The sequence below is a fragment of the Sarcophilus harrisii genome, chromosome 2, assembly GCF_902635505.1.
Source record: "Sarcophilus harrisii chromosome 2, mSarHar1.11, whole genome shotgun sequence".
Lineage (NCBI taxonomy): Eukaryota > Metazoa > Chordata > Mammalia > Dasyuromorphia > Dasyuridae > Sarcophilus > Sarcophilus harrisii.
The window spans coordinates 502759485-502831573 of NC_045427.1; the positions used below are offsets into that span (position 1 = coordinate 502759485).

At 36.2% G+C, this 72089-nt stretch overlaps 1 protein-coding gene across 1 annotated transcript; it reads right to left on the minus strand.

Moving 5' to 3' along the window:
* Positions 1-14651: 14651 nt before the first annotated feature.
* Positions 14652-43525, minus strand: TNFAIP8L3 (TNF alpha induced protein 8 like 3). The gene is made up of 2 exons (XM_023499806.2): positions 43066-43525; positions 14652-17180 (listed from the first exon to the last, which is right to left on the minus strand). The coding sequence occupies exons 1-2, from the start codon at positions 43115-43117 to the stop codon at positions 16618-16620; spliced, it is 615 nt and encodes a 204-aa protein (XP_023355574.1). The 5' UTR covers positions 43118-43525; the 3' UTR covers positions 14652-16617.
* Between the last annotated feature and the right edge of the window lie 28564 nt (positions 43526-72089).

Below are 72089 nucleotides of genomic sequence, written 5' to 3' on the forward strand. Positions count from 1 at the left end.
AAAGAGGGTGGGAGAGGAGAAATGCTATTTCCGTATCTAAAAAGACAGGGTTAAGCCCAGTTAACAGGAAAGGTAAGAAGTAGTTGGGCATCAAACCCAGATGCTAAGGAAATCAACTGCTGATCAGTGACTTTTTTTTTTTAAATTTATGTAATAAAACAAGTATTTCCATAACAATGGATGATTATACATGAAACTGCAAATCTACTATGTACAATCTGCCATTCCTTTCAAATATACAATAAAATTGTGTAAATCTATTTTTTTCTTCCCTCTCCTCCCCCCCCAATTAGCTACCATTAGACACAAATAGATGACACACACACACACACACACATACATAAAATTATCCTATATATACTATTTTGTGCAATTTTGCCTTATTTAAATCTAATTAAAGCCTGGAGGCTTCTCATATTGCCTATTGGCTTAGTTTTATTGCAGCCCAGAATTCCTGAGCTCAAGCTATCTACCAGCCCAGGCTCAAGGACACTCCATTATCCCAGGCATTTGTTAAAGTCATTAGAGAAATAGAAGATTGATACCTCAGCTTATTTGTGAATAAATAACTTTTGTTACCAAAGAATAAAAGGGAAAAAAGAGAAATCATACAAACATTTGGATAATGAGGCATGATTAACAAAAGATTACTGAAAGGGAAAATTTGGGGAGTTAAGATGCCTAAAAATTTAAGAAATGAAGTCAGTAGGAAGAGGACATAAGAACCAAAGGAGAAGAATTGAAAATTCAGCAAGAGAGCTGAAAACTTGTTCTGTTAAAAGCTGCAAGATTTATTTTAATGGGTGGATAATTATTCATAAAGTAAAGTGTTTAATTGTTTAAAAACAGTTTTGGGCTCCAAATCTCTACTATTATTTTACAATGGGGGGGGGGAAATTAGATTAGGTGTACAATATGTTGTTCATCTTTTGTTTTTATAAATTTGACACAGTTCTTTATATATTTTAGAAATGAGATTTTTATAAGAGATATTGGTTGTAAAGATTTTTTTTCTCAGCTTTATACTTCCCTTTTAATCTTGTTTTTGTTGGTTTTGTTTGTGCAAAACCTTTTTATTTTAATGTAATCAGAGTTGTCCATTTTGCCTTTCTTAATGTTCTCTAATACTTTGGTCATAAATTCCTCCTTTCTCCAAAGATCTGATAGGTAAATTATACTTTGTTCTCCTAATCTGTTTATAGTATCATACTTTTGCCCAAATCATGTATCCATTTTGACTTTATTTTGTATGGGATATGAGATGTAGGTCTGTGCTATTTTTCTGACATATTTTCCAATTTTCCCAGCAATTTTTGTCAAATAGTGAGTTCTTATTCCAGAAGCTAGAGTTTGGGGATTTATCAAATAGTAGATTGCTATATCCCTTGTTTATTGTGTCACATCTTTTATTTTTGAAGAGGACCAGTGATATCACAGGGTGATATCTTAGATTCATGCTTGAATTGTATTTAAGAGAGGCAGAGTTGCACAAAGTGGTCAAAGTGGTCAACTTTTTTCCAGTGTCATCAAAATCCAGTGGCAAGACAAAAGCCAGGAGACCAATAAATGGGATTAAAGAGATCCCTTTATTTTCAATTTTCTGGTGCCCCCTTTCCCTGAGACTATGGCTACAAGATGAATCTAGGGATTGTAGAAAGAAGAGGAAACAACTCCTTGATGGTATTGTCCATCTGGCCACACCAGAGTCAGGATGGCTGAGTGGTATAAAGCAGAGGTGTCAAAATTCCCCTCCTGAGTGCTGCTGAATCAGACTAAAATGTATTTAGGAAATGTTTAATAAAATAAAAATAAGATACAACAGTTAATTTGTGATTTTCTAAGTCAAAATGCACCTTGCAGGAATCTCTTTCTTAATTTTAGCTTGCCTCCACTAAGACAATAGACCATGTTAAGATTGTGTTGTGTGTTCAAATCTTATTTCTGACATCAAATTTTCTCCTTTTCCTATTCCTCTACCAAATCCCTGCCCAATGTAAGAGTTTCTTGATTTTTGGTGTGTTGGGATTCAGAACTGTGTGAATGGCTAGACAAAAAATATTTGTTAATGGTTTGATGCTCCCTGAGAAGTAGAACGTCAGGGGTCTGTTAATGGCTCTGTGCTGTTTAATATTTTTATAAACAACTTGGATAGAGAACGGGGCTGAACGGAGCATGTACCAAGATGACGTTTCTGTTTCAGGCAGACCTTGCACGTATGACTTGGCGTAGGGGAGACTAGGTGCTTTGAGAATGACAAACAATCTGAATGCTTCCTGTCAGCTCCATGTGACTCAGCACTTTGGGACCTTCAGAGACAATGAAGCATTTCCCTTTTTGACTTTTGACTACTGAACAGGAAGAACCAATGCCTCTATAAACCTTTTTAAAGAGTGATTTGTGTTGTAGGGCTTGTGGGAAGAAAAACATGCGAGTGCATTGGTGGTGAAGTTATGAATCATTGCAACCATTTTGGAAACATTTGAAATAATTCCCATAATATGCTAAAAAAAACAAAACCCAAATCTGTCTTTTTACCCAGTGATTCCATTACTAGACTTATAGTAGCTCAAGGAGTCTCTTGATAAGAAGACAGAACTCAGATACAACAAAATATTTATTGTCATTTTTGTGTGTGTGTGATAGCAAAGAATCAGAAATGAGGCAGTTCCCTATTAGGGGATGGCTAAAATTATGGCACATTAATGTGATGTTACTGTTCTCTTGAGAAATGACAAATGTGACAAATACAGAGAAGTATGGAAAGACTTACATGAAATGGTGCATGAATGAAGTAAGCAGAGCCAAGAAAGCAATATATGACTAAAATAATGCAAAAGGAAAGAACCAGAACCACAAAACAACCAGAAATGAATGTTGCAAAATTGCAAAGAACAAATATGGCTCTAAAGAAGAGATATGAGAAGGCATTATCCCTCAATCTCTGTAGATGTTGGAAGTCCACAGATGTAGAATATCACATGCATTTTTAGACTTCTTGACGTGCTGATCAATTATGCTGATTTCCCCCATCCTTCCTTTTCCTTCTTTTTTGCCTTTAAAAAATACTCTTTATTAAGGGATGGCTCTCTGGGAAAAGGAGAAGGGATATGAGGGGAAATTATGGTGATATCAAAAGCCAAAATATATTAATAAAAATTTTTTTAAGGGAATGATTCCATCCTTGGTCTTTCTTTCCAAAATGGATATGTCTGGGCATGGAGGCTGCTTTGTGAATTTGAGAGGTTTAGTGGTCCAGAGTCCGTTGAATGGATCTGATTTGGTAGAAGGAGACATTCCATGTATTAGAGAGGATATCTTGGGCAGGAAAAGGCTCAAAACCTGGCTTGACTTGCCAGGGATCTAGAGAGAAGCAACATGGGGCTGAAATGAAATATTAAATGTCTAATCCGCATTCCTATAAACTCTGTGTTTAGATGGTTTTAAGCAGTCTTTCATTAGACAGTAGTTAGTCCCGCCATTTGTTTCTATTAAATGTGTGCATGTGTGTATATGCATGTGTATACACGTGTGTACTTAACATTTCTTTTGTGTAATAAATGTCCTTTATTGAGTATCTTTCTGCTTGCCCTTTTGAGAGATCCTGAACCATAACCTAAATTTTAATAATAATAATAATATTTTCCCCCTATCTCTGTGTTGGCTATGCTGGTGAATATACCTGAAGGACACTTCTTTGACTTCTTGTGTCTTATCCCCTTGGAAAATTAAGTCTCAATGGTGCTTTTAATGCCTTTTATGGAAATAGCCTACCTGATGGATGGGATCTTAGAATACCATTCCTACCATAAATGGGCTGTCCCAGGCATTTGATGTTATAGAATGTGTGGTAAAATTTATGTTCAGGTACTGGTTGGATTACATTAGCTCAGAGGCCTTATTCAATTTAGAAATTCTGTGATCAAAAGTATAGACTCAAAACATAAATTCGTTTAAAAAATTTATAAAACAAAATTTCTTCCCTTCGCACCTCAAACTTCCTGGATCTTGGTTGGTATTATTGCCTATTAATAATCCAAATCATATTTTGTGCTGTTGTCCCTCAAATAATAGCCTCTCTTTTTCTCTGCTCCTCTGTTACTTCATATTTATTACTTTGGGGGATTGATAGAAGCAAAATATGGAATTTATTTTAATTTAGTTTAAGGAGTTAAAAATTCTAGTCTATTATCTCATATCTGTGGGAAAGGGTGCACTCCATCCATTCTACCAAAAGAAAGATGGATAAAAAGGAAATTCATTCCTTTTAAGAAAAGAAGGCTCTTTAACCACACTTTAGTATATTCAATTGATTTGCAATTCTGTTTTCTTTTTTTTTTTTTTTTTAAGGGTCAGTCATCTTATCTAATACAATGGCCATTTTTATGTGCCCAGCTTCTGCTGAACACGGATATTTCGATCTACCCTTTTTAAAATCTGGGTCACTTCAGGTGAGCCTAGTGGTTCTCCATATCCAGAGGCTCACTATATTGGTACCAACCAGGGTTAACACCAATTGGCATTACACCTGATTAGTTCGGAATTCCTGAACTCAAGTGATGCATCACTCTCAGCCTTCCCAGTAGCGGGGGATTACAGGTGTTGCTAATGGACTTGGTAGGTTTTGTTTTTTTTTTTTTTTTTTTTCTAAATCCTGTCAATGAGCCTGTTCTCTCTGTGTCCCAGTCTCAGTGGAAACTAAATGAACTAATTCTTTAGTATTTTTACTAAACACTCTGGAAATATCATCAAAGACAAATATGACTAAGAAAGGAGATTGGATAATCATTAGTGAGAGAGATAACAAACTGTCTGAGGGGATACTGGTAACCATATATCAAAACACTCAGAGAAAGGCTTCTAGTGTGTTGGGTAGATTCCAACTTTGACACTACTAGCAGTCACTTAAGAGCCTTAATCTTCAATCTCTTCATTTATGCAGTGGATGTCATAATAACTAATCTCAAGATTGTTGTGAGGAAAGAACTTTGCTGGCTTTAAAGGGTTATCATTTTTGAAGAACTTGTGGAAAGACATTGACAAGAATCATATAAGACAATAACAATTGATGAGTGTTGCAGTGATGAGATCCAAAGGAGTATGTGGGCTTGCAGAGGAAGGAGACATAATGCCTTCCCTCAAGAAGCTGATCATACCATAGGGGTAAAATGACAACTACAAATCTAAGTGTCCAAACCCTTTACCTATAAAATCCAACTGCAGACATATAAGTAGGAAGAAGAGTTGACTCTGAGTAATGAGGACCTAAAACTATTCCCAAGGCCGGCACCCTTATTCACATGCCACAAACACACTACTTTTCTAAACACATTGAACTGAGGTCCTGCAGTTATTGTGCTGAGGCAAGAGACTTGGAAACAGACCAAAGCTTTCTAGTGGAGGAGTCCAAAGTCTCCCATGATAGAAATAAAGTGAGAGAGTGAGAATCGACTTGTTTGTATTTCAGTTAGGACTGGGATGGGAAATTCTATTCCTCAATTAGAATTTTTACTCTGGGCTTTGCAAGGTAGGGAGGGAAGGCTCAAGAGGAATACTTAATTAAGAACTATTTCCTTCTAACTCTCTTAAAGCTGGCAAGTCTTAGTAGCCTAATAATAGCAACAATAATATTAATGTAGTGTTTTAAGTTTACTAAGCATTTTATACAGATTATCTCACTTGATTCTCACAATAACTCCAAAATTTAGGTATTCACTACATTTTATAGATGAGGAAACAGATTGAGAGATGTTAAATGACTTGCTCAAGGTCACATAGCTATTAAGTGTCTGAGGTAGGGTTTGAACTAAGGTCTTTATGACCCCAAGTCCAATGCTTATCTATGCTACTCAACCATCAAATATCCAACTAACTTACCTTAGGCTGACAGATCATTAACACATAAACAAGTCTTGGGAGGTGAGGAAGGTAAGAGAAACAACAAAATAACTTCTAAATTTAATATTTGAATCCAAGGATTTCTCTTGTCTTTATAATCCAAGAGATGAAAAAGTCCTAATGTCTAATGAATTGGAAATTCCATGATCTCTGCCTTATATGATCAAAACTCACTGTGTATAGGGAGATGTTGGGACCTACATTAGCTGACTCGTTACCAAAAGTAATACTAATAGATTCTGATAGCTAACATTTATATAGTGTTTACTATGTGCCAGGCTTTATACTAAGAGCTTTATAATTATTCAACCCTGAGAGGCAGGTGATATTATTATCTCCATTTTACAGATGAGGAAACTGCGGCAAAAAATTGGACAATACTTATCCAATATCACACAATGGGTAAGTGTCTGAGACTAGATTTGAATTGAGATCTTCCTCACTGTGACATCTAACTGTCCTATAATAGGAATCTCTACTAAAAACTTATTCCAATGCTTTACTGTCACATTGGGATTGCAAAAATTGTTCTTGGTGGATAGTATTGACATTTGCCAGTATGTTTCCATGAGTAAGTCACGTAACATACTCACCAGTAAAAGAGATGACACTAATGTCTGTAGTACCTATTTCCTAGGCTGGTTGGGTGGCCCGGATGAGATAATCAATGTCTTTGCAAACTTTAAAATGCCATGTAAATGTTAGCTATTATTACCATTATGTAGGAGACATGTGCCAGGAGGATGCATGCCAAAAAAGACCTTAAAGGAATTGGGTCAACTCCTCCCTTCCTGGCTGTACTGGCCAGAACAGGGCTTGAGCCCTCAGTGCAGGATGGGAGTCAGTGGTGATGCTCATTGCTGAGAGGAGTGCTGATGGGGGACCTGGGACAACTTGGGAGCTGTTGGAACTAGGAGGATGGGGGGACCCTAGCTAAGACGAGGTGATGGCAACATAGAGCCAAGATTTTGGCAATTGATTTTGAAGCAAGGAAATGAGCAATGAATGAAACAGGGAGTGGGGAAGGAAAAGAATAATGGTTACTTGACCTATTCTAGGAACTGTATACAAGGCAGGAACTTGACTAATTGGTGCCATGAATTTGGGAGAACAGACCTTGAGAGAAGAAATAGGTACTTATTGAGAGATGGGCCAGTATTATTTCCTTATTATTACTACTAAAAGTAATTATAATAATAAATAATAGTTAATATTTACAGAATACTTATTATAGGAAAGATACTGTATTAAGCACTTTACAATTATCTTATATCAATCTGGAGAAATAGGTACTATTATTCTCCTCATTTTACAGAAGAGAAAACTTGTAAATAGAGGTTAAATAACTTGCCCAGGGTCACACAGCTTATAAGTATGTCATAATAAAGCCAAATTTTCATAGTAATAAAACTTAATTCAAATGAAAGTTTTTAATAAACCTGTTGAAAACTTTGTATAGAGTGCTTTTAAGAGGCTGGGAGGACTCTGAGACTATGATGATAACAGCTAATATTTATATAATGCTTTAAAATTTGAAGAGTACTTTACAGAAATGATTTCTGAGTACTATTATTATCCTGTTTTTATAGATAAGGAAAATTAAGGCTGAAAGGATAAGGTACTAGCTGAGGGTCATACAGTTACTAAGTATGAAGGATAGGAACTCAGGTATTCATGATTGCAAGTCCAGCAGTTTATCACTATGACACCTCACTGCCAAATATTCCCACATTTTCCTTGGGTGAATCCAAGATGGGCCAAACCAATGATATTAAGATACCTTTAGTATTAAGACCAGTACATATGAGCCAAAACAAAAAATAATAACAAATAAAACTAGTGACATAACATTTATGTAACACTTTTAAGATTTTCAACACTTCTCTCACAACAAATTTATGAGAGAAATCATCCAAGTTTTTATTCCCATTTTATTGAGGAAATAGCCTCAGAATATTTAATTGATTTGCCCATCATTTTGCTAGTAAGTAATTGAGGAAGATTCAAATCCAGACTTCACATTCCACAATATAGTCATTATGTCACATAAATTATGGCAGGTCTTATCAAGCTGAAAAAACTTTGAAAACTAGCCAGGCAAGAGACGTTCATCTAAGGACCCATTAGCTAAGCTTAGCGCAGCTTATTACCAGAGAGATGGGCATCACATGATGAATATTATTGGCCATAGTAACTCATTAAATTGTCTCCTGAGATATGGGTCAGAATTAGTGATATCTATGTCCTATATCTATTTCTATTCTCTCTCTCTCTCTCTCTCTCTCTCTCTCTCTCTCTCTCTCTCTCTCTCTCCTTTTTCCCTCCTTCCCTCCTTCCTTTCCTTCTTCCCTCTTTCTCTCTCTTCCCCCCTCTCATTTAGCTAGTTCTTTGTGTCCATCATCTATTTCTATCTATATTTCTATTTTTATCGGCATCATATGCCCTCACTCTGTGCCTCCTAATCGTGTGTGTGTGTGTGTGTGTGTGTGTGTGTGTGTGTAGATTGGAGGAAAGTTAATAGAGGTGATAGAAAATCAAATCTAAACCTATGGAATGTGACAAATCCCTAAAAGTCAATCCTGAGAATGTATGTTTTTTTTTTTTTTTTTTTTTTTCTGGGAGATGAATCACCTTATTTGAAAGCCTTGCCTGTTCTCCTCCACTGAAGAACTTCTTGATTTCTCTTTTGCTTTCTTTTATTCTGCCTTACATTGGGTTTATTTGTATAGTGTTGTATCATCTCTCTTAGATTGTAAGCTTCTTGGAGGCAAGATTGTATCAGTTTTTATCTTTGTAACCTAGGCAAGTCAGCGTACAGAGAACATTGGGCTGTCAGGAAGATCTGAGTTCAAATATGGTCTCAGATAATTAATAGGTGTGTCACCCTGGTCAAGTCACTTAAACTCTAAAACCTCAGTTTTCTACTCTGTAAAATGGGAATGATTTTAGTGATCATCCTCACTCATAAAACCAATCCTAGTGGAGAAGAGAGTTCTTTTGGGAACCAGAGGCTACAAACATGGATATTCCCCAGTCACTCTTGGTGCTTTCCCCTCCTACCTCCCTCTTCAGGGTGTAGGGACTAATCTTACCAACTTCACATCATACTAACTGTCATTTAGTGTGCTCTCCATGTAATAGGTACTTTTAATAAATAGAGAATTGAATTTGTGATTTTTGGAAGGAGATTCTGACCAATCCCAGGGAATGGAGGAATCTGTCAAGTTGAGTTGTCAATAAGCATTTATCAAGTACCAACCATGCCAGTCACTATGCTAAACATTGGGGGTAAAAAGAAAGACAAAACTAAATCCTTTCAGATTTATGTTTTAATAGGGGAGTCAACATGCAAACAACTATGTACAAATGAAATATGTATAGGATAAATTGGAGATTACCCCAGGGGGAATGCACAAACATTACTTTGGATCGGGAAATGATTGCTGAGAATTGAGACTTGAAAGATGCTGAGAGGCAGAAGAGAGGAAGTTTAAAGCCCTTCTTTATTGATGTTAACTCTAAAATAATACAATGGGGATTTTATAGTGTTTTGATAACTATTTGAATATAATTAGTTTTCTTTGTAATTTTATCTTTTTTATTTTATGTATTTAAAAATATTATTCTGAGAAGTTCTTAGACTGCCAAAGAGATCCATGATATTTATAAGGAAATTGAGGCTAGATTTAGCCATATGTCTGAACATGGATACAATTGAGAAGGCAGGTATATCCCTTAGGATCAGAAGCTAATGAAGAAAAATACCTTTCCTTCTCTCAATTTCCTGAACACATTCATTTGGCAGTTTGGTGTATGTGTGTGTGTGTGTGTGTGTGTGTGTGTGTGTGTGTTTAATAGGGAGACCATTGTTGATATCTGTTCACACAGATGAAAAAGGCTGTCTTTGTGTTCCAGGTAACTGTTTTGTTCAATTTGGTAAAATCCCCGATGATTTCCAGGTCATTGTACAGCTGGTTAACTTGAGCTAGGGCCCAGTACTGATTTCATATAAGTGAAAGTGGAACATTTCTGAGGTATGTAACAAATCTCTGTGTCTAGGATGATAGAGCAACATTTCCTGACAACCAGGGGCAACATCTGACTCCCAAGGTCCCAGCACCCTGTAGCCAATGATGTCATCTTTGCCAGAGAAACAAGTAGTGATTTCTGGGACTGGGTCATTCCTTCCTCTAGCTCTGAAGAGGTCTGTAAAGGGCATTGAATACAGTTATTATCCCCAATAATTTTCTGTTTCCATGGCAGTGGGGGTCTGAGATGAGTTATAACTAGGAGTTCTATCCCTTGGGGCAAATTGTTGTTTAAAAAATGGAGGGATAGAGGGTGGAGAAAATCCATCCTCCAAAGACTGTTTTCTTTTTTAGACTAGGTGAAAATTCCCTTTCCCTGCTATCACTTACTAAGTCTCCATCCTCATCTACTTTACTTCTGTATATCAAGACTTCTTTCTGGATTTTCTTTTCTAGACCCCCAATTCTACCTTTAAATTTCCCTTTGTTTTAAATATATTCATTGTATCATTTCTTGTACTCAGAGAAAGGTGGCTCCTCTCAGGAATAGCTAAATTTCTGACTGTTCTCTGTAGTACTAAGTGAGCCTTCTTTCATATTTCTGACATAATAGACTAGGGTGACATCTATTTCTTGCTATTCATTACTACTTTTTGACCCTTTCTATAACACCATCACTTAGCAACTTCTTGGAAGTTCACTCTTCCTTCATCACTCTATCTATATCCTGGATGCTGTTATTTATGTGTCCTCAAGCAATTTTTCATCCCTTTAAGTTCAGCACCTGGTTTACTCTTGCACTTCAATCTATACCCTAATACATGGGAAATCCCTTTCTGATATTTCTCCCAAATACCCTGTCCTTTCCCTCTTCACTAGGAACCGATCCCAAGCTACCTTTCCTCAGAACATCACATCTCTACCTGTTACTTGTTCCTGGGATGATGGAGAGCTATACCATCCCTCTCTTTACTTGAGTAAATCGCCTGCTCCCCATTCCTGTCCCCCAAAGAAATATAGCCCCTATTCCCAGGAGACCTTTCAGCCCTGAAATACACCCCCATCTCCTTATCTTCTGATCTCCACTACCCTAATTCCTAACTTTCTCAGTGCTGCCTTCTTTATTCCACTGGTACAAGCCAATGGAAGACCTCAAGAAACTGAAACTGGGGTCTGTAACTTGTAGTGCAGCACCTTCCCCTCCCCCCAGATGCCAGTGCATAATGTAGCTGACCAGCCTTAATTATAGCAATGAGTATCAAATACCTTTATAAAGCCAAGTTCCATGTTGTCTTCTCCTGATGGAATGTAAGCTCCTTTAGAGCAAGAGCTGAGTGATTTGGGGAGGGAATGGGGGAAAAGAGGGTATCATTTCTCCAGTATCAAGCAGAGTGCCTGACACTTAAAACTGGAGTAACGTTCTAGGGGCTGGGGCATAGGATATAAAAAATGCTTAGAAGAGATAAAATTTTATGTACTCTGTAGCTGAATGTGACTGTTTATTATAGGTTCTAGGAAACCAGCAGAATATATTTAGCATGTTTAACCAAAGCAATTCATTAATCTTAGTGGATAATATCTAAATAGTTAATTTAGTAATCTTTTAAATATTTGAAAGCTGAAAATGGAAAAAAAAATCCAGCAACTGAAAAACTGTATATTGTGTCCCAGGCAACTGTTTTATTTAGTTTGGGGAAATGCCAAAGCATTTCCAGGTCACCAAACAGCTGACTAACCTGAACCAGGGGCCCAGGGAGCTACAAGGATGTTTAAAACCAGTTCTCCTGTGTAAGCAAGTCTGGGATATCTATTGGTGCCTCAACCTGCAGTTATTGAATTTAGTTGGTTGAACCTATTGCAATAAAAGCATTTATATTTAAGTGATCTATTAAACTGGTCACAGAAGACCTTAGTGTGATCCCCCAAAAAATGAATGAATATAGAACTGCAATCTTCAGAGGCCTCAGGATAGGAGAGCTACAAGTGATCAGGGGAATTGGCACATGAGGAGAGAAGGACACAAGGAGGATAATAGGATGGAGTCAGTTTCCAAGTAGGAAAAGGCAAAACTTATTCTTCATACGTAATAGTGGGACATGATTTACTATGTGCTTTTTAACTTAGGGATACCATGAACTTCTATTCGGAATATGAAACTCAAATCCAGAATGTGGAAATGGAAAAAGTCATGGATGTATAAAAAGATACTGTCACGTTGGAATGCTATTTGGAAGAATACTATCAGAGACTGGCAGTTTGATATTTGGGGATAATTGGGATTCTCTTGCTCTATATAAAGCTGATCTTATTGAGAGACCATTTTGTTTTCTGTTATTGGTTTATGTAATCAGACCTATGAATTCTTGTAGTGTCGAAGGGTCAGAAGTCACTATGAAAATGGCCTATTCCTTAGGATAAGAAAATATTTCGCCAAAGTTATTCTCTTATGCACAATTCTCTTATACACAATTTTTGACTCAACTCAGTGATGAATGGATGTGCCTAAAATAATAAAAAATAAAAATATCTGCTTTTTTTCCATAATAAAGATGAGGTGGACGTGAAAGTTGTTGTCTGTCATTGGATTTCATTTTAAAGTGGAATATTCAGGGATAGCATATATGGTAAATTACTTTGTAACCATAAAGGATACATGTAATCATGTTGTTTTTATTATGTTAATATTTGCCCCAGATTCATCTATTAAATGCAACCAAATCAAAGGAAATTTTCTTTTAGACCAGAAAATTTCGGGTTTGTTAAAAGAGCTGATCTAGTGTTCGCCTAGGTTCTGGTGCTCAGTGGATTGATGGACTCATAGATATTGCTTAATTTAGACAGTTGTGGGCTCTTTTTAAGAAATGTCTTGCTGTACTTCATATTATTTTTTAATTCCACCTTGCATTTTGAATTTCAAAGTTTCTCCCTTAAAATTCATGGTTTGGGGTTCCTGATTCAAGACCCTCAATTATCAGGTCTTAACCTATTGGGGTCCATGAACTTTATGGTTTGTTTCTTTTTAGAATTTTAATTAATGTCTTTTAATATAATTGGTACCCTATGTAGTTTATTTTATATATTTAAACACATTCCGAGGAGAACTCAGAGCTTCCTCAATGTCAGTTCTCTTTCTAATACAATAAATTTTCTTAAAGTGATGATGTCAAACAAATAGAAATGCATCCTTGGAAGTTGCATATTAACTTAAAAAACCACAAATTAATATTTTTATGTATTTAAAAATATTTCTCAGTTACATTTTAATCCAATTCTGATTGAGTATTCCTGCTGCTGTTGCCCAAATTTGATGTCTGTCTTAAAGCATCACAGAAATGTGGGATTATCATAATTGATAAAGAGCCAGATATTCCCTAGACAGAAGTAATGATATATCTATACATTCAAGTTATTCCTAAGTCTTAATATAAGTGATGATTTTCAACATCCTTAAATGGACTCATGTCCAGAGGTGCATCCCTAGGGAAAAGAGAATAACATTTGTTTCCTAATAATGAGGGCATCTTGCGTTCCTTCCCCTCCCTTAATAAAAAGAAGAATCTTGTCAATTAACTTAGTTTTTTGATCTGAATGTAAGAGATTAGGTTGTCAAAAACCTCCAGAAGGAAACTCTGTGTAGGGTTATTTAATTTAAATGTTGGTTCTCTTGACTTTCTATTTAAAAAAAATAATTTTCCTGAGATAATGTGTGGAATAGTCTTGCAACCAGATAGGTCTGGGTTTTTAAGCCATGCTTCTTGATATGTAACAACTTGGTGATTATTTACCCTCTCCAGGTAATAATACTCTAATAAATAATTACTCTCCAGGTAATTCTCTGAGATTAGGCAGAATGGTAGGGAGGAAAGTGGTTCATGTGCTTCTAGAGTAAGAGAATATGAGTTCAATTGGCCTTTAAAACTTTCCACAGACAAATCACTTAAGCTTTTTGGGCTTTTGTTTTCTTATCTGTAAAATGAGTCATAGAGAGCTACATAGCCTTCTGGAGCCCTTCCATGATCTAAGTACCATAAAGACCTAAAAATTGCCCAGGTGTATAAAAATGGAGGGTGGTAGCTAGGTTGTGGAATAGAGAACTAGGTTTGGAATCAAGAAGATTCATTTTCATTAATTCAAATTTAGTTTCAGACATAGCTGTATGATGCTAGGCAAATCACTGTTTGCCTCAATTCTTCATTTGTAAAATGAACTGGAGAAGGAAATGGTAATGCACTCCAGGATCTTTGTCAAGAAAACCCCAAAAAGGGTCATGAAGAATTGGTCATGGCTGAAATGTCTCAACAACAAATAAATGGAATTCCTATACCAAAGAAATTACAGATTCAAACAAAACAAACAAACAAAGAAAAGCATACAAAAAAACAAAAACAAAATTCTTCATTTGTTAGCTCTTTTTGGTTTTGATTTTTGTCTTTATAAAAAAAAGTAAGAAGCCTATGAAGAACCAAGAAAATAGTTCTGTGACTGTAGAGGGCTGAAACTCTGAATCAGACAAGAGAACACTTAAGGCTACCTATTCCATGTGAGATAATAGCTCTATTAGCATATATTTAGATGATGGCTCTCCTCACCATTGGTGCTTGCTGAATGTGTGGTAGTGAGATAATTGTAGGCAAGGATTGGAGGGTGGAGGGAGAGAAGTCAGAGTCACTTGGAGGCAGGATGAGGAGGAGAGAGGCTGGAGACTCCGGACTCCAGAATTGAGGGTACATCTTTGGCAAGCCTCGTGGCAGCTTGCTTGCCTCCTTCACTTCTCCCCCAAAGACCAACGACTTTGATTGATCCTTACCCTGGCTGATCCCGAGGCTCTCTAGGGAGCTAGCCCGTATTTTATATGTGACTTTAGATGGTCTGATCCCATTGCTAAGTGAAAACTGAAAGCAGATGTCCTAACCTGTGACTTAGCTTTGCCAGTTCTCATAGTTTTAAATAATGAACAAAGGCTTAGAAATAGGCCTTTTTTTAAAGCATGGACTAATGTCTTTTGCAAGTGCTTTTTCAATGAAAAATGGTGCGGAGGATGCTGTTGTTAGTAATGGAATATTTAAAAGCTAGAAGAGAACTTTAGTTCAAACCCTCAGTTTACAGATCATAAACGTTTAGGCCCAGAGGCCATCATTTGGCCAAAATCACCTAGCTAGTTATGTGGCATTCAAATGGGACAGTCCCAGATATCCAGAAGACTAGAAGCATGGATTTCAGGTTGGCTGGATTTACTGACCTTTGCTCCCTGCTCATAACATGAAACAGAACCACTCTGTGCCCCTCCTTTGTGATTAAAGGCCAGGACAATTCTTGAGAACATAAGGGCAAGAAGGATTCATTAACAATTCCATTACCTCTTTCTCTCCCCACTCCATTTCAGTTTTTTTAAAAAAATGATATTATAGAGACTGAAAATCTCTCTTGGTTAAGAAAAAAATTCAACACCTGCACAATGCTATTTTTCACTGAAGTGTTTAATAGACTTTGACAAAGGGAGCAATTCAAGTCTGACTAGTTGGCATCTGGGCCATTGCTGTTTTGGCTGATGTTGCAACCATGACCTCCCACAAGTCATCTATCCATGTATGGGTACTGCTGTCAGAGACAGACTACAGGGCCAGTTTGGACCATAATCTGAGACAATATGATCATTTTTGTTCCAGAGAATAGAGTGGGGCATGTGTTCTGACATCTGGATTTCTCTCCTGTCATTTCCACTGTTCTTATTATAGGGAAGCATCTCGTGGCAGGTGGTTTTTGTTTCTGAATCATAATCACAAGCTCCTCCTTTGTTCATAGGCACCAAAAAATGGTGCTGTGAAACTTGGGAAAGTCAAGAATGAAGGAAATGTATACCTCCTGCTTGATTTTCACCTGTGCATCAGTATAAAGCCTTATTGATTATGTGTGCTTGGGTCAGATAAAGTTTCCTTGAACCATAGCTGATTACCCACACACAGATATGAGATGTATGTATATCTCTAGGGCAGGTATAGAAGGGACATTACCTCTCCTTAGGGACTAGGGACATATGCCCAGGAAATTGTCTCCCATGGAGCATCATAATATCTGAAATAGAAAAACTCTTCATGACCTCTTATCATCCCACCCCAAAATAACTAAAGCATATTTCATAATGTTGGTTGGAAGACTGAGGTGAGAGCGTGTAAGAAGAGTGGGAAATATATTTTCTTGTGTTGGGAGGCTGCATTTCCTTAAATTTCTAGGTTGTTATTATTATTTTTAACAATCTGCACACCTGGAAGAAGACATTTAATTTAAAAGCCAGTTGTTTGCATTCTGTTGTTCTTTTCCTCTTTACCTCCTGAACTAATCACCTCTCTCACACTCAGAAAAGCTGAGTTGGTGGTGTCCCTTCATTTTGTTGTAGTTCAACAGACTAGTTCCCCTGCTTGGGATATGTTATCAATTATCCTTAACAAGTCTCTGAGATGCCATCTATGTCAAGTACTTGCAAACAAACAGACATACATTAAAAATCCAACATCAGGGAGGTCCAAGAGTATACCTGGACTCAGAATGAAACTAGCATCTGCTAGATGAATGAGAGAGAAAACTGATACACTTTATAGGATTTTTGTTTTGTTGTTATTGTTGTTGCTGTTTCTCATCAAAGACACTCGGTGACTGTCATTTTAAATCAAGGAAGAGGAAATGGAGGGAAAAAAATTTAAAGAATTTTTTCCTCCAGCAATTTGTTGACTCCATCACAGATCTTTTTGAGGTTGGGCCGGCACTCTCCATCCAGGCTATAGAGGGCAGAGAGGAATTCCACGTCTGCAAAGTGATTGAAGACATGGTTGATGCGTCCATGGGTCCTGGGAGTCAGGTGTCTCCCCACCAGTTCATGCACCAGATCTTTACACTCATTCAGTAGCTGGGAAAGCACGTTCTTATCAAAAGTGTACTCTACCTCATAGAAGCTCACGATGGTCATGGCTGTCTGATTTAGTTTCTTCCTGAGCTTCTCCACAATCTCCATTTCCTCTTGGTTGAACTGATTGTTTCGGTAGAGGATCCCAATTTTGATAGCCACTTTAATTAAGTCTTTCATTATCTTGTGGGCTTCCTTCTTGTTGTGAGTTTGTTCTTTGGTGACTTTGTAGAGCTCATCAAAGATCTCACTGCTGGTGTCATCGATAAGCATATTGGCCACTGTTTTACTAGCTAGTTTGCTCAGAATTTTCTTCTGTGCTTGAAGGGCAAGGTTCTTTGAGCTAAATAAGTCAGGGCCTAGAGGGAAAAGGAAAAAATTAAATTAAAATAACATGCTTTCTGCAATAGTAACAATATATGCTATCCAACTCTTTTGCTTCCAGCAATGGTGCCAGTTTTATGAAGTGAAAGGGGATAGGTGGGATGTTTGTGAAAAATGAAAACCTCTCCCTTTATTACTTAATACTTCCCAATGCAAATTCTGTTCAATTCTGTCTTCTCACTGTCCCTCACATATAGTATATCTCTAAGCCTTCCAAACTTTGCTCATACTGTTTTCCACCCTAATCATTTTTGGAACATTCCCTTCTGCCTACTCAAATCCTAACCCTTAAGGCCCAGCTCACATCCTACCTCCTCCATCTAGCCTTTCTGCATTACTCCAGCTTATACTGAAGTTCTATGACCTTCATTTGGGCTCACAATATTTTTGACTTAGGCTCATAATTGTTCATCTGTATTATCTTTATTTCTCTAAAGAGATTAGGTCCTTGAGAGCAGGGTTTATTTATTTACTTATTTTTACTGCTTTAAATCCATTGAAAACCTAGCACAGAGTTGGATACTGAACAAATGTTCAATAAATCAGAATTGGCCAAATGATACCTCACCAATTTTCACTGGCCATTGACACCTCATGGTGTGTCTGGAGACAACATGTGCTTAATAAATGCCTGATGCCTTCCTGGTGACCAGGAATTTCTAAATCACTGAAAATCACTTAAGAGTAATAGGGTAAAATATGTCCTTATACTCAAATGGTTTATTGAATATGAATCAGTTTGTTCTTTGTAATTCAGAAAGCACTTTGGGATCTTGCAGTGCTTTGGGAGTCACTGTTTGAAATCAATTTTCAATTTAATTGGACTCAAAATATTTACTGAGCGCCTATAAAGGATAAAGAGCAGTGAAAAAATAAGGATGAGGAAGGTACAATCCTCGGCTTCAAGGAACTTAACAATTATTTGGAGAGAGATGATACACATACACATATAAGTATAACAGGTAGAAATAAATGAGAAGAATGAAGTTTTTTAGGAGTTCATCATATATAAAGCAGATATGAGAGATGGTAGTTAATTTTATAAGTGAGGAAACAGGTCTAGGAGGTGAATTGCTCAAGCTCACCCAGTGGTTGTAGGGGGAGAGAACTCAGGTAACTTGACATCCAGCTCTTTCTGCTATATTTTCTTGCCTCTAACTTTTACAACATTTATTCAAATAAAATCTTTTTACATTATTACCATGGTTTATCATAGGAGAGACTATGATTTTAGATAACTATATATCTATATCTAACTATATATCTATATCTAACTAACTAACTATATATATATATATATATATATATATATATATATATATATATATAAATTTAGAGCTGGAAGGGCTTGATATGTCATCAGCACCAACCTTCCCATTTACAGAGAAGTCTCAGAGGAGTCAAACAACTTGCCTGGAGTCAGATCATTTCTAAGAGCCTGAAGTAGGATTGGAACTCAGATCTAACTAATGCCAAGTCCAGCACTGTATCTGCTATGTTACCATGACTTAAGCAATCACTGCTCTGGAGGCAGTGTCCCATTTATTCGTCTTTGATCCCAATTCTGCAATGCCATTTATACTAATCTTTATTTGCTATTAGTGTCTAAAAAGAGGGATGTGAGTATTTTAGTTCTGCTTTTTTAGTGCTTCCTCTTTCTGTCCCACATGGGGGAGAGGGAAGAAAAATAAAGGGGTTTGTTAGGTTTAGTGTGGCTTTTTTGTCAGCTCCTCAATTACACTTCTAAATCACCTCCTGACCATTTGAGTGAGTTTTTACAAACTTCCTGTTTGTGCTCTTTCACGATCACTTTTACTACATTTAAAATTTAAAAATTTTGTGTGTGTGTGTGTGTGTGTGTGTGTCTATCTTTTCTTTATAGGCTCTACTTAACCCCCAAAGATTCTTACATCATTTGGCAGCTAATTTCCTATGACCCAGTGTACAAACTTTCCCTTGTGTCTCTGGCTTAAACACACATTTAGTCTCCAGAGCTCTGCCTCTTAGGTCACGAGTGTGAAGCTAAAAAGATTTCAGAATACCACCTGAGTGGCCCTGGATGTTATGCCTCCTAGTGTATTGTCCTCCAGAAATTCCATTTATCATTGGTCCTTCCCCCATGTCCTTTGATCACTGGCTCCATCCTTCCAACCCTCATGACCAAGTTTGCTATATTTGTACTTAAGCAAGCAAGTCACGAAGTGTCTCTTACTATCATTCAAGATCCAGCTAGCTGTCTCCACACCTAATTATTGATTTTCCCACTTGGTTCTGTCTGCCCTTCGTGTGCCCTTCCCTTGAAGGTATAATCTGGGCACAGCCAGCTGGAGAAGAGACTATTTTACATTGCCCTGAAAGCCTCACCTCTGAGTCTTGTTGTTCTTCTAACCTCAGACACTTTTGTTTGTGGAGGGAAAGAACCTATTCTCCTCAGGTTATGTTGTGGGGATGATAACATGACACCTAAAGTGTACAAGTCCTATTCCTGGACTAGGCTTGCCCTTGAATTCTCAGTTTAAGGTTAATTGTGATACTTTCTCACCTGATTCTGTATTTTGATTAACTCAACAACACTAGGATACAGATTTTAGTTATACTAAAGTTTCTATGGAATTAAGTATCATTAACTGCAGTTCTGTCTAAAAAGTGAAAGTTCCCCTCCTCTTTCCCATCCTCTCCACCCCACAATCTGTTCCCTGCACCTTTAGAACTTTTCTGGTCAGAATTCAGATCTCTCTTCCTCATTTATCCCTTCCTTAGTCCCTCTGACTCACCCAGATGAGTGCCTGTCCAAGCTTCCAGACATAGACTCAATAAACACTCAAGAACAACTCAAACACAAACCCATCTGTACCCTGATCAGGACATACTTCCTCACAAACACTCAAAGTCACAATCCTTCTTCAGCATTGAATATTCTTTCTGAGGAGTTTGTCAACTCTTTAGTTCTGAAGTCCCCAGAGACAAAGGAACAATAGATACAAACACATCTTCTATTGATCTCACAGCAACTGACTCCCACAATGACTGTTTCCTTTACGATATTAGAAAACACAACAAAAATTCAATGACAAAAGAGAACCAGAGAACCAAGGTTGTCATTTCTAGGAATGATTTCTTATCCTTGATGCTTTTGGAGTGGACGAAGAGGGTGGAGGGAGAGGAAATCATCATGGTATACTGGAAAAAGGAGATCCAGATTCCATTCCTAGCTGACTTGGACCAATGTGACCTTGAGAACATAGGAAACAATAATAGCTCATATTTATACTTTATAAACTTTAAAGTGTTCTCCACATAACAACTCTGTAGAGTAGTTAGAGCAATTATTATTATCTCCATTTTACAGATATAGAAAACTGAGACTCAATGAGGTTAAGTTATTTTTCCATGGTTACTCTATTTGCCATCTAGCTGTGGGAAGCCAGATTTGAGACTTGTCATTATCAATATAGATTGGATCCAAACAGCACAGTAGTGTTATATCCTCCAGCAATGTTCAGCAGCTATTAAACTGGAGCAGAAGAAACAGAAGGTGAGGGTAACCCTTGGATAAGATTGAGTAAGGGTGGACAACAATAGGATAAGATGGCAAAGGGAGAAAACAGTATATAGGTGAATTAGCAATAGGATCAGGGCTCTGATGGAAAGAAAGTAAAGATAATTCAGGGGGGAGATATTAGTTCTTAACCTGGGACCTGTGAACTTGTTTTTTTTTAAATACCTTGAAAATCATATTTCAATATAACTGGTTTCATATGTAGTCTTATGTATTTTAAAACATTATCAGGAAGGAGATCAACAGGCTTCACCAAAATGCCAAGGCTTCCATAATACTAAAAATATATATAAATGAATAAAGTTAAGAATCTTTACTCTAAAGTTTGCAATGAAACCAAAGTATAGGTTTATAATGGCTAAGGCAGTGAGAGAGATGGAAGGTTAGAAAATTATGATAGCAGAAAGAAAGGATTTTCAGAATTCAAAAGTATAAGAGTAATGAGTGATGGGTGAATTTTTACTAAGACCATCTCATTGGGTGGTTATGGAGGAGTGAATAGGTTATGAGAATTGTAGAGGTTGATGAATTGTGAAAATAAGGTGTTTGAGGGACATCCATTTATATACTGAAGTTCCCAAGTATAAATGTGGGGATTGAGATGGATAGGACCATTACAAGATAGAAATGGTATTGAATTCCATGAAGGACTGAAAAGAAACTGGGAGTGAATAGATAACTTTAATAAGGATCTAGCCAGTATAATGTAGATGGAAGAATTTTAAAGGAGAGATAGCTAAATCATGGTGGCAGAGAATTGAGAAGTAGCAGTAAGGAACAAAGGGTGTATATATCTGGTCCATTCTATCACAGAGCACCCTGTATTGGAGAAAGCCAGGGGATGTGGTGTCTCAGAGTACAAGAAAATGTAAAAACTTCAAGAAAAAGAGGTTCAAGAATCAAGGGGAATTTCGAGTACAAGAAAATGTAAAAACTTCAAGAAAAAGAGGATCACGAATCAAGAGGAATTTATTAATATTAAAATAGGAGTACTCAAAGGGCACAGTGAAAGTGAAAGTACAAAAAAGAGGGTTGAATTGAATGATAATAGTAGCTGGGAAAAATGGACACTCTTCTCTTGTAGTTTATAAGGATCAAACAAAGGAAGAAATTGGGAATTTGCTAGCAATAGCAGAGGGCAGCAAAGGACTATCAAACTGTGAATATAATAGTGTCTCTATTGTGTCTGTATCCCAAAGAGATCATAAAAAAGGGAAATGGACCCACATATGCAAAAATTTTTGTAGCAGCCCTTTTTTTTTCAGTGGGCAAGGAATTGGAAACTGAGTGGATGCCCATCACCTGGAGAATGGCTGAATAAGTTATGATATATGAATGTTATGGAATATTATTGTTCTATAAGAAACAATCAGTAGGATGATTTCAGAGAGGCGTGGAGAGACTAAGATGAAATGATGCTATGTGAAGTGAGCAGAACCAAGAGAATATTGTACATGGCAACAACAAGATTATGTGATGATTAACTCTGATGGACATGGCTCTTTTCAACAATGAGGTGATTTTAGGCAATTCCAATAGATTTGTGATTGAAAGAATCATTCACATCCAGACAGAAAACTATTGGGAATGTGGATCAAAGCATATAGTATTTTCACTTTGTTGTTGTTGTTTGCTCGTTTTTTATTTTTTTCTTTCATCTTTTGATCTGATTTTTCTTGTGTAGCACGACAAATATGGAAATATGTTTAGAAGAATTGCACATATTTAAACTATATTGGATTGCTTGCTGTATGTGGGAGGGGTTAGGGAGAGGGAGGGAGAAAAAATTGGAACACAAGATTTTGCAGAGGTAAATGTTGAACTATCTCACATATGTTTGGAAAAATAAAAAGCTATTTAGAAAAAAAGAAAAAAATAGCACAGCACCAGTTGAATGGAGCTCCTACCCTTTTGGTTACGGTGGAATATGAACTGTCTCTTCTCTATAAACAAAGAAGAAGAAGCTGGATCAACAGAGAGATCAAGTTGGGTATAAACTATTAATCAACAGATATTTATTAAGTATCTACTATATGCTAGTTACTACATGAGAATCTAAGTATGTACTGGGATTATATCCCAAAGAGATTATAAAGAAGGGAAAGGGACCTGTATGTGCACAAATGTTTGTGGCAGCTCTTTTTGTAGTGGCTAAAAACTGGAAACTGAATGGATGTCCATCAGTTGGAGAATGGCTGAATAAATTGGTGGTATATGAATATTATGGAATATTACTGTTCTGTAAGAAATGACCAACAGGATGATTTCAGAAAGGCCTGGAGAGACTTACACGAACTGATGCTGAGTGAAATGAGCAGGACCAGGAGATCATTATATACTTCAACAACAATACTATATGATGACCAGTTCTGATGGACCTGGCCATCCTCAGCAACGAGATCAACCAAATCATTTCCAATGGAGCAGTAATGAACTGAACCAGCTATGCCCAGAAAAAGAACTCTGGGAGATGACTAAAAACCATTACATTGAATTCCCAATCCCTATATTTATGCACACCTGCATTTTTGATTTCCTTCACAAGCTAATTGTACAATATTTCAGAGTCTGATTCTTTTTGTACAGCAAAATAACGTTTTGGTCATGTATACTTATTGTGTATCTAATTTATATTTTAATGTATTTAACATCTACTGGTCATCCTGTCATCTGGGGGAGGGGGTGGGGGGGGGTAAGAGGTGAAAAATTGGAACAAGAGGTTTGGCAATTGTTAATGCTGTAAAGTTACCCATGCATATATCCTGTAAATAAAAGGCTATTAAATTAAAAAAAAAAGAATCTAAGTATGATGAATGAACCAATTTCTATACATGGTGAATTTATATAATGAGGCAACAAGAGAATGTAAGTATATAAAATAATAAAAATAAAGAGAATAAACAGATAGTTTCCTGCAAAGTCGTTTGGGAGAGAAGGTATTAGTAGTTAATGGAGGGTTAAGCAAAGGATCTGGGTAGAAAGTGATGCTTCAGCTGCATCTTAAAGGAAAAGAGAGATTCTATGAGGTAATAGAAGATGAAAGTGATTAAGGAGTGCATTCCTGGCACGTGATATGATCAAGTATGAAGCAACCTTTGTTGCACTTCCCAGTGAATAGTAGTAAGTAGTGAGAGTAACAGGTGAGTTTGAAGATAGGGCCTCAGCTGAAGACTACAAGTGGGGCTTAGGAAGTAGTTAAGAGATAGAAAGTGCTGGATAAAAGTACTTTATCCCCTTTCTGCAGGACAGAGGCTTACTAACCATAGCATTTCCCAGAAAAGGAGAGAGATGATCAGGTACCCCTGAAGATTGCTTGAAATAAAGATGTAATTCCTAATAGATAATAGCATATCACCAGATATTGGTAATTCTGATCAGAGGTGTCATTATTTGCCATATGTATGTTCCATATGTACATGCCCTGTAAATGATTCCTATATATATCTACTCTTCCCACTAAGAAGGGGATGTGTGTGTAAGGGAAAATGAGTTACAAGTTTATGAGAGATGTTCTGTGGTCATTTTCATTTCTTTTCTTTTCTTTTTTTTGCTTTGCTTTTAACTATGTTTTCTGGCTAATTAGGAAAAATAATACGTGGGAAGGGAGCTCATAAATTATGGTTTTGAAAGAATTCTTGAGGGTTGATAGGTAAGAGAGGTCCTGGAAATTACATTTTTTTGTTTCTTCAATTAATCCTTATAAGGTATGATTATGAGGACTTTTGTCAATTTGGTTTCCTTCTTTCTGGCATATCAATCTCCTTCCTAAAATGTTACACCAAGAAATTATCATAATCTGTAGTTATGGTGTAAACAGAGGGAATGATTACTATAAGATCATTCATTCTTGATGTTATGTCTCTCTTAATACAGCCTAAAATTGCATTAACTTTTCAGGGTGCTATATCACACTTTTGACTGATACTAAACTTCAGTCCACCAAAACCCCCCTATTTTTCAGAAAAACTTCTACTTAGCCACAATTCCTCCAGCTTGTACTTGTCAAGTTGACCTTTTTTACATTTAACACTATTAAATTTCATCATAAATCTGAAAAGTCTAAGTTCAAGTACTAATTCTGACACATACTGATTATGTGACCAAGGGGACAGAAACTAACCTCTCAGTGCCCTGAACATCTTTTGTAAATGTCAGATAGAGCTGAACTGTTGATCTGAATGAGGGGAAGGAATTTCTACTCAGAGATTTCCCCACACCGATAAAGTCACAGGGCTGGATCCTCCTTTGCCCCCTCAATGCCCTCCTCTTCCTGCAACTAAATCATATTTAATTTGACTAATGAAGCAGTGATGGGGCATAGGAGATCAAGTGCTGAATTTGAAGTTAAGAAGACATGAGTTCAAAACCAGCCTCAGACACTTACTAGCTCTGTGACGCTGAACAAGTCATTTAACTTCTTCCTGCCTCAGTTTCCTCAACTATAAAATGGGATTAGTAACAGTTATTATCTCACAGGGTTGTTGTGAGGATCAAATGAGATAGTATTTGTAAAGTACTTACCAGAAGGACTAGCACACTTCCTCCCTCCTTTCCTCTTTTCTTTTTTCCTTCCCTTCCTCTCTCCTGTCTCCCTCCACTCCTTCCTTTCATTTTTCCCTTCTTTCCTTCCTTCCCTCCCTTCTTTTTCTCCTTTCTTCCTTTCTTTTCTCTTTCCTTTCTTCTGACAAATCAATATGTTAGCTATTCTTCTCAGCTTTGAATCACCTACAAATTTGATAAACATGCCATTTGTACATTATTCACAGACAAAAATGTAAACAACATAGAATCAAGCATCCTAGTAAAACTTTCAAGAAAACTCGGAACAACTATTAATGATTATTCCTTTGGGTCTTGCCATCCAAATTGTTCTAAATCCATCTAACTAAATACACTAGCCTAGAGGTGAAATATTTAACAAAATGAAAAAATAATACAACATAGATAACATTTTATTACAAAATTAAGTCGACATGTGGCCCATGGGGAGCTTTATGAATTAGTGGCTCTCCTTTCTATTTGAATTTGACACCACTAGTCTATCTCATATCTCTTCATCTCTTTATACAAAAATTTAATGGTTCACTAAAATCCCGATAAAATAGAGCTACCCTACCCTACTCCCTTTATCGACTAGTTTAGTTAACCTTGTCAGAAAGAAAATGAAGTTGGCTTGGCATATTGTTTGTAATCATCATTTCCTCTTCTGAATGTTCACAAACTAAATCTTTCATAATATAATATAAAATTTTTTCTGGAAATAAAGTCTGGTTCACTAGTTTGTGGTTTGAAGACTTAAATCTTTCTTTTTTAGCAAGTTGGAAATGTGTAATTCTTTACTCCTTCAGCACTTCTTTTGACTTCCATGATTTTTCAAAATCAATGATAATTTCTCAGAAATCACTGTTATTTCAGTATCCAAGTTTAAGGGACCAGTGTTTCTTCTCTTGCCATGTTGGTGGGCTAGTTCTTTTCCTAGAAGATAAGAAAGTGTCCTTAAGACTTGATTGGGCTGAGAGAGTAAGACTCAAGGCACCTAGCTGTTGAAGCCCATAAAAAGCTCCTGTTCACCAAAGTTAACAAGTATTTATTAAACCCTTACTAAGTGCAAGGCAAAGAAAGCATAAAAAGAGCTGACAACATGGAACAGTGGTCCTTTGGACTTGGCCTGGTTCCCAAGATTCAAGGAGGCACCATATCCTGCTCTGTTAACTCATTTCATATGAGAGCAAAGGTATGTGTGGGTCTACCTGAGTTGAATGCTATACTGTATCTTTGTTAAGAATCTTTTCTATGTTTTGACTAAGAAAACCTCCTTTTATTACTTGCTGAATGACCTGCGAATGGTTTATTTGATTCTAATATTGGATTTAATATACCAGAGGACCAGTCTGAGTCAAGATTTACACCAAGAATGTAGAGTTCATACAGCCTCCTCTCCATTCCCTACTGCCTCCCTTTTCCTTCAACTAAATTATTGATTTGGCCTAATGGATCAGGTGACACAATGGCTGGAATGATGGATTTGGAGTAAAGAAGACTTTATTTCAAACCTTTCCTTAGTGTCTTGCTAGTTGTAGCATCCTAGGTAAGTTAAAACCTCTGCCTGCCTCAGTTTCCTCATAATAACTACCTTCCAGGGTTGTTGTGAGGAAAGAATGAGATAATAGTTAAAATGCTTTGCAAAACTTAAAGTTCTATGTAAAGTTAGGTATTATATTATTCTGCAACTATCTTCATTATCAATCCTCTGATAACAATTTTTATTCTATTCTTTTCATTACTAATTAAGATCATTCTTTTTGGTGGAAAAAAGAAACAAAATAGAGTTTAACAGTTTAGATCTTTGTCATGGATTATCATTCCAACCATCTAAGCAGTGGTCCTATATCTTTCTTATTCTCCTTTTCCCTCCAACATAGCTTATGAAACCTTTTTAGTTATTCTTAACTTTTCTCCCCTACCTCATCTTGTTCTTAATTTTAGAACTTTTGACACATTTCTCAGACTTTTGTATTTATTCTCCTTCATGCATTCTTGTTTTTATCTTTTGTATATATTTTAAAAAAACATCCCTTAGGATCACTCTTCCTTTCCTTTCTCTTTGAAATAGTTCTTTTTCTGTGGCTTTATAATTTGCTTCTTGAGATTTTTCCCATTCATTTTGTGCTGATTTCCTCAGTGGAATTTTAGTCCATAGGAGATTATCTATTCTTTTAACACTTTGAAATCTGCTCTTTCAAATCTAGGGGAAGATAATTGCCAGTTTCTTTTTCTCTATCACACAAATTCTAGGATGGAGGGGTCACTTTATTTCCATCCATTCAGGTGCACATGCTTCCTTCAAAACTTGACACAAAGGTAAAAGTGTTTTTCTCCTGGAGATTAGAAGTAGCATCCTATATTTCCTTTTTGTCCCTCAAGAGAAATCAAATAGTGTCTGTTTCCTATAATGGAATCCAATATAAATTTACTCTAATAAAAGAAAAAAAATCAAATACCCTTTCTGTTTTCTTGATCACCGCTTTCTGTTCTACCCTTAAATCTTCCTTAAAAGCAAAGCTGTATCCTATCTTTCTCCTCCTTTGAAGTCTACCTTCCATCTGTCTAAGACATACACAAACACCTCTCTGAGCACAAACCTTTTATTCTAGGCAGTTTCAACAAACCTGCTAACAATCAAGAGAAAGCTCTTCTGACTTTAAACCACCATTTCTCTACTTCACCCCAGACTCTGCCCTGCCTATTCTAGTCCCAACAATCAGCATCAATCATTTACTGTGCTATGGATTTAATGGGCTAGTAATTTCATCAACCCATATGATTATTAATCTTTAATTCCAAAAGCAATTCAGCAGTAGCTCACCTCCTTCACAGCTTGTTTATTCACTTGTTCATTCACTCCTATGATATTTCAGGACCTGGGAGAAGCAGCCAATCAAGAGATATTTCTGATTCTCTGAAGTGTCCCATCTTCTTTGTGGCAACTCCTATGTGATTCTCTGCTTAAATATTGTTTAAAAATCCAGTCTCAGTCAGAAAGTTAACTAATTCTGGGCCTTGTATTAGTAGCAGAGATAGAAACTTGTTAATGTACCACTTTGGCAAATGGATTAATTCAACAAAAATGACAAAGTAGTTTGCCTTTAATAGTCTCTTATATATGGATTCAGTTTATGAAATTTTAAACAGTTAAGTGAACCAATGCCTGTATTTTATTACAAAAAAGAAAAAAAAGTCTTTCAAAATAGGGTATGTACTTGTAGGCACAGAAGATTTATTGACATGGAAAGCTATATCATTTTCTAATTTTAAACCATTACATAATAGTGGAGAGGTAATGTAGGCAAAGATAATGAAAAGTCTTCTCTTGAATAAAAAAAGGTCTGGATTCCAGTTCTGCTTCTGATATATACTATATATGCTATGATCATAGGCAAATCATTTAATTCTTAAAGCAGACTACTCCCCAAGTCACAGAATGATTACCTGATTTAAAGTAGGGGAGAGGTTTCCATACTCAAAGTTCATGAAATGAAATCACAGGTTAAGATCCTCCTCCCCACCAAAACAACAACACAAAAAAATAAATTAAACTCTCACTTTAATTAATTTTACTAGAAGGAAAAATAAATCATTAGCTATTACCATTTTCCTGAGCTGAACAAATGATGAAAAGGAAGCCAGAAGGTGCTTCTGGATGAGAGACAATTGAGCAGACGGCATTATGTGTTACTGAATGTTCCATTTAATGTTTCTTATTGAAATTTGAATTTTATGATGACATTTTTGGATCCCAATCAATTTGAATTCCAAAGAGCAGGAAAGGGATGAATGTGTAATATGTTGTTTATAGCACCTATTACGTATCCTCTGTAGTAATTCATTTTCTTCATTGACAGGAGATCCAAATTTTGATGAAGCAGTTTCGAAGGGACAGAACAATAATCTGTATGTCCATGGATCTCTCATCCATAATGTCCAGCACAATGGAGTGACAAGTAATGAAGGCCTTTGCCTATAGAGCTTTTGACTGTGAAATGAGAAGCAGAAAATTTGAAGTAGAAAACATCTGATATTTTTATTCCCAGAGTAATTCTAGGGTCTCTTCAACTGAGTTTCTAGACCTTACCGAGAGTCCTATACCACAGGTTCAGTGAAGTATTTATAAAAGAAATAATAAGCTCAGTCTTTTAAATTTCTCAGCAAGTAAATATCTTCTCTGTCTTAGAGGTTTTGATTATACATCCCTATCACATAGAACTCACAAAGTGTTAATACCAGAAGAGACCTTAGAAACCACCCAGTGCAACAATCTCATTTTACAAATGAGTCCAGGAGATGTAAGTGGAAGAAATGGAACTAGAAGTTTTCCTGTACTTAAAGGTTAGGATCATTTGAAGCATTCTGAGATGAAGAGAGACTACATTTGTTTTGTTTGGCCCCAGAAGGTAGAACCAGTGAGTGAAAGTTGTAGAGAAGCAGATTTGAGATCCGTGTCAGATATATCTTCCTAATGGTTGGAAGCAAAGTTTCTTAACCTGGTTCTAGACCTCCAAAGAGACTAAGGAGAGATTTCAGAAGGAAGATCTATGAATTTAGATGGGGAAAAAGTAGATATTTATTTAAAATAATGGGTTTCCTTTGTAATCTTTTGTATTTTATGTCTTAAAAATATTATTCTGTGAAGGGACCCACTGACTTTACCAGACTGCCAAAGAGATCTATGACACAGAACAGGCTAAGCCTTCTAGATTAGATATAGTTAAAAAAACAGGTTGCCTTGGTCCAATGTGAGTTCACTCTCAGTAGAGGTCATCATAGATTTGGAGCTTTTGAAAGTTTTCAGACAACTGTTTCAGACCAGTGTTGTTAAACTTAAATGGAAATTGGGGGCCATATTAATCCATACATAAGGATCCCTGTAGTCGTTTATCGATTTAGCAATGTTTTTTATGTTTTATTATATTTTATTTATTATATTAAATATTTCCGAATTATACTTTAATCTGGTTCTAAACACACTCAGGAGTGTTGTGGGCTGTCTGTTTGACCTCTGATCTAGACCACCTCTTTTATTTTACAATAAAGAAACTGAGAACTAGGGAGATTTAAATGACTTGCCCATGGAAATGCATCAGAAGCTCTGGTCCATCGTGACTCTTCCAGACTGGAGTTCTGTCCAAAAGCCATACTTGGCTGCCACAGTTGTAGGAGCCAGAGCCAGGGCTAGGACTGCCACTCCCTGCAATACCCTGCCTACCTCTGCTTGCACTGCTAAGGCCTCCAATCCAGCTGGTGCTGGTATTCCTGACTACAGAAATGTCTTTGAACCTAAGTTTTCTCACTCTTTCCACTATATCACACTGCCTGCCTTTCCTTCCTTAGGGCAATAGAAACTGGGCAAAAAAACCCTACAAACCTCAACTCTACACTGGAATTAAACTAAAACTAGTATTGAGGTTTGTCTAAGGTCATTAGTTTTCTAGTTAATAGCAAAGTCAAGACAAGAGTCTAGGTCTGCTTTTTCCCTAGCTTCCCATTACTACTTGATCTAGTCCTGCCTGCTCTTCTACTCCAAATTCCCAAGTTCATACAAACCTCACCCTTGCTTCTGCTCCCAGACTTCCTTATTTCTGTCTAAGCAGAAAGGGAATCAGAGCAAGTTAAGGGTGACTGTCAAAGATTAGCAAAGCATGGAGCAGAACCCAGAGTTGCTTGGCTTTCTTTCTCTCAGGGAACCCAATCTGCTTTCTTTTTTCTATTAAAAAAGAAATGATTCCTGCAATTATAATCTATTAGTTACAGACTGTGAGAACCAAAGGTTCAACTAAATAGATTTCTAAGGACTGCACTTTAGGAAGTCAAAGGTATCAATCTGACTCTCCTACCATGTAAATACAAGCTGTTACCATTGCTGGTATATCTTTATAAGAGAAACTAACTAAATTGTTTTCCTGAAGGGCTAAAAGAGAATTTAGTAGAACAAGCATATTTTACTGGTGAAAATATAACCCAGAAGCTAGTGGCTGTCTCCGTGGCTTTTCAGCAACTTTTAAAAATTTGGACACAATTGAAGTATGGATTTTTTTTTTCCTTGAGTGAGAACTGAGTTACAAAATGCTGGTTTGTATTAGGGTGTGTCTAGCACTTTTTGTGCTGCCAAGTTGGTCCTTTTTTTTTTTTAAACAGTCCACACACTAGTAGATTTTCCATTAACAAGCTCAAATTTATTCCCAGACTGTGATGCTGGAGAAATTCAAGAAGTACTTTACATTTTCCTAAAGAGGCCTCAGGATTTATGGCATGCGGTTGCCTAAAAAGAGCATTTCATGTACAATTTTTAAAAAAGGTATTTTTAATCTAGCATACTTCAATATATGTGGGGAAAGGACTTTAATTTGCCTTTGGAAGTCTCTTTAATTGGGTTGTTGAGGGAAACATGTTTTCTAGGATCTTCATCATTTTCACTTCTATACTGGTATGGAGAACAGACCAAACACCCACCTACACAAGTATTTTTACATAGAGGGGAAGAGAAGGCAAGAGACTGAAAAATCAAATAAAATCAGCTACAAGGTGCCTTTACTGAGATTTGCAAGGGAATCGAATAGGAGCTAATAGTAACCCAACAAAAAAAAAATAAATGATTGCATGAATGGAGAGTACTGTGAAAAGCAATGATGATGTGGTTTTTCTTATGCACTGGAAAGCAGGTGCTAGGTTTTAAATTTTTTTTAAAGGGAATGAAAAGCACAAGGACGAAATAAAAACAACATATATAACAAATCACAGCAAAGTCTATATGATGAATTGTATTAACCATAATGATAATGGCTGTGGTGCAGTAGAAAGAACATTGGCTTTGAAGCCTGAGTCTGGATTCAAATCCCATCTGAGCTATTTACTACCTGAGTGACCTCCCTCAGGAAATCAGTTTCATTACCTGCAAAATGAAGGGATTGGACAAGATGGCCTTTGAGGTACCTTCTAATCCTATACCAGGAGTTTCCTAATCTGGGGGTCTGTGAACCAATTTAAAAAATATTTTTGATAGCTATATCCAGGAGTGTGCTGGAGCTCATTGTTAAATTTTCAGTTAACACTTTACAATTCAGAAATTAGTAACAACTATAAATCAAGGCTTGATCTGCTGTTTTGGTGACCATCTAGACTTAAGAAAATGATGGAGAAAATATTAATAATGCAAATTAAACTTAAAGGTATACCATGCATACATACATATATATATATATATATATACATATAAACATACATACATATTGTTAAACATTTACCTGCACATCCCTGCCTATATTTCAATATAATTGATTCCTTTGTAATTGCATTAATTTTATTCTGTTCAGAAGAGATCCATAGGTTCCATCAGCTGCCAAAGGGGTTCCATGACACCAAAAAAATCATTGCTCTAGATCTGTTTTTATCTACTTTTTTAACTGTGATTACTCTCATCTTCTACTACCCTTTAATACTAACCCTTCACTCCAAATAAGCCTCCCTCTTCACTAGCCCTTGTATGTGCCATCTTCATTCATTCATCCATCTATTTTCTATGGAAAGCACTATGGTTAGTGCTGAAGGAAGAAATTTAGACACTCTGTCCTTGCCTTGATGGGGCTTATAGTTTGATAAGTGTGAAAACATGGTAGAGTGGAAAGAACATTTTGAAGCAGAATTTAATTGGGAAGCTATTCTTATAGAACAATTAAATGAAAGCAAACGAGTTTGCTACAAGAGAGAATATATAGAAAGAGGGCCAAAGGCAGAATTACAAAAAATACATATGATAAAGAATTGGGGGAAATGAGAAGGAATAGTTTGGGAGAACCAAGAAATACGTTGGCTCTAATGACAAGAAACTATTGAGCAGTCCTTTCCAGTTTTAAATCTGAGAACTCCAAGACATATAGATCATTATAATATAAACTATATTATAAAAGGTATATAACACAACAAAGTGCAACATGAAATCTGAGAGGGAAACTCATTACTACTTTGGAATCATGGAAGGCTTCAAGAAGGAGGGAGTGTGTGGGTTGAGCTTTAAAGAATGGATAAGAATTCAACAGGTAAAGAGGGGGAGGGAGAACATTTCAGGCATAAGAGTGAACAAAGGCAATAAAGTAGAAAAGCATAGAACATCACTGAAAATGAATCACACCACCCACACCTCCTACCAGAGAGGTTATGGACTTAAAAATCCAATAAGCTACGTATTTCTGGACATAGCCAATGCAGAAATTTGTTTTGTGGACTAGGTATGATTGTTGTGAGGGTATTTTTATCTGTTTTTTACATTTTTGCTGTTTTTATTGTTGCAGTGGGAGGGAAAGAGAAGGGGAGGAAGATATCATTTATCCAGCACTGTCATGAAGGGAGGAAAAGAAGGTAGGGAGACCTACTAGAAAGCTATTGTAAGTGCAGGCTATTGGTAATGAGGGCCTCAAATAATGTCAGTAATAAGGGTACAAGGGTAGAAGAGATGTTATGGAGGTAAAATCCCCTTTTAAATATGAGAAGGAAGAATTAAAGGAAATCTTAACGTTTCCAACAGTAGGAAGTGTCTTTGACAGAAGAAGGAAAAGATTAAGGAGGGAAGAGTTTTGTTTTGGATAATGTTGAGTTTGAGGTGCTAATAGAACATTCATGTGACAATATCCTGAAGTTGATTCAGAAATGCAGGTTTGGAAATTAAGTCCTTTAAAGGTCTTATATTTATCTTTGTGTCTCTAGTACCTAGTAAAACACCTTGCACTTAATGCACATAACAAATGTCTGTCTTGAAAATTTAATTTGGAAGATGTCATTTAGGAACAATTGAAGGAGAGTAAATGAGCTTGCCACAGTAGAGAATATGTTGAAAAAGGGCCAGAAACAAAATGATAAAGACATACTTAGAAGAATTAAGGAAAGGACTAGGAATTAAGGAAAGGAAACTAGAGTTTAGGAAAACCAAGAGAAATGTGTGATCTCTCATGACAAGGTAGAATATTCAGCAACAGAGAATGGGCAAGAGGATTCAATTCCACAAAGTCAAGGAAGATTGTGTTCAAATCCTGGATATGGCACCTATTATCTGCCTGATCTTTCTCTAGACCTCAGTTTCCTTATCTGCAAAAAATGAATAGTTTGGATTATTATGGCTTCTAAGATCCCTTGTGGCTCCAAATCTATGACCTTTCTTGACAGAAGATAATAATCAATTAATGCTTTACAAGGAGGTAGTACAGTTAGATTATATAGAAAAGAGAAAGAGATTTGGAAGTGGCTGGGAAATTAGGGAAGACATTGATTTAACAACTTAATATATTATCTGCAAACTGATATGATATTCCAGGAAGTCTTCCTTGATTGAGAAGTGATTTCTCTTTTTTTTTTTACCTATAACACTGTCTATACCATTAACTAGTTTTATATGTGCTTGCCTTCTCTCCCCAACTAGTCCAAAAGCTCAGTGGGAACCAAGAATCATGCCTTTCCTTCTATAATTCACACAGTGATATGCACATAGGAAATGTTCAAAGGATGCATATAAAATGGAATGAATGCTCCTTCTGCCTTGCTCTTCCCTTTGGATTTACACTTGAAAGCCAAAATATATAATGTGGAAAGCAAAAAAAAATAGTCTAATTCTTTTGCTTATTTTTCTCGTTGGAAACCATCCATGAAGATTATTGTTCAAAAGATATTAATATAGTTTTGAAGTCTTCATAGCTTGTTCTCCTAGCTTCCAAAATTCTGTGGGGAATTGAGGGGGACAAAGGATTCTTCTATATGTATAATCAGATCATACATTCATAGGATGATTGCTGAGCCACCTATCAGAACAGAAAAATGGTTTCAAATCTGGCCTCTTTAGGATCATTGAATTAGTTATATTGAATCAACCATTCTTTATATAAAAATAAGCCATCTAAACTCAAAGAGTAAATCTGAGGCTGGCATGGGAAGAAGATCAACATAGGCTGGAAAAGTGATTAAGGCTTTAGAGAAGAGATAGAATTTATCAGAGGATCATAAATCTAGACATAGAAGGTTTTTAGAAGTCATAGAATCCAACACTTTCATTTTATGTATAAGAAAAATAAGGTTTAGAGAGGTGTGGTTTGCCTTAGGTCACATAGCTCAAGAGCCTGGATTTGAACTCAGCAAACTTTCTACTATGACACAAAGACTTGATTTAGACCTTGAATGATTGGGGATGGTGCTGCAGAAAGAGAGCACATAGACTAGGGATGGGATGGGTGAGTAGAATGAGTAAAAGTAGAAAAAAGAATGGCATATTTAAGAGTGAGACAAACTTGGCTAAATCTAGGCCTGAAAGGTTGAATAGGATTTTGAAGAGATGGAGAAAAGAGGAAAATATCCAAGCTGGAGGAATAGCATGAGCAAGGCAGTAAAGATGGTAGTTCTCCATTTTCTACAAATCTAAATCACTCACCAGCAATCACTATAACTCTCCCACCCTCTCTAGGGTAGTGTTCTTAATGTGGGATCTTGAAACTTTTTTTTAAAAAAAGGTTTTGATAACTATATTCAGTATAATTGGTTTCCTCTGTATTACTCTATATTTTATTTTATGCACTTTAAAACATTCTGAGAAGAACTCCAAAGGCTTGACACAAGATAACACAAACCCTGCCCTCAATCTGAGATCACTTAAGTCAGTACACATCCTTTCTACCAAAATCTCCTTCCCCACTCTCTCACATTCTTGCTCAGTATCTACCTAATTTCTTCACTTAGGCTTTTGGTCCATCATTCAGCATCTCCCATTATTCCTCACTCATTCCCTACACTGAACCTAGACCTACACCCCACTAAAGACTTCTTTGTCAACTATCTAATGAATATTGCCTTCTCAGGATTTCTAAACTCTCTTACCTTCCTAACCTTTTAAGGCCCCATCATCTCCACTGTTTGCTTTTTCTCTTGTCTATATAACATTCTTATAGGAAAAGACAGAGCTGTATATAGGCCATCTCAAACTCAAGATATCCAACTTCTTCCTGGCTGTTGCTCTCAGTCTTTCTTCTTCTTTATTTTCAATGGGTTGACCAATTTTATTAAGCTACTAAGAACTAGGCATCATGATACAAAAGCAAATCCAAAAAGGCCCTATCATAATGGAGCATCCATTCTGTAAGGGAAATAAATAGAAAATACATGTTGTAAAAGAAAAACTTAAAACTCTACTAAGACTTTTGGGACAACCTGTATCAAGAAAGAATTTCAAAGTAATTGAGAATGGGAAGGCATGAACATCTGGGAAGATTAGGAAAGACTTCCAATAGGAGGAGGTATCATTTGGGTTGAGCAGGGAAGGAAATGAGAAATTCTAAAAGGCAGAGGTGAAAAGAGAATACATTCCATTCCAGGTAAAATAATGTGCAAATAATGAAGATAAATCAAAAACACACACCTTTATAAGGCAACTACTACATTTTACTTAGCACCCATTCTTTATGTAGTGGGTGTTGGGGTGATACAAAACCAAAAGGGAAACAATACCTGCTGACAACCTGAGTAATGTGTGAAGAATAATAATTAGTTGGGCTTTGAGTATGTAAAGTGGAGTAATGTGTAGTAAAGACTGGGAAAGTAAAGCTGACCCTGAGTGTGAAAATTTTTTCTCTTCCTAACAGCATTCACTGTGAGGATTATTATAGACTTCTCTCATTCAATTTCCCATTCCTCTCTCTGTAAATTTTATCTCTCTGGGCTTTAGTTTCCCTACTTTCAAAATGGGGAAAACAATGCTCTTCCTTTTGGGATTGTTGTGGGGAGAATGCTTTGTAAACCTTAGAGTTTTTATACTCCTCTCCCCATCACACACACTCCCCCCCCCCCCCCCCCCCCCCAGTCTCAGTGGATGACTTTACCTCCTCTACCAACATTGAGATTCTGGCCAGACATCTCAGCTGTACTTTGTATTTTTTTTTCCCAACTGCCTACAAGACACCTCCACCTCAGATGTTTTGCTATCACCAGAAGCTTAACACAACTGAGATGGATTTTATCGTTCCCCATTGCTGTCAGAAGCATTGTCATCCTCCCAGGCTCGAAAGCTTCAAAATCACCTTTGCTTCTTCCATCTCCATCATGCCCTCCATCCAATTTGTCACTGTATCCTGACAACCAATCCTTTGAAACCTCTTCCTTTGAAATCTATCTTTTTTTCTCTGTCCCACTGCTATCTCTGTGGCTCAGGCCCTCGTCATCTCATGCTTGGATTATCGCAAGTTTCACAGCTGAGCTTGTTTTCCGTCTGTCCCTTACTCCTCTTCACTGTCGCCAGACTAGTCTTCCTAAAACATTTCCACAATGTCCTTCCCTGCTCAACAACCCCCATTGTATTCCTTTTGCTGCCACATCAAATCCAAATTCCTCTGCCAGGTTCCAACTTTCTAGGCTTATTATACCTGACTTGCTTGCTTGTTCCTTATATGCAACATTCTATCTCCTTTCTTTGAACCTTTGTCCAAAGGCCTAGAATGGGTGACACATTCTTTTAGGGGAAACAACCTGTTTATGGATAAAAAGTATCTAAAGAGATATACAAGGTAATTTCAGAGGGATGATGGTTCCCAGAAATTTGTGGAATCAAAAAGGGGTCTCTTATAAGGAATAGAGTCTAAGCTGAGATTTGAAGGGAATCTAAAAGCACAAGTGAAGGCAGGGGTATAATACATTCTAAGCTTTGTTGTTAATTAGTCATTTCAATCATGCTGGATTCTTTGTGACCTCATCTGGGTTCTCTTGGCAAAGGTATTAGGGCAATTTTCCATTTCCTTCTTTATAATTTTATTTTATAAATTTTATAAATATGGAAATATAACTTTTAAAAAATAAATAATGGAAACTGGCAACAGGGTTAAATGGTTTGCCCAGGATCACACAGCCAAGTGTGTGACCAGATTTAAACTGAAATCTTTTTGTATCCAGGACTTGCCTTTTATCCACAGTGCATCTTGCTGCCCCTATTCTAGGCATCAGGGCAGCCTTTGTACAAATATTCATTCAAAGGAAGGGGATAAAATGTCATATATGAGGAATAAGCAAGAAAGCAAAATATACTTAGAAAGTTGGAACCTGGCACAGAAATTTGGATTTGATATGATGGGCAAAAGGAATCCTTTAGGGGTTCTTGAGCAGGGGAGGAACAGAAGGGAAATGTGTAAAAATTGCTCATCTCAGCCACTATATAGGACGGCAAACAGTGCAGTGCCAATAGACCCTACATTTGATTGCTCGAAAATTCTGGGAGGGATTGCTTGAGGGGACACCCTTCTTCCCTTAGTGAAGGGTGGGGTATATCATAGCATCTTTGTGAGCCAGAAAAGGAGGGCTGAGATCATTATTATTGATTCTCCAGTTGCTTCTCAGGAAAAATTCTCAATCATCCTGAAACTAAAACTCTCTAGCATGTCTGAGAGGTTAATGGTGGGTTTGCTGGTGGAAAGACTGCCAAGTTGGGTCTCTGGAAGTAATCCAGTGTTCCATAAACCCTGGCTTTTTCCTAATCATGGAAACTATAAAATTTCAGGAATATACAAAAGTGCTCTAAAAGAAGCAGGATGAGAGGCACAGGGGATAGAGCTCTGCATTTAAAGATTTGAATTCTAATCCTTTCTCAGACAATATTAGACATGTAATCCTGGGCAAGCCACTTTTCTTCTCTGAGCCTCAATTTCCACATCTGTATAATAAGAGATATGTGTACAGGGATATATATCCCTGTATAAAGAGGGATAGCCTCTTAACCATCCTTAAAATTTACAATCCTGTGGAATATCATGTTTCCTGAAGGATAAATAGTAAATAATAAATTAAAATTTTAAGCCCCTCTCCAAAGTTGCAGGGAGATCCAGGATATGAAATTTGTATGACATTTGCTAGGGATAAAAGATGTTCAGAGAAGAGGGGTCAGAGTCAGAGAACTCAGAGCATCCATAGATGCTCTTACTCACCTTTGTAAATATTTAGAGAAGCACCCTTCTCCCTTTTCTGCAGAAGTGGTGATTCTGAATGTGAAATAGTGCATATACTGTCCCACACTGTCAATCTATTGTTTGGTTTTGTTGAACTGTTTTTTCTTCTGTCCCCCTCCCAACTTTTTGTTACAAGGCCTGATAGTTGGAGGGGTTGAAGGAGGGAGGGTTATCTCCAGAAATGAAGGTGATTTGCCAACAAAATATCCCTCCCCTGCCACCCAAAAAAGACTAAAAAAGGAAGGATAGGAAGCTATCTAAGAACAACAACTTAACATGGTCCTAAGAGGGATAGGATTATGGATTAAAGGAAAGTGGTCTTCATGGTCAAATCTGAAAGCTACTGACGTAGTGTAATACACACACACACACACACACACACACACACACATGCATGCAGGTGAATGTGCTCTGGAAGATACCCATACTCTATCATGCATACCCAATCAGTGACATAAATGATACAGATAAATGTTTAAGATCAATACAATAAGGTTCATATACCTAAAAATAATAATAATCAGGCCTAGTTTCTTCATCTACAAAAGGAAGAAGTTAAACCAAATGAACTCTAAGGTTCCTCTCAGCTTTAATGTATGATTCTCTGCTTTGTAAACAGGGAACAATTATTCCAATTAATTAATTAGTATTCTGTAATTAAATTTAAAGGATAGTCATTTGTTAAATTATAAGTCTGCTTGCATGAAAACTGTCCTCAACATTAGATATTTGTTTTATGGTTTGTTTGTTTGACAGACATTTGTTTTATGTGTATGTGGGGGAAGGGAGCTGAGGGGGAGAAGAAAAGGGGTGGGGCACTTCCCAGAATGGAAATTCCTTCCACATGTGAGGATTGACAAATCATTAGTAATTGAGGGTTGTAGAAAGTTATGTATCTGGGGCACCAACAGGTTAAGTGATTTGTACTTGGTGGAGACAGGATTTAAACCCAGTTACTTGCTTCCAAGGTCCTTTCTACTCAATATACCACAAAATCTCTCATTCAGAAGGGCCAGTCAATCAATAATAATCTCTGTGATGACACTAAACTATTCAATGAGGATTCAAAGAAGCAGAAGATAGTTCCTGTCCTTAAGGAATGAGGAGATTTACAAACTACAGGATGACTTGAATTTCTGTCACAGGATATTCTTGTATAAGAACTGGGGATATTTAACTTAAAGAAGAGACTAATTGGGGGAAGATAGGATTACTATGTTCATAAATATGTGAAAAGTTATCATGTGAAATAAGAATTAGATTTTTTTTTATGACTCCAGAGGACCAGTGGACAGAGGTTTCCAGGAGGCATTTTTTTCCTTTACATAGCAAATAAAAAAAACAAAAACAACAACAAAAAAAGGAATTAGAGCTGTCCAAAAGTAAAATAGGATTCTTTAAGGGGGGTTAGTTCCTTGTCACTAGTGGATAACTGTTTATGTATCAGGGATGTTATACGTGGGAGTCATGAGATGACCTCTGAGGTACCTTCCAATTCTTAGATTCTAGGACATACTTGCTTCACTTGTGAGATACAGCATATTTTCAATTACTGTAGACAATAGAAGCAAATGATTAATATGATTGACAGAAAAAAATGTAATTCAAGACCCCCAAATGAGTTTGCTAATTAATGGCTGGTAGCTTTATATTTTTAGGGTCCCCTTGACATAATCATTATTCATAGATATACTAGAAATAGTATTGCTTTAATGAAAAGGGAGGTAGGGCTATTACCATAGGCACAAGGGAGTAGATACTTTAAATCTGCTTCTTTCCCTCATCCAAGAAGATACAAACTACCTTAGACTACCTTCTTCCAATTCTTTCCAATCCTTTCATCTACTTTCTCTCTCCTCTTTTCATTCTCTGATCCTCCTCCCTTTCTTTTTTTTTTCCCTCCCTCTTCTGCCAAAAAAAAGCCAGTATTTAATGGATTGCAGGAAGGATATCAGATTTTGTTGATGAAGTCACAGGATTTTTAGAGCTGGATGGGACCCCAGACACCATGTAATCACCCCTCCCCACCCACCTTTTATAGAAAAAGAAACTAAAACGCAATAGATGTAAAGTAATATGCCTAAATAGTAAGAACAGATCTCTGATTCAAACCTGACTCCAAATACAGTGCTTTTTTCTACTTTTCCTCTGGTTGGAAGAACATTCTAAGTGTTTCTCTGTCTCTTCTCCCTCTACTTCCTCCCAAATTCTTAAAATAACTACATCCCCTAACATATAGCTCTACACATAGATATGCTCAAATATAAGGTGACTATGAAGTCAAAGTAAACTGAATATGAAGATGGGTCTCAATTTATAGTCATGCACAAGAGCACAAATATAGATCAAATATATAAGCAAGTGGCACTCAAGATACCAGGGAAGTCTGCTGCTCCATTCCACCTGTCAGATGTATGCTCACCAGAGCCACTCTAAGAGGTTAGTAGGCATCTTCTCTCTTCTGGTTTATACTTCTGGACCCTAGTTTAACTTTAGTTTGAACCAGCACAGGACTTGATCTGTGACAGAAGGGACCTCAGGGAATCTGCTAGGATTTCATTTCTATGGGAGTGAGAGTTTAAGGTTTTGTGTTGGGGTAGTCTTTGGTTACTCCAAGTTCACTGGTGTGGGTCCTCTGACTGCCTGACACTCCTTCCTGGAACACATCAATCAATGACATTTGGAGGCTGGGCTTATGGAAGTCTGATTTTTTTATTCCCAGTCTTTCTTCCCCAACTCCCAGTCGCTAGGACTGAAGATCTCTACATATATCCTCACACTCAAAAGAATACGTGGGAAGAGTAGGTGAGAGAGAGCATGATTTGGTGACTTAGAGCGTGGGTGAATGGTCATGGAGATGGGAAGAAGAAGTGGGTGATTTAAAAGAGTGAGATGATGCTTGGCTGATTCCGATTGTGGGTGGACAGGAGAGGGTGAGGGGTCAGCAGATCACCAAAGGATGCTGGTTACTTTCTCATTCTTCCTATTTAGAACCTAGGGAAGGGTGAAAAGATGGATAACAATCCATCCTCAGCCTTTACATCGATCAGTCAATGTTAAAAAAAAAAGCCTCCTGTTCTGTTCCCTTCCCCCCCCCCCCCCCCCCCCCCATTTCTATAGGGCACTCCTCTCTCTTCATGTCTTCCTGTCCTCTAAGATGCTCACTTATACCTTCTGCTCCAGCTTGGAGCTTTGGGATATACCCAACTATAGTTATGAGAGGGGAAAAAATGATAATTTCTAGAAACCACAATACATAAGGTATTGGATTTCTCGTCTTGTCATTTCCCACGGAATTACTCTAAACTCCACCTTTTTAGCTTTCCGGACTTTAGACTGAGTCACCTGCTATACATCTCAACTAACCCTTCTGCTTAGGGACTCTTTAAGCCAGCATTTGGAAATAAAATTCAAAGGGCAGATATTTTGCAATCCTTGATGCGGCACACTATAAGTATTTCCCAAACATTGCCCCCACCCTGCTTCCAGGAGAAGAGTCCAATACAAGACTTGGGTTATCCTTAGCCCAGTGCACGCCTCTCTACACTGGCACCCTTGACACATTCTGCAACTAAATAAGTTGGTTGGGCGCCAAGAAGGATGAATACCCGCACACGCGCACGCACATACCCGCAGCCAGCTGGTTAAAACAATTCTCTTACAGAACTAATTCTGCCTTCTGTGAGCCAGTCCTTCTGCTAGAGAAATCCCTGCGATTTCTCTCCCCGCCTCCTATCCTCTTCTTCTATCCCCTCCTCCCCTTAGCAACCCCTGCCACTCCAGCCTTACCTGCCGCGGAGACCGGCTCTCCCTCGCTCAGCTCCCCAGAATCCGAATCCATGCTGCGGGCCGGTCTCTAAGCGCGCTCTTCGGCCGCTTACCCTGATGAGGGGGCTGCAGTCTGTCGGTCCACTCTGCAGACCGTCTGGCTGGCTGCGGGCGTCCCGAGGGGTGCCTCCGCTGTGCGCGCAACTCCCGAGGAGGAGGAGACGGCGGAGGCGGAGGCGGCAGCGCCTGCGGCTTAGGAGGGGAGCGGCCCCAGAATCCAAGGGAGCGCAAGGATGGGGCTCCCCGGCTCCGCGCCCTTGCCGTTGGGCTCTCCGAAGCTGAGCGGAGCTGCGCAGCGCACAGAAATGCACGGCACGGCTGAGCAGAGCTGAACTGCTCTGGGTCAGTATGTGCCAGCAAAAGAAGAACGTGGGGCGGAGGGTTGGGACGCAACAGGAAAAGAGAGAAAGGGGGTTGGGGCTCGGGGATGATGGGGGGGGGGGGAGATGCGAAGGGGAGGTTGGGAGGCGGAGAGTTGAGAGCAACGTTCTTTGAAGCCTGTTGCAAGACTTACATTAAATATCCCAGAAGCGCTGCCCTCCTCCCGGGCCCCTCCTCGCGCCTGCCCGCTGCTTTTAGCTGAAGTTGCTGCTTGGCAGGGTGATGCGGTGGCTGCTGCCGAAACCGCTGCTTCCCAATTTCTGAGCCAGGTCGGTAAGAGGCTCTTATGGAAAATACACTTCTTTCTTAGACCCGTCGCGTCCCTCTTCCACCCCCCACCCCCCCACTCCCAGTTAGAGGTCTGTGGGTCCCGGAATAGCTGGGTGAATGAGGCGGCGAAGCCGGCAATTTGGATGCCAGGCTCCTTCTGGTTTTCGAAGTGGAACCAAATAAGTAACTTAACAGCTCCCAGCTCCGAACTGAGAGTCCTTACTTAGGGGGAAAGAGAAGTTCTTTATACCTGGGGACAAAAGTTGACCAAGACAGCACCGGATTTTTGCGAATAAATGATTAATGCAGTCAGTTCTGCTGTGTTCTAAAAGCTTGGCTTTCTTTTTTTCATCCTCAGCCAAAAAAAAAAAAAAAAAAAAAAAAAAAAGAGGGGGGGGGAAGGGAGAGAATTGCAACTTTGAAGGGGGTGGAGGGGTGATAGTGAAAACGATCAGAGTAGGGAGGTGGAGTGTCTTCTGGGAGGCAACAAGGACGTATTCATTTATTAAATGCTTGCTGTGTACCAGAAGTTGGAAACCCAAAGACCTTGGAGAGATATCAAAAAAAGGCAAAAACGAAATAGCCCCATCCTCAAGAAGCTTTTTTTGAATAGGATCCCATTTAGACCTGAAACGAAATTTAAGATTGTCGAGTCAGACCCCTTCATATTAGGAATGAGGAAACTGAGACTTAGAGGTTGCATGACTTATCCAAGGCCACACTGATACTTAGTATCGGAGGCAGGTCTTTCTGACTAATGCTAGAACCCTCTCCACTAAACTGTTAAAAAGAAAGCATACTATGTGCCTTCGGTGCTAAGCTCAGGATATGCAAAGACAATAAAAAGATTCCTCCTCTCAGGGAACTTCTATTCTACTGAATTATTCAATTTAATTCAATTCAACAAATATTTTTGTAGAGGACTTCTGACTGCTTCGGTATTTACATAAGTTCTGGTCTGTTTTCCTGTACCAACTAAACACAAGTCCAGAGCCAAGTGCAATTTTTTCTTGAGTACTCTATGGTGAGAGAAAACGAAGTTTGCTTTTGAAATGTTCTTCTTAAAGGATATTTCCAAAAGTGTGCACCACACTGGTTCTTGAACCGAACACATTTTGCAAAAGAGTCTATGTCAGCATAGTAAAAAAATTATTTGCTGATTGCTTAGAGCCTGAAAATTGCAAATGGCTATCATTATGCTTAGGGATGCAAACTAAATTGTTTATTGACCTTAACAAAAATGTAATTAGAAAATGGAAACATAATGCACCCCAAAGCCAAACAAATGACTTTTATATTTTCCTCTTTCAATTTATTTGCACCATTTCTCCTCAATCTGTGGAAATAAATCCTACCTCAGACACTTGATAGCTCTGTGATGCTGGACATATTCTTTAACCTTTCTCAGCCTCAGTTTCCTCATCCATAAAATGATAGTAATAGCACCTGCTTCACAGGATAGTTGTGAAGACTGAATGAGATAATACGTAAATTTATATTTGATAAATGTGGAAATATGTTTAGAAGAATTGCATATGTTTACCCTATATTGGATTACTTGCTGGCTAGGGGAAGGTGGAAGAGGCAGAGAGGGAGAAAAATTTCTAACATAAGATTTTGCAGGGGTGAATGCTGAAAACTATCTTTGTATGTATTTTGAAAAAAAAAACTTATTATTTTTTAAAAAGTAATATCCAGCTTGGAATCTAGCCTCTGGTACTTTCTAGCTGGGTGAACCTGAGCAAATCACCTAGCCTTTGTTTCCTCAATTATAATATGGAGGTAATCATTGTACAAAATTTGTTGTTACAAATCAAATGAGATGATATTACTTAGCACAGTGTCTGCCCTGCCTTAGGTGCTTAGTAAATACTTATTGGCTTGCTTCTCCACTTAAAATGCTTTGCAAACTTAAAGTACTACTTAATGCTATTTATTATTATTGTCATCATCAGTATCACAGGATTATAAAATTGAAAAAGATTTTATAACTTTAGTCCAATCTCTCATCTTATGCTGAAATATCTTGGAAAACATCCCTAATGGACTCATCCTGTATTTGAACACCTCAACCTTCAATCCATCCCTCTTTGGACAGCTCCAATTATTAGAAAGTTCTTCCTTAATTTAAGGAAATCTTTTTCCTTGAAACTTCCACCAGGCCTTTCCTGCTCCTTTTCCCCTCATTAAAACTCACTGGACCCCAAGGTCTTGTTGTGAAACTTCCTAGGTAATTTAACAAACAAATCCTTCAACATGGTGATCTTGGAATATGAAAACAAAGTATTGCCAGTGCTGAAAAAAGAAGTATATTTTTAAAAGAGTCTTTAATGTTGTAAGCCAACAAATTTTAATCACTGTGATAATTTGAAAGGGAAGCTTTCAGGTTTCCCTCAAATCTCATCACTCTGCTTGGCCTCAGAAAGGAATCATTTTTCAGAAGTGTCTGAATCTGAAGAGTTAGGAAAGATAAAGTAAGAAACTAAGATGGGATAATCGGAGTCCTGCCCAGGCCTCATAACTCTCCTTTGGATAGAATCTACTGAACATTGTATACAATAATTTAATTAGCTTGAATAATTAATTAAAATAAAAATTTCTCAGATATATTGCTTTGTCTCACTCCTCAATCTCTCACTAATCTTTCCAGTCTTGCTGTGTCACTGTGTTTCTCCCTTGGGGCTTGGCATCCTAGACTTTTATCTGTCAACAACTAAATTTATTAATTTGAAGGCATGTTTTGTTAATGGTTGTTTAGATTGCCAGAATTGCTAGTTAAAGGCTCTATTAGGTGAATTTTCAGGTCATTGAAATTTGTTTTCCATCCATCAGACCATCAATAAATATTTAGTAGCCACCATATGCTGGACATTATTGATGTAATATGATTTCGAGGTCCCCTGATTTTAGGGAGGGGTTTCTATTCTGGCAATAAAGTCAATGATTCTAGATCTTGTTGGCTTTGGAGTCTGCCTCAGGAAACTCCCATATCCAAATAAAATCACTCCTCAATTCATTGATGATTGATAATCTGATAAGTAATAATCTGATCAATCACAACCAAATTCTGGAGACCACTCCTACCTATGAGCCATAGAATTAGCATATCTATGATAAAAAGCTGGATAAATGTGTCTCTTTTCTTCTGTTTCTCTGCTAATTTCTTTTGGAAATTCAAGCCTGCTTTTTTTTTTTGTTTTGTTTTTTTTGTTTTTTTTTTAATAGCCTTTTATTTACAGGATATATACATGGGTAACTTTACAGCATTAACAACTGCCAAACCTCTTGTTCCAATTTTTCACCTCTTACCCCCCCACCCCCTCCCCTAGATGGCAGGATGACCAGTAGATGTTAAATATATTAAAATATAAATTAGATACACAATAAGTATACATGACCAAAACGTTATTTTGCTGTACAAAAAGACTCAGACTCTGAAATATTGTACAATTAGCTTGTGAAGGAAATCAAAAATGCAGGTGTGCATAAATATAGGGATTGGAAATTCAATGTAATGGTTTTTAGTCATCTCCCAGAGTTCTTTCTCTGGGCGTAGCTGGTTCAATTCATTACTGCTCCATTGGAAATGATTTGGCTGATCTCCTTCAAGCCTGCTTTTGTAATGGTGTTACAATTACAATAAACTTTGCCCCTTGACTAGAAGATGGGTTCAAGCCTGCAAATTCTTTTGAGACACCTTGCAACACCAGTCTATGACCCCAAACTTTTGAGGTCTCCTCTTCCCAACCTCAACACTATGATAAGTATTGGGGATAAAAAGAGAGGCAAACGACAGTCCCAACTCGGATAATAATATTAACTGTCATTTATTATAGCATTTTAAAGTTGACAGAATGCTCTACAAATATTTCATTTGTGCCTCAACTACATAGTAAAAAGATATTTATATACCTGGGACATATATTATATCATTTTTGCTTTATAAATACCCCCGTCCCCTTACTTTCTCCCTCCATCAACCATTGGTGAATACCTTATCTAGTCCTTTATTGTTGGTTTACTGTGGTTCACCCTCACTTTTATTCTAAGCTTTATTCTATTCTTGCTCCCTCCCCTGCCACCTCCATGCTTAGGATACTGCCTGATCTTCTTGTATACCAGAATCTCCTTAATACTACTCTGGAAAAGGGGTGTCATTCTATCCCCAGTGACTTAATTGATCATCCTTCCAAAACAAAATAGCTAATATGTATGGTCTTCCCTTTTAGAAAAGAAGTTTCTTTACAGCAGATACTTTTATGTTTAGCACTGTGCTTTGCATATAATATAAGTACTCAATAAATGCTTTTTCATTCAGTTATTCACTTTTTACAGATAAAGAAACTAAAGCTGATAATCCAAACTCACACAGCCAAAATAGGATTTGAACCCAGATTGTTTTGATTATGGCCTTCTAGGTAGGTTGATTGCACATGGGGCTTTCAGCTTCAATAGTTATACACCTGTAGAGTACATTAGTCAGGCACCAAGCATTTATGAAACCCTTATTATGTGCCAGGTTCATAGTACTAATCATTAAGAAAACATGCAAATATTTTACAATTTGCAAAGCACTTTCCACTAATGTTCCTCAAATATCTATCAGCTCACAAAACTTTCTTTCATTGTTGAAACCCTTTTCCCTAAGCTTTTGTGGATTTTGTTGCTTTTCAGAAAAGAACATGTTAATCTGAGCTGAAGGGTGTAGGAGATTCAGAAATGTCACAGAGACATTAATTTAAAATGAGCCAACAGGGAATCACATTTACTGGAATACACACCAAGGTAAAGAAAATAATAGAAGAGCATATTTACTGAAATAGCAATCAATCATTATATATTTACTGAGCACTTATTATAGTGTGAGGCTCCGTGCTAGGCACTGTGGAACTTGACTAAGTGATCTTGAGAAATCTAATAAGTGAGTCTTTAGTTAATTTATGCCCATTTTTCCCCTCAATTTGTAAATGCCATAATCACTAATTTCACTGTAACTGGGTAGAGGCATAATGGCAACCAGAACTGAGTTAAGAACCCAAATCCTAGCCATATAAGGCTGTTAATGGAGTTTTCTATGTGACTTTCACAGTCTATTGTCATGAGAGAGCTAGGCAAAAAGGAAATAGTCATTGACGTGTGTATGTGTGTTTCAATTATGCAAAGGGAAAAGAAACATTAGGGGAAAACACCTTATCAGTATCCTCACCATGGAAAAATCTGTGTTCAATAAATTGAATTAGTGTGCAAGAATCACTGAATGAAATAACAGTCAACATCCTTCTGAAAACTGCTCAAGTCCAGGTGGTGAGGTCTCTTTAGATCCTAGATCTTTAAGTCCTAGGAGGTTATTTTTAATTTTTAAAATATTTTCATTTCTTTAAATATTTCCCAATTAGATTAAAAAATAATTAACATTCACTTTAAAAAATGTTATGTCCCTACTCCTCTCTCACCTCTTGAGAAAGAAAACAATGTGATATTAATTATATATGTGAAATCATACAAAACATTCCTATATTAGCTATGTTTCAGAATAAATATACAGACACACAAAAAGAAAAACAAAGAACATGAAAAAAAGTATGCTTCAATTTGCACTCACGAGTTTATCAGTTCTCTCTCTAGAGGTAGACAGTATTTTTCATCACATGTCATTTACAATTGTGCTGGATCATTGTATTGAACAGAACATCTAAGTCTTTCACATTTGGTTTTCATGACAACATTGTTGTTATTGTGTACAATGTTCTCCTTATTCTGCTCACTTCATTTTGCATCAGTTCATGTAGGCCTTCCCAGGTTTTTCTAAAATGATCCCCCTTGTCATCTTACAGCTCTAGTAATTTCTTCACAATCTATACTGCAACTTCTTTAGCCACTCCCCAATTAATGGGTATCCCCTCAATTTCCAATGCTTTGCTCCCACACAAAGAGTTACTATAAGTATTTTTGAATGGATAGATTCTTTTTTTTTTTGCTCTCTTTGGGATACAGAGCTGGTAGTCATATTGTTGATTCAAAGTATTGCACAGTTTTGTAACCCTGGAAGCATAGTTCTAAATTGTTATCCAGAATGGTTATATCAATTCACAATTCCACTGATAGAAGCATTCAGATTTCTAAATATTACTCTTTTAAACCTAGACTAAATCATATTCTAAAGGAAAAGAGCAACTAAACAAGAGAAATACGTCTTTTGTAAATGTCTGTATTTAAAAACACAATAATAAACAAGAGCCAATCCTCCTGACATAATAATATTTAATTTATCCAAATTATCTCCATTTTAACTTGCCCTATCTCTTCCACTTGTTGCATAGAAAGGTTGTTGTCATGATTCATCAACAGTTTCAGAAGTTGCATATATGTAAAAGAGGTTTCTTTTTTCTTTTTACAATTAGTCTGTTCCTAGGATCCATTAATTCTAGGAAGAGGATTTATACACTAGAAAGAGGGCAGTTTCAGTGAAAGAACTCTGGGAGATGACTAAAAACCATTACATTGAATTCTCAATCCCTATATTTTTGCCCACCTGCATTTTTTATTTCCTTCACAGGCTAATTGTACAATATTTCAGAGTCCAATTCTTTTTGTACAGCAAAATAATGGTTTGGTCATGTATACTTATTGTGTATCTAATTTATATTTTAATATATTTAACATCTACTGGTCATCCTGCCATCTGGGGGAGGGGATGGGAGGAAGGAGGGGAAAAATTGGAACAAGAGGTTTGGCAATTGTCAATGCTGTAAAGTTACCCAATCACATAACCTGTAAATAAAAGGCTATTAAAATAAAAAAAAAATATGTATAAAAAAAAAAGAAAGAGGGCAGCTTACTGAATATAGTGGAGAGAATATGGGCTTTTGAGTCAGAAGAGCTGGTTTACCAATCATGTAGCCGATGCTTAATTCAGAACACTGGGCAAATCACTTGATATCCCTAAGTGTCCTTTTCTTCATTTGTAAAAGGCAGGTATTGGATTATATGGACTGATGTCCCTTCCAACTTAAGATCTATGATCCTATACTCTGCACTGTGGAAACAGTGCTAGATACTCTACAAATATCTTTTAATCCTCACAACAAACCTGGGAGGGAGGTGCTATTACTGCCCTGCTTTTCCAGATGAGGCAGGCAGAAGTTAAGTGACTTGAGCAGGCCCACAGCTATTAAGTGTCTGAAGGCAGTTTGGACCCCAAGTTTACCTAATCAGATCCAGCACCACGGTGAAGTACAAATCTAAGGAGAAGCCAGTTTAACTAGGATAGTCCTCATTTTTGACAGCTACTGATGTGCAACTTTCTTTGTTTTTACCTTGACAAAACTGTCCCTGCTTCTACACCAGATTCCAGTCTCTGAAAGTAACTGAAGAAAAACCTGAAAGCATTATTTTTTGCATAGTTACAACATTTCTCCACTTTATGCTAATTCCAAAGGGATAATAGTATCCAGGAGACAGTCTTGGAGACAGGGCACAGAGATAGGTTCTCCCTCCCTCTCTTTTCTTAGAGAACATGTTGCTTAATGTGATAGAAAAAAATTGAACTCATTCTTCTTTTTCCAGAGAAAGCCTAGAAAAGGATTAATATCCAACAAGGTCATTGTTACATAAGTGAAGCCATTTATGTTAATGATAGGTTTTTCAAAAATAAGCCCTATTCTGTGACCCACTAGTCAGGGAGGGGGCTTACATAAGTTAACAGAGAAGGATATAAATTTATATGGGCCTTTTGAGAACCCTTATGTTCCAGCCAAACTGAACTTCTTGCTAACTGTTCCTCATACTCTTAAAACTCCACTTCCTGCCTCTGTGGATTCACAGAGATTGACTTCCATGTTTTATAGGATCTACCCTTCTCAACTCTGCTTCTCAGAAGCATTGTTTTGCTTCAAGCCTGAGCTAATACTGCTGTTATCAATGATTTCTAATCTTAATTGTCCCTCCACCACAACCATCCTATCTTTATATTATGTACATAATATATTTGCCTCCACTCAATGGGAGCTTCTAGAGTGAGAGCAAATACTGCTGCATTTTTTCTTTATACTTTCAATGCCTTGCAGAATACCTTGAACATAAGTGCTGGATAGATATTTGCTGGTTTCATTGAATGCATGGAAACCTCCCCATATACTTCCTGATAGCATGTTCAATATCATTATATTTAGTAAGATAGGAAGAGATAGAGTTGTCCCGACCACCCCCAAAAAGTCAATATATTCTTCTAGAGACACTGATAGCTTTCAAAGTGGATAATACAGCTAAATTAGCTCTGAATTAGCACAGTGGGCCTAAGATGCTGTCCTGAACATGTTCCACAGCTGGCTACTCTTGCTAAAGGATTATGTCTTTGCTTCAAAAACACTAGTATTGGTTCAAAAGTCAAACAAAGGAACTATTGTTTGAAGACTCGGTGCAACTTTATTGAGAGAGTACTTATTGTATATTTTCTTTTTGACTGCTGCAAACTGGTTGTGCATGATTGAAGCAACCTCTAAAGAATCTCGTTTTATCTCTCTGTGGGTGATATAGTATTCCTCTCTTATATTTTGAGATCAAGATATCTACTGGATCATTCTGTTTGAAATTTCTAAAAGGCAATTTGTGATGCAAGGGTGGATGTCAGAAGAGAAGGATGGGCTATATAAATCTGAGAATCATCTGCACAGACATGATAATTGAACCCATGGGAACTGATAAAATTGCCAAGAAAGATGGGATAACATAAAAAGATAGAAGAGAAGACGCCTTATGATAAACTTTTAGGGGATACCTTTGGTTAGTGGGTGGAATCTGGGAGAAGATTCAAAAAAGGAGACTGGGAAGGATCAGTCAGACAGAAGTACTGGAGAAAAGTTTCACAAAAACCTAGAGAATATCCAAGAAAAGAGTATGATTGACAGTTTCAGATTGTAACAGAGACATCCAGAAGAATCAGTAGCTAGAAGAATCCATTAGACTTGAGATTAAGAGAATAATGGTAGCTTTGGAGCTATATTTATATACTTTCTAATTCTTTAAGTTGCAGTTAATCAATGAGGAATTTCCTCATCAAGAGGAAAGGTTCCCTTTATCAGTGAATTTAAAGCCCAGTCCAAATACACAAACATACATACGCACATATATATAAAAGATATTTTTAAAATTCTAGCATTACTAATTTTATTCCTAATTCTATTAAAATCCGATCTGATTAGATTAATAAAACTTGTTCATGTTAAATCCATTGGAGACAACACCAGACTGCTGCTTGAACCTGAATAGCACCCCCAACATCCAAGATTAAAGTCTGGGATAAGGAGAACATACTGAGAAACAAAGCTAAAGCCCTATAGCAGTGAAGGTTTGAAGAGTTAGAAACCATGGCTGGATAAGATGTTGATGGTCCATGGGTAAACTCTTAATGATTATTGTCTTAGTTGAGTTCTACAACTATGCTGGGATATAGGTACTAAAAATATTATACTAGATTACCTATATATTTATCAGGAGAATAACATCTTTCAGGAGTTCCTATCTTATGGTTTGTGAACTTTTTTTTTGGTGAGGCAATTAGAGTTAAGTGACTTTTCTAGGGTCATATAGCCAATACCTGTCAAATGTCTGAGACTAGATTTGAACTCAGGTCCTCTTGATTCCAGGTCCAGTATTCTATCCACTTCATCACTTAGCTGCTCCTGTGAATTTATCTTAAAATATTTTGATAACTGTATTTCATTATAATTGTTTTACCTTTTAATCTAATGTATTTGTTTAACATATATTGGATTACTTGCTGTCTAGGGGAGGGCAGTTGGGGGAAAGGGAGGAAGAAACATTTGAAACACAAGGTTTTGCAAGGGTGAATGTTGAAAACTATCTTTGCATGTATATTGAAAATAAAAAAGCTATTGTCAATTTAAAATATTCTTGTGTGTTTTATTTTGTAAATTTAAAAAGCTTATTCTGAGAAGGGAACCATGGGCATCAACAGACTGCCAAAGGGATCCATGATACAGACTCAGTTAAGACTCATCATCTAAGGATCTACATGTACAAACATATTTAAAGCAGCTCTTTTCTGATGGCAAAGAATTGGAAATTGAGATGTCCATCAATAGGGGAATGGTTGAACAAGGTGTGGTATATGAATATAATAGAAAACTATTGTGTTATAAGAAACACTGAGCAAGGGAGCATTTCAGAAAAGCCTGGAAAGACTTACATGAATTAATGCTGAGTGAAGTGAGCAGAGAAGAGACCAGGAGAACAGTGTACACAGCAACAGTAATACAGTGTGATGATCAACTACTATAGACTTTGCTCTTTTATGATGGATCATCTATAATGATCCAAGACAATTCCAAAAGATTCGTGATGGACAATGTCATCCTTGTCCAGAGAAAGAACTGTGGAATATGAATGAAGATGTACTGTTTCCTCCTTTTCTGGGTTGTTTTCTTTTTTCTTTTTTTTTTTAACCTTTTCTTCCATTTCTTCTTTCACAATATGAATAATATGGAAATATGTTTAACATGATTGTATATGTATAACCTATATCAGACTGCAAAATTTGGAATTCAAAATCTTATAAAAAATAAATGTTAAGAACTATTTTTGCATGTAATTAGAAAAAATAAAATACCATTTATAAAAAAAAAAAAAAAAAAACCACCCCTGGCCTATTTTGATTTCAACAGTGTATATGACAAAGTCATCTACAATATTCTTATTGAAAAGATGGCAAAATATGGACTACTTTTTAATTGTCCATACTTTTTAGTTGGATTATATACCTGGATGAGCAACTATACTAGAAGGTTAGTATTAATTGAGGTTAATGGGAAAAGAGAAAAGGAAACAAGTATTTATTAAACAGGTGTTAGATGCTCATGTACATATTATACATTTTACAAATATTAACTTTTCAAAAATTTCATTCAATAATGGTCAATTAACCTGGAAGCCAAGTCTTTTGGAGAACTAGAGTTCTGTCTTTAGCTTTTTTAATGTTCAACATTTTTATATCTGACTTAAATGAAAGATTTTGATGGCCTTCTTACCAAATTTGTCAATGATACTAAGTAGGAATAATAATATAAAAAGGAATAATAACAATAATATACAATGCAAATACAATATACAAATAATATACAAAGGAAAAATAATGATACAAAGTGGGAATAATAGTAACTGTTAGATATCTTAAGGCAATCAACTCCCTTTCTTGTGTTGTGTTGTAATATAAGAAAGATATAAATATCTTATATTTTAAGATATAAGAAACTGTGCCTTAAAGTTTGCAAAAAATACTTTACATATATTATCTCATTTGCTCCTCACAAACTGCCCTATAAGATATTATCAAGCCCATTTAATAGATGTAGAAATGGAGATAGGTTAATTTGCCCAGGATGATACAACAAGTAAATATCTGAGGCAGGATTCAAACATAGGATTTCCTGATTCTGAGTGTTCCATCTATTATATCATCTAACACCTAATGTGATAAATAGCAAACATCAAGATGCAAAATTATCTTGATAGGCTAGAGAACTATACTGAAATGAACAAAACAAAATTTGTCAGGTACAAATATATAGTTCATTTGCTGACAAATGAATTCCATAAGTGCAGGGTGTGGACAAAATGACTTAGCAGTTGAAGTGTGAAAAATTTAGGAGTTTTAGTTGAATAAAAGTGTTTAATATAGGCTAACATATTGATTCAGTTGCTAAAAAGCAGTAATATAGTAATGTAAATATGGCAATAAGTAACAATCTCCACTGTGATATTTAGACAATGTTAAAGATATTGAAACTTTTTGGTGAACCAATGAAATATTGGATTTGGAATAAGGAAGACCTGAGATCAAATATGGCTTCAGATACTAATTTGTGTGACCTTGGGCAATTCACATAATCATTCTCCACTTCAGTTTCCCCATTTATAAACTGGTGATAATAGCACTTACCTCTGAGAGTTGTTGTGAGGATCAAATGAGATAATAATCATAAAATACTTTGCATGCTCAGATCTCTCACCATGCTCTTTTCCCCCTACCAGATGGGTGGGAGGGAAGACCTTCCTTTGATTGACTATGTAACTGCAACAGGCAGGGTCTTTTTGCCAGTTAAAGAGTCCAGTGTCCAGTGTCCAGAGGTGGAAGATCCCAGTTCACCCCTAGCATGGGCATTATATACTGAATGGGTAAAAGAGGAAGGAATTTTCACTTCTGTCAGCTCAGAAATGGGATTGGGGGCATTTGTTTCTGTTCTGTTTTATTTTTCTCTCTCAGATTCAGGTGCAAGCAGCAAACTCCACTGGGTATGAGAATTTGAGCCATGATAAGGATCCTGAAGCCAGAATTGCAGCTGGAATGGTGAAGTCAGCCAGTCTAGCATGGAATCCCTGAGAAGCTAGGGTGCCTGGGACTGTAAATGAAGAAACTTTGGGAGTTGAAACTGGGACTGTGCTCCACAGGAATTGGACTAAACTATGAATCTAATCCCCTTCCCTTCCTAGAGACTGAGGGGATGCAAAGGGAACAGGGACATTGTACTTGTATTAGGTCAGTGAATTTGAATATCTGTGATTATACCTTTCATTGTAAAAGCCACTCCAGCTGTTAGTGGCTGAATGGAACTGAGATGCAAGGTGGGGGAGGGAGGGTGTCTTCTCCCTAATTGGACACTGGAGCCATTTGCATTGGAGACTCCCACTAATGGAGATTGGAGCCATTTGCAGAGAACCTAGACAATCTACTTCCTTAAGGGTACCTGCAAATTCTGAAGAAGGAGCGAAATGTAACATACATGGCCTTCAGACAGTGGGGGCCAGTATAGTCTGTGCTATCCATATATACATTTATCCCATACATATGTGCATATCTATGTTCAAAGAATACTTTGCAGACACGAAATGGAACAGAGATCTCCTATAAATGGTGAGGTTTCATAGAGAGATCTGTTTGCAGATAACATTGTGCTAATTGCATCTGATCCCAGAATACTCTGTGAACTCCTCAAGAACATACACGGCCTAAAGAGATTGGCCTAAAATTCACACAGAAAAAACAAAATGGATGAACCATATTGTCCAGATTATAGAATGCAATAAGTTGAGCAGACTATTGAATTAATCAAAACAAATATCATAGATAGGCATTACAGACAGATGATGAGCTGGGCTCTGGATTAATAAGAAAGTCGACTATATTGCATTCAGGAAATTATGCAGTACTTTCATTGATTCTAAACTTCTTGTCATAGAAATCCCTTGATCCTTTTTTAATACATGGATTTTTTTCTGATAACACTATAAAGCCACAGACCATGAAAGTAAATATAGTCTCTGAAAAACCCAAATTATAAGTGACCCAAAGGGTAGTGGAGATACATATAGTAGATTTTAAGAATCTATAGTGTATATATACTTGTAGAGAATTCCACATCAAAAAAATGGCATAAAAGGAACAGGTATGCTGGAGCCAGCATATACTTCCAGTGAGAGATGGCTGTTAAAATTTCAGAAATTAAAAAAAAAAAAACAGTCCAAATCAGGGCTTGATTTAGTTGTTGATTGTATAGATTTAAAGAAAGTGATGGGAAAAATGTTAATAATGCAAATAAAATCTAAAAGTGTATGATGTTGAGGGTGTGTTTTTTTTTTCGAGAATTGGTTGTTAAACATTTACCAGCACAATTCTGATAAAAGGTATTATCAAAGAAATGTGTCCTTATGAAAAGGAGGCTAACAGCCCATGTAGCCTGAGTGAAGGATAAATCAACAGCCTAACTATTGCAGTGATAATCCACAAGTCATTAAAAAAATGAATCAAGGTGGGCCTCCAGCATGTAGGGAAGATTATTTATGAGGAAGATTTGTGAAAGGATGTGATAATGTCATAGGGTGATCAAGCATATATGTAGTACAGTTTGTATCATTAGAGAATACACATCAGTGACATCAAGGATGATTGAATTGTTGCAGTGTGCTCAAAGATATTTATAATAGCATTATTTGTTATTGAAAAACATTGAAAATAACAGCAATGTTCAATAATTGAGTAACAGCTAAATAGGTTGTGGCATAGCAACACAGTTTATCTATTAATACATAATACACATAACAATATATATACTATTATATAATATGAGATTACATATAGTAATATATAAGATACTACATCTATGATGTGACACTAAATGTTACACTATAGATATATACTATAATACTATAAAATATATATAGTGATAAATGTGAAGATTCAGTCAATTAAAAAAAATTATTAAATACCTATTACATGCCACAACTTTCTAGGCACTAGTGATACAAAGACAAATATGAAACAGTCCCTGACTTCAAGGAACTTTATATTCCTTGTATATGCAAAATACAAAAGTATATGCAAAATAAATTCAGGAGGAGACCTTAGTAGTTGGGGAAATCAGAAAAGGCTTTGTACAAGAGGTGATATTTGAGCTGAGCTCTGAAGGGGGACCTAAAGATTGTAAGAAAAAAGAGGAGCAAGAGAATTCCTGGCATGAAGTACCCAGACAGAGGTACAAAGGTGGAAGAGGAAATGTCATGTATAAGGAATAGCAAAGACAGTTTATATTACTCCTATAGTTCTTGAAAGACAGTAAAGTATAATAGGCAGTGGGTGGAGTTCCAGGCCTGGAGTCAGGAAAACCTGAATTCAAATCCAGCCTCAGACATTTACTAGCTGTGAGATCCTGGGCTTGTCACTTAATTTGGTTTGCCTCAATTTCCTCATCTGTAAAATGATCTGGAGAAAGAAATGACATACTGTTCTACTATTTTTGCTAAGAAAATTCTCAATAATCATGAAAAGTTGGACAACAGTAACAAATAAGCCTAAAAAGGAAGGTTGGAACCAGAATATGATTTCTCACATGCCAAATAGTGGGGCTGGCTTTAGAGTGATAGGGAGCTACTGAAAGCAGTGGGGTGACTTGGTCACAACAATGTGGATGATGGATTGCAAAGGGGAGAGTTTTGAACATAAAGGTTGATAGAGAGTAAAGAGTCTAAGATGACACAAATGTTATGAATTTGGGTGACTAGAAGGATGGTGAGATTCAACAGAAGTAGGGAAGTTCAAAAGAGGTCTGAGTTTTGTGAGAAAGATAATGAATTTTGTTTTGCACATATTGGATTTAAGATTTCTCAGTCAACAAGGGAAGAGGTGATCACAAAAGATTAAGTAGATAATTTTGAGAAAATGAAATTTGAAAAGCTTTTGCACCAACAAAATTGGTACAATTGGGATAAGAAGAGAAGTGGTCTAGTGATGAGAAAATATCAAATATAACTGATAACAATCTTGTATAATTCATGTTTAAAGGTATCTAAGACCAAAAGCTATTCTTCAAAAAATAATTGGGTAAAGGGTATAAATAGTTTTTAAGAGAGTAATTGAAAACTAATAATGACCATATGAAAGAATGCTTTAAATAACTCACAATAAGAGAAATACACATCAAAACAAATCTGAGGTTTCATTTTACATTCACAAATTGGCAAAGATGATAAATAATGGGATTAGTTAACATTTGAAAGGTAGCAGAAAAACATGTCCACAAATGCACTGTTAGTGGGACTCTAAACTGGTGCAACTAGTTTGAAAAGCATTTTGAATAGTCCTAAGAAGGTGACTAAAATGTATGTCCTTTTACTCAGAGATTCTTCTCCTAAGCCAACACCCAGAGGAAATACAAGATCAAAAAGAGATGTCTCATATATATCAAAGTATTTATGACAACAGCTTTTTAAAGGAGCAAAGAATTGGAAACAAAATAGTTATCTCTTGAGGAATGTCTAAACAATGGTGGCACATGAATATAATGGAATATGACTGCTTTATGAGAAATGAATACAAAGAAGCATGGAATGTACATTTAGAGATTGCTTTTTTAAAGCTCAATTTTGATTTTATAGTTTTATTCTGAACTTAACAAACACCAAAGCTAAATGAGCACTTCCATATTCAAATAGAAAAATAGAATTTTACTTATATATTTATACAATGTCATGTACAGCTTGGTTATCCTTTTAAGAATAAATTCAGCATGTAACTTTCAGAACTGTCCTACTTGTCTGTGTTTCCTTTTGGACTTCCTTCTGTTCTCTTCTCTGTGTTTAAAATATTTCAATGATCATATTTTCTTTCTTTGGGGGTGGGCAATCCTGTAGTTTGTCCCCCTTCCAGTTTCCTTCCTCCAGTGGAAAAAATTTGCATAGCAAATATGCATAGTTAGGCTGAGGCAAATTTTCACCTTTGATATGCCTGAAAATGTATGTCACATTCTGCACCTTGAATTTGTCACTTCTCTGTCAAGAGTAGTGAATGGTAGCTTCATTAACAATTCTTTGGAATCAAGATTGGTCACTGCATTGATTAGAATTCTTAAATTTTTCATAGCTATTTTTCTTTACAGTGTTGCTGTTATAGTAGAAATTGTTTTCCTGGTTCTTCTTCAGTTTTCATCAGTTCATACATGTTCTTAGGTTTGTTGAAACCTATTTCTTACAGCACAATCATATTCCATTATATATTCTGTGTATATATTTATATATGTGTATGTATACATACACACAATCATTTTTATCCATTTCCCAGTTATTGGAGATCTTAATTTCCAAAGTATTCCTCTAACCAAAATTGACCCTATAAATATTTTTATTCATATTAGACATTTTTGTTTTTGATCTCTGTGGGGTATAGGATAAATGGACAGATATATGAACTGATGCAAAATGAAGTAAACCAAATAAGGAAAATGATATATGCAGTGACTCCAACAATGTGAATGGAAAGAACAACAACAAAATGACTGAAACTAAATGCTATGAAATGATGACTAGCAGGCTTGATCTCAAAAAAAAAAAAAAAAGGAATAGGAACCTCCCTTACTTCAAAGGGGAGAGGAAGAAGATTGGGTGTGGGCATTGCACATAATGTCAAACTTTCTCAAAGTGTTGGTTAGTTTTGCTGAACTATCTTCCCCATCTCCTCCTCTTTTAAAAATTCTTCTGTAGTAAAAGTTTCTCCCCACATGTAGCATGAGGATATTGTGTGACTCAAAAGGAAGTAAAATGGTCATTTTTAACTTCTTCCCTGTATCCCCATGCTTCTTCAAGGAAGAAGAGAGGGAAATGGGAGGCCACTCTGCTCTCCTCAGATAGAGGGGTATAGAGCTATAATTATATCTGCCTGCTATCTTTAATATTATTAGTTTAAAAGATGTGGTTTTCAGCATCATGCTAAACTTCATTTTGTTGTTTTATTATTTGGGAGAAAGATAACTGAAGCTTTATATATCTGACTTGATTCCTTTCTCATCTGATAGCGTTTCCACAATGAACACACATAGGAAGCAGAAACTAATTTATCCAAATTATAGCAAAACAAAAATCAGAGATAATACTGAATATAGCAGCTCTCCCATTGGGAGCAAGGTGACTCAGCTCAATCAAGAGGGTCACTTGTGGTTACAGACATAATGGAGACTTCCAGCTTCTCTCATGTTCCCTTCTTCCCTGTCTCTTTTGTCAGTCACTTGAAGAGGGGTTGGCATTTTTTATCTTTTCTCTTAAAACCAGAAATGAGAAGTGCCCAAAGCCAGGGTAGAACCCTAAGAGACTCAAATGATTGACAAAAAACTGACAAGATTTCCCTTTTTAGAAGGGAAGTTAGAAGCCATATTAAGAGAATGAGAAGTGAGAGAATAGAAAGTACAAACGATTTTTTAAAGGAGTTTAGCAGGAGAGATAAGACAATGATAGTTTTAGGAGATGGTAGGGCCAATTGAGAGTTTTAATTTTTTTTAAGAATGGGGAAATGCAGACACATTTGTTGATAAATAGTTAATAGGTAGATGGAAGATTGAGAGAGAGAGTAGTAAAAGAGAAGAAAAGGGATGGGATCAAGCGTGAAAGTTGAGATGCTGACCTTAGTGCATCAAAGGGCCACCTACCTCTTCATTAGAGACTTGAAGTAAAGGAAGAGAAAATAGGAAATGACATCAAGAGATAAGAAGACTTCACAGATGAATGGGCTGTATTTTCTTTAAAAAGAATGACATGAAGTTCTCTAAGAAGATGGGGGAAAAGGGTAGCATGGGAGATTTGAGGAAGGAAAGGAAGATTTAGATCAGAAATCTAGAAAGATCTGTATGGAATAACATGAAGTAGAGAAAAAAATCAAGACTATACCCTATGACTATATATGTCAGTATATATCTGTATGTATATGTGTATATACATATATATATATATATGTATATACACATAAATAGAGATGGACAAAAATGTAGTTAAATGAGTCAGAGGGAGTAATTAGCAAGTTATTATGCACTTTTATATGTTTAAATTCATATATTCAAATATATTATTGTAAATTGGTTTTGTTGATATTAAAGTTCACAATAAATGATAAAAAAGAACAAAGCTGCTTCTAACTGAAGGACCTTAGTTGAACATATCATACCCTATGAGAAAACTGTCTTTTCAGATAAGAGCTTATCCACAGAATTGGCTAACCTGAACTACTCTTGTGGAACAGGTAACTATGTTAAGTACTTTTATACAGATCCTTTTACTTCTTTGAGACATTGCTATGAAAATGAGTATAAGAGTTTGCTGATCTAACGTCCCAAATTTCAATAATTCTTAAACATAAAAGACTTTTTCAAGACCCTAAACCCAAAATTTATTTTAGATCTATCATTCTAATATAATTTCAGAGGACAATTCCCACCTTCTCTAATACTAATGCTATTGACTTCCAATAAGATTTGTAGCTGATATTTACATCTTTTTCATTGCATGATATCTAGATTCTCCCTGATCCTTGACTTTATTCAAGCCCCTTTTTTGATATTTTCATTACAAAATAGTGTTTGAGTTTCAGTGAGTCTGACAGGATGATCTTTTGGCTTTTCCAAGATAAGATACATCATCATATTTCTTTTTAGCAGAATTACATTCTTTTATCCTTCCAAGTTTTCAGTAGCTCTCTTTCCATTTGGATTGTTGCTATTTCATAATTACCAAGAATTCCAATCCCTTATAGATTCTTTAATGGTCTATAATCCACACTTTTCATTTTCCTTAATAACTTTATAATCTATGGGCCAAATTGTTCTCATTACAATTGTATTGGGGTTCTCTTCCCACCATATTGAAGTATAGGGAATCTACTTTGTATTCCAATATAGATGTTATTGTTGGAAATTATAATATGCAAGAAAGTAAAAGGTACTGACAGGAAAAGCCAGTGACTTTAGGAATTAGAAACAACTTTTCCTGTTGTCATTACACCCTGCCCACTAAGGATTGAAAGGGAGAAGGTGGGGTCTATGCCTTTTAACTTCTTTGTTATTGTTTGCAACACTAATATTCTCCTAATCCTTCAAATTCACAATCTTGGAATTATTTTTTACTTATCTAATCTCCTTCCCCAGTCAGTTAATCATCAAGTCTCACTAATTCTTTTTTAGCATCTCTTGGTTTTTCCTTTCTTCCATATTCACAGTCATAATACTGTCTAAGGTTTTCATTACCTTGAATCTAGATTATTGCAACAAGTTCTGCTGAGCTTGTCTTTTTACCACAAACCTCTTATTCCAACTCATCCTTCAGCCACTGCTGTTAGTGAAATCTTCCTGAAATATTGTTACCATATTATTATTTTTTCCTGGAAACCTATAGTGACTTCCTATAGCTTATCATATATTGTTTTTTTATTATGGAGAATCATTGAACTGGAAGTCAGAAGACTTAGCTTCTAAGATTAGGCTTGCCATTAATTTGTTCTGTAATCTTGGGCCAATTGCCTCATTCCTTTATAAGATGAGAGTGTTGAAATGAATGATCCCTAAAGTATCTTCTGAGTCAAAAATACTGTACTTCTAAAATCAATGGCCTGGTATCTAATTTTTTAAAAATCAATTGTTTATACTCTTAGTTTTACAACTGCATTTCATAATAACCAACATGAGTCTTTTTATGAACCTATGCCAATTGCATTAGTTTTCTTATATATAGATCTTTCCTTTTTTTTTTTTTTTGAAAAGGACTTTGTTCTTCTCATTCTTTCTTCCTGAATGTAATTCCTTTTCTTTGTGGAAATTTATGTCTTTTTAAGTCTTGGTTTAAAATCTGTCTCTTTTCTTTAAAACATTTAAAAAATTCTCTCTTTCCCTCTCCCTCTTTCTGTGTCTCCATCCCTCCCTCTCTCTTTCTCCCTTCCTCTCTTCCTCTTTCCCTCTCTTCCTCCCTCCCTCCCTCTTTCTCTCCCTTCCTTTCCCCTCCTCTCTTTTTTTTCTCTCTCTGTCTCTGTCTCTCCCTCCTCCCTCTCTTTCTCCTATCTCCTTTCTCTCCCTCTCTTTCTTCTTCCCTCCCTCCCACTCTCTCTAGACATGTGTGCATGCATGTGTGTGTAGTAGTGGTAGTAAAAGTAGAAGTAGGAGTAGTAATAGTACTAGTGGTAGAAGTAGTAGTAGTAGTGTAGTAGTAGTAGCAGCAGCAGCAACAGCAGCAACAGCAGCAGCAGCAGCAGCAGCAGCAGCAGCAGCAGCAGCAGCAGCAGCAGCAGCAGTAGTAGTAGGTGATGATAATGGTGGTAATAATAATACAGTAGCAGTAGCAGTAGTAGCAGTGGTAGTAGTGGTGGTAGTAAGAGTAGTAGTAGTAGTAGTAGCAGCAGCAGTAGCAGCAGCAGCAACAACAGCAGCAGCACCTGGTGTCATGCTTTCTGTTTGCTTGTGGAATCTCAAGACAAGGTTACTTCAAGTTAAAGATATTCTATGAGCCCACATCCACTCCAAAACCATATCTCACAAGCCCCAACTAAAGTAGTTATTTTTTAGATTGAAAACACAATTAGTTATCTGCCATTTATGTAGCCTCCATGAGGCACAGCTTTCTTCTGGTCAAGTATGACAGTTTCTTATTAAGGTAAAGAGGCTAAGAGTATGTATTCTGCAATAGAATCTGTACTTATCATCAGAGGACCAACCTAGCTAGGTCTGAAGATTTTAATTACAAAATTTTTTTGACAGGTGCTAAGATCACCTTATTGAATTCTTTTTTTTTGAGTTATTATTATTTTCTTTTTTATTAAAGCTTTTTAATTTTCAAAATAAATGCATGGATAATTTTTCAACATTAACCCTTGTAAAACCTTGTGTTCCATTTTTTTTCCTGCTTTCCCCCACCCCTCCCCTAGATGGCAAGTAATCCAATATATGTTAAACATGGTAAAAATATTCTCATTACAATTTAATGATTTTTTTGGCCACAGCTGTACTCAAAGACTGTCTATCACCAACTTGTCAAGGATACCTACATATACCATCTATACATGTGTGTGTGTATATATATATATATATATATGTACATATATAAATACATGTGTCTTCATAGTTATACTACATATTTGTATGTATGGGTCTGTACATACATGCATATATTATCTGTGTTAACAAGGAAGTATGAGCCTTGAAGTCTCAAACTATGAACTTGATATCCATGAACAAAGATAAACAAAATAACAAAAAACTATATATAAAACAAATGTTGAATGATTTATAATTTGCTAAAGAGTAAAAAATTACATATATAAGCTTTGACAAAATAATAGCATTTCTTTTATTTATGTGTTCCTTTTGATCAAGCTTTTATATATTCTTAGTCAATATATATGGCACCAATTTCTTACTTCTTTGCTTTGTATCACAACTTTCTATATTTCTGCATTTTTTCATATTTGTCATTTTAATATCATGATACTTTATTATATTGCTCTAACAATATATTTTTGCAGCCATTTCCCAATCACTTTACATAGAAATTGTTCCTGATTTTTCATTATTACAATAAAATCACTATCAATTCAGTTTAATTTGATTCAAATCAACAAGCAGCTATTCAGTACTCACCATGTGCAAGACACTGTGTTAGATGCTGGGGATATAAATACAAAATGAAATAGCACCTATCAATATTTTTTGCTCCATTTGCTTTTTTTCCTCCCTTCAAACAACACCTTTAGAATGTAGTCTTGGCAGTTAGGTCAAAGGATGTGAGAAATTTTATGGGTCTTATTATATATTGCCAAGTGGTTTTACAAAATGTTTGTACCCAATTAACAACTCCATCAACAGTGTAGTTTTTTTCATAATCACACTAAAAACTGAATTTCACTGTTTTGTTTTTTAACTATCTTTGCCTATTTGTTTTGTGTAAAGTGAAAACTCAAAGTTAGTTTGCAACTCTTGGAGTATTAATGAGTTAGAACGATTTTTAAAATGATTAAGTCTTCTTTTGTTACTTCCTGATCTTTTATCCAATAAAGGAATGGTATTATTCAAGTATTCAAAAATGATTCTGCATTCTCATGGATGTGAAATGAGCTGGTGGCCATCCTAGATTTCTGTTAACGCATAAGGATACTTATGAATGGAGCACATGGGAGAGAAGCATCTCTCACTCTTATCCATGGCCAACAAACTTTTATTATTATTATCTGGATTAAGAATTTCTCTGATGATACCCTTCACTCCTGTTCTCTTTTGTCATTCCATATTATGTGGGTATAGGGTAACCCTATACCCACAATATATCTTTCCATTGAGACTGATGTTCATTTTTCAGTTCTTCAGAGGCTGTTGTGTGTATATATATATATATATATATATATATATATATATATATAAAATGAGCCTTTATTTCAGGGAAAAGTTTGATGTCATCAAAGGAGTTTTTACAATTTTCCAAAGTAAATTCAATTTGTTTTTCTTTTTCTAATTAATTCCAGGCTTAAGTCATTGTTAATTTGTTGTGTATGTATATAAATATATTTATGTGTATGTGTATACATATTCTATAATAAAGATGATGATAAGAGCATTTATGTAGTACTTTGCAAATATTATCTTATGTAGCTTCACAACAACCATAGGAGATAGGCGATATTATTATTCCCATTTTATAGATGAGAAAAATGAGGCAGAGAGATGTTAAGTGAGTTGCCCAGGGTTATAATAGCTAGTAAATGTCCTAGGTTGGATTTGAACTCAGGTCTTCCTGAATTACATGTCCAGTGGATTATCCATTGGATCATCTAGATGTCTATAAGATTAATATATATTCTCACCATCACTTATTATTATGCTACCTCTATGACTGTGAACACTGACATTCTTTTCCATTGTCATTATCTCTTACCTGTACTTCATTTTCTTTGTCTCATTCCTCCCAAACCTATTCTTTAAAAAAATTCTTTTAAAATTTTCTTTTATTTTTCACTCTATAAAATCTAAAAAAGAGCAAGTTCCATGTATAAAATGAAATTTCTTATGTTCTCTTCTGTTCATTTTCTTTTATATGCTCCAATGATCCTTTTCTTTTCTGGCAACATTATCTCTCCTCCAAATCCCCCCTGCTTGAATTGACAAAAAAAGAAAACGAAAGCCCTTGGAATATGAACAGTTAAGCAAAAATGAATCCGCACATTGGTCTCTCTGATCCTCTAGAGTTTGAATGGTAATTGCTTTAATTGGAGTTTTTAAGTCTTTCAAAATGATTTTTCTTTATAATACTGTTGTTATAATATTAAGTGTTTTTTTCTGCTCAATCAATTCACTCTATATAATTTCATTCACATTTACTGAAATCATCCCTTTCAAAATTTCCTATGGCACATTAATATTCCATTTTACTTATATGTTGTAATTTATTTAGCCCTTCTTTAACTGTTGTTATCCCCTCAGATTACAGTTCTTTGCTTTTTGTACTCCTGTGTAAGCATTTTTCTATTCAGCTCTGATATGTTCATCAGGAATACTTAGAAATACTTTGTTTCACTAAATTCCCATTATACTCCTCCTTTCCTCACCTCTCCGCAAGATTATATTTAGCTTTCCTGGATATGTTATTCTTGTTTATAAGTCTTTTATCTTTTGCCTTTTTGAATAGTTCATATTCCCAATCTTTCTCTCTTTTATATTTGAAGCTTCCTAGGATTTTGCTATCCTGACTAACTTCTGGTACTTGGATTTTCCTGTCTGTTTTCATTATCTTTTTTTTTCCTCTTAATTTGGAAATCCTATATTTTAGAATGACTTTTTTGGTAGTTTTGAGTTTTTTTTAATAAGGAAAAAATCAGTGAATTATGTCTATTTTCATGGGCTGAGAAATTTTTATTTATAATTTTTGGAAATAGGATATCTAGCACCTATGAATATTTTTTTAATTGTAGTTTTACAGCAACAATAAGATTATATGATGATCAATTCTGATGAACGTGGCTCTTTTCAATAGCAAGGTGATTCAGGCCAGTTTCAATGGTCTTATGATGGGGAGAGCCATCTGTACCCAGGGAGAAGACTGTGGGAACTGAGTGTGGATCACAACATAGTATTTTCACTTTTGTTGTTGTTGTTGTTGTTTTCTTGCATTTTGTTTCTTTCTATTTTTTCCCTTTTTGATCTGATTTTTCTTGTGCAGAATGATAATTGTGAAAATATGTATAGGAGAATTGTATATATTTAACATATATTGGATTATTTGCCATTTAGGAGAGGGAGTAGGGGAAAAGGAGGGGAAAAATATGTGAAATATGAGATTTTGCAAGGATGAATGTTGAAAACTATGCATGCATGTGTTTTGGAAATAAAAAAAGTTTTATTGAAAAATTTGTGGTTTTCTGATAACCTGATGATTTTAGATTCTCAATCCTTGATCTGTTTTTCAGGTCAGTTGTTTTTGATAGGAAATACACTAATTTTCTTTTTAAAAAAAATCTTGATTTTATTTTAGTATTTCTTGTCTCATGGAATCACTGAATTCTTTCTGTTTCATTCTAATTTTCAGGTAAGCTATTAATTAAGTAAAGTTTTATATCTACTTTTACTAAACACATTCTCCTCTCAGTTTTTAAAATGTTATTTCATTTCCATTTCTTTCCTTATGAGTACTCATTTCATTTATAATATCAACTTTTGCTTCATTTCTTCTAGTAACTCTAGTAGATTTTGTGGTTAATCTGTATTTTTGTTTGAAGCTTTGGCTGTAGGTATTATGGAATTATTTTCTTCTTCTGGGTTGCTGCCTTGAGTGTCACTGAATCCATAAGATTTCTTCATCATTAGAGTCTTTTTTTGTTTGCTCACTTTCCCAATTTTGTTTCTTGAATTGGCAATTTGCGATGGTGCTAGGTTTCTATGTGCTTCTTGGAAGGAATCATGGGTTCTTGTTTAGTTCTGACTTCTATTATCTGGGACAGTTTCATTTCTTCCTCCAGGTACCAAGTTCTTGTGCTTCAAGGACTTCAGGAGTAGAATAGGCCACTGAGCTGCCATACTTTCAAAATCAGAGCATTATCTAATCTAGGCATTGTCTACTACCTAAAGGAAGCAACTCACTCTAGTTATGATCTCTTATAGTCTTATCTTGGTTCTCACTCTACGTGGCCTCAATATGGGTTTTGATGCTATTATTTCTCTCTCATGTCTTACCCACTTCCTGGATAATCTCTCTTCCCTTCATTTCTTGAGAGTGCTTCCTTGGTTATCCTGTTTATCTAACTGATATTTTCTGATCTTATTGGTTGAATTGTTAATGGTTGAATTATCTTTCTCTGTTTTCATCCTACCTGGTTTAGGTATCAGTACCATGTCTGTGTCAAAAAGAATTTGGTAGGAGTCCTTCATTCCCTATTTTAAAAAATAGTTCATGTAGTATTGGAGTTAATTGTTCTTTAAATGTTTGGTAGAATTCACATGTAAATCCATCTGGTCCTGGGGATTTTTTCTTAGGGAATTGATTAATAGCTTGTTCTATTCCTTTTTCTAAAATGGGACTATTTAAGTAATTTATTTCCTCTTCTGTTAATCTGGGCAATCTATATTTTTGTAGGTATTCCTCCACTTCACTTAGATTGTCAAATTTATTGGGATAAAGTTGGGCAAAGTAACTGCTAATAATTGCTCTAATTTCCTCTTCATTGGTGGGTAGTTCTCCCTTTTCATTTTTGAGAATAACAATTTGATTTTCCTTTTTCCTTTTTCTAAACAAATTTACTAAAGGCTTATCTATTTTGTTGGTTTTTTCATAAAGCCAATTCTTAGTTTTGTTTATTAATTTAATAGTTTTTTTACTTCCAATTTTATTAATCTCTCCTTTTATTTTTATAATTTCAAGTTTGGTGTTTGATTGGGGGTTTTTAATTTGCTCTTTTTCTAGCTTTTTTAGATGTAAGCCTAATTCATTGATCTTCTCTTTCTCTATTTTATTCAAGTAAAACTCTAGAGTTATAAAATTTCCCCTTATTACCACTGTGACTGTATCTCACAGATTTTGTATGTCACCTCATTATTGTCATTCCCTTGGATGAAATTATTAATTGTGTCTATGGTTTGCTGTTTCACCCATTCATTCTTTAGGAGATTATTTAGTTTCCAATTATTTTTTGGTCTATTTTCTCCTGGCCATTTATTGAATGTAGTTTTTATTGCATTGTGATCTGAAAAGGATGCATTTACTATTTCTGCCTTCCTGCACTTGATTTTGAGATCTTTATGTCCTAATATATGGTCAATTTTTGTATAGGTTCCATGAACTGACGAGAAGAAAGTTTACTCCTTTCTGTCTCTAATCAGTTTTCTCCAAAAATATATCATACCTAACTTTTCTAATATTCTATTTACCTCTTTAACTTCTTTCTTATTTGTTTTGTGGTTTGAGTTATCTAATTCTGAGAGTGCAAGGTTGAGATCTCCCACTATTGTAGTTTTGCTGTATATTTCTTCTTTCAACTCTCTTAACTTTTTCTTTAGGAAGTTAGATGCTATACCACTTGGTGCATATATGTTTAGTATTGATATCGCTTTGTTGTCTATGCTACCCTTTAGCAAGATATAGTTTCCTTCCTTATCTCTTTTAATTAGCTCATTTTTTGCTTTTGCTTGATCTGGTGGACAGTATGACACATCTTATCTGAGCTCCTCCTAGTGTCCCCAGATCAAAACCAGATCAAGTCTCTGAACTGGTTTTAGAGTGACAGAATCCACAAATATTTCGAGTGACAAGTTTCCAGAAGAAGATACTTTGGAAGAGCTTCAAAAAAGGTTTGTTTCAGTTGGGCAAGGGGAGAGGCTGCCAAGAAAAGACATAGTGCAAGGTTTGAGGCAGGGAGCCATGGCTTCATGATGTTCCACAGAAGTAAAACACTATATATATATATATATATATAATCAGTGAATATTTAAAGAATTTAATTACAATCAGACTTAAAAGGAGTGTCCCTTAATCCTAGTCTAATAAAAGCTGACATTTATAACATAAATGGTGCTTCAACACACTTTTGAGATAGATACTACAGATAGTATTATCCCCATTTTATAGATGAGAAAATTGAGGCATAAAGAGTTTAAGTGATTTGCCTTTAGTCACACAAGGTGGTGAGTATCAAAAGTAGGAATTGAAAGTATTACTTTTTCACTCCACATCTAATAGTATGCATTATTCCTCTCCCCTCTCTCCTACCTTGATGAATATAAGTACATATGAGTACTTTGGAGGTGCCTTCATTTTATGGATCAGAAACTGAGGCTCACAGAGATCAACAGTTGCCTAAAGTTGGATGGTGTGGAGCAGCTAGGTGGAGCATTGGGTTGAACACAGTCCTGGAGTTGAGGACCTGATTTCAAATTCTGTCTCAGACCCTTAACATTTACTAGGTGTGTGACCCTGCACAAGTCACTTAACCCTATTGCCTCCAAAAAAAAAAAAAAAAAAAAAAGAAAAAAATATAAAGTTGGATGGTGTCAAAGCCAAACCTGGTCCATACTAACCCTGTACATCTCCTAGTTGGGGGACCAATTCTTAAATCAGAGAATTAGCATTCAGATCCCACCCCTGAGGCTAACTATCTGTGTGATGCCTTGGACAAGTCCTTTTATAACTTTCATGAAAAGGTAGGATTAATTGGTTGCCAAGTTCTTTTCCTGCTCTTTATCTATGATTCTATTTATAAAGACTTGAATCACATCCCTTCTGAGCAGACGAGAGTTCTTAAAAAAAAAAAAAAAAAAGGATATCTTTATTCCTTTGATCATTTTAGTTGCTTTCTCTGGACCTCTCCTAGCCCCTCTATGCCATTCTTGGGTTACAACGACCAGATCAGCATTCAGAATTCCAAGTGCAGATGTGCTGTGGTTTTATACTTCTGTTTTGTTTCTAATTCAAATTGATTATTTTTTCTTTTTTAGTTTTCACCCAGATGTTTGGCATCATATAAACACAGCTTGGAAAATATTCCT

What these genes read in the sequence shown, in the direction of transcription:
- TNFAIP8L3 (XM_023499806.2), bottom strand. Translation starts at nt 43,117, where the DNA reads ATGGATTCGGATTCTGGGGAGCTGAGCGAGGGAGAGCCGGTCTCCGCG. An exon ending in AGAGCCGGTCTCCGCGGCAG is followed by an intron (nt 17,181 to 43,065) that starts GTAAGGCTGGAG and finishes TTTTCCCTCTAG; the next exon opens with GCCCTGACTTATTTAGCTCA.